General features: G+C 48.1%; 1 protein-coding gene across 3 annotated transcripts; it reads left to right on the plus strand.

The window, feature by feature from the left end:
* Window positions 1-13,251: 13,251 nt before the first annotated feature.
* DNAJC27 (DnaJ heat shock protein family (Hsp40) member C27) lies at window positions 13,252-37,259 on the plus strand. Of its 3 annotated transcripts, none has more exons than XM_075598631.1 (8): window positions 13,252-13,339; window positions 13,875-13,985; window positions 25,638-25,720; window positions 26,684-26,753; window positions 29,874-30,038; window positions 32,663-32,800; window positions 34,589-34,749; window positions 35,897-37,259. In XM_075598631.1, the coding sequence occupies exons 2-8, from the start codon at window positions 13,899-13,901 to the stop codon at window positions 36,027-36,029; spliced, it is 837 nt and encodes a 278-aa protein (XP_075454746.1). In that variant the 5' UTR covers window positions 13,252-13,339; window positions 13,875-13,898; the 3' UTR covers window positions 36,030-37,259. The 3 variants fall into 3 exon arrangements, with proteins under 3 accessions (XP_075454746.1, XP_075454744.1, XP_075454745.1); XM_075598629.1 differs by lacking the exon at window positions 13,252-13,339 and adding an exon at window positions 13,488-13,779; XM_075598630.1 differs by lacking the exon at window positions 13,252-13,339 and adding an exon at window positions 13,493-13,779 and having other exon boundaries at window positions 32,678-32,800; window positions 35,897-37,258.
* Window positions 37,260-72,089: the final 34,830 nt, after the last annotated feature.

The following is a 72,089-nucleotide window of genomic DNA, read 5'->3' on the forward strand; positions in this document are numbered from 1 at the left end:
ATGGTATCTATGAGGTCGAGTCACTGATGCCGGGCCTCCCGGTCTACCGTATAAAAGACACGGATGGAAGGGTAAGGGTCTGGCACAGTAACTCAAAGGGACCCTTGAATTCAAGGAGCACCTCCTGGAGGAGCTACGGGTAAAGGACCCCGACGACAAACGCCCACTAGGGTGGTTCCAACGATTCAACCCCTGGATCCACAAAGCCTGTGCTTTGTACCCCAAAGATACTGTTCAGAGACATTACTCCCCTTAAGGGAAGAGGCTGAGCCTCAGGACTATGCTTATTACTGCTCAGAGGGAGTTGCTGGAGATCAGCTCCGGAGGAGCCAAAGAGTTAGTTACACTCCAAACTGGGTAACCTATGATATAATTGGGGCACCCCACTATAAGGCTCAGCAGTGGTCTCGGAGCAAAATCCAATCTGTGATTGTGATACTTACAGAATTGCACAACATTGTTTAACGGCGATTCAATGTGATAAGTTTTATTCATATATATTGCATTTTTATTATATACGTTATGTGTTATATTGTTGGATTACGCTTTTCCCAAGCGGGGTGGTTGGTATTTTTCACCAGGGGAAGGATGTAGCCAGGTCCCCTCTGGCTCCCTGGTCCTCTTGCTTCACCCCCTTACCTCCGTTGCTGTGGGGGACGTTGCGGGTGGCGGTGGGCTCGCCGGTGGCACCCTCTGCAGGGTGTTCGGGCATGTGCAGTAAGTGTCGGGAGTTGCGGCGGCCATGGCAGAGCTCGCGCATACGCAGGACAGCCAGGCGCATGAGGTAGAGGCTCCACAGGGACTACAGTTCCCAGCATGCTTAGGGACAGACATGTCAGATGCCCAGAGCAGCCAATAGGGCTACAGATTCTCCTGCTCAGGGATTAGATACATTTCGCGCACAGGGATCACGCTGGCAGTCGGAGCTGGGACACAGATAGGGTAGGTTGTATGTGCAGGGCGTCTGTGGCCCCTGCACTAGGCCAGAGACCCCCTAGTCCCCAGCTAGGCCCCGACTCCTAACCTAAGATTGTGGTTGCTACACGGACAGGCCCATAGGTAGGGACACAGCCCCTTAGCTGTTAGTAAGTTCAAGGACACAGCTGCAACGCTGTGCAGCCCTGAGGATTGGGGGTCTGGGACCAGATCACCAGGCCAAGTATAGAGACTGTCCTCGTGTGGGACACTCTAGCGGGATACCACCACACGCGGAGGCGGACTCATCGCGGATGACATCGCTGGATCGGCTGATCCCCTCTGTCTTCCAGGCGGCGCGCCCGGGTGCTGGAGCACCTGGCAGGTACCTTTACACTAAGTGCACCAACCTTTGCTACACCTCATTTAGTGGGCCGCGAGGTCTCACACATTGGGGGTTGGGCGTGGGACTCTTGGGACACGGTGTTGGGGTACATGGTGGTGGGTTACGGCCCTGCGAGGCTGACTGGGTAGCTGTAACCAGTAGTATTACTTTGCTCATTATCATTACTACATTTATGTGTCACAGTAAAGGTTATTGTTTTAATCTGTGTGGTATTAGTATTTGTTCCTACACGGGGTTATCCCATCTAGTTGGGATCCCGTGCAGGTGGAGGCGCTGTCACCTATCAAATCAGGTACACCCCGGGCTCCCAGCAGCGGAGGTTCAGGCCTTCTGTGAGCCACAGGTAAAGCACCACATACACCATAGTCTCCTTATGTCCTAGGGGGTGGGGGAAAGTGCGCTGCATATATATATATATATATATATATATATATATATATAGTCAGATAAGGCAGTTGGCACTCCAATAGGTGCTGGTAAGCCACAGGTGCACGTCCCATATAGAGAATGTAGTTATACGTTACCGTTCCAAGGATTGGTAAACAAGAGACAGCACTCAATGTTGAAAATCAATTTCTCTTGTTTACCAATCCTTGGAACGGTAATGTATAACTATATATATATATATGTAGCCCTGTTTCCCCCAGAACACAGGAAGCTATCAACCTGTAACCTGTTGGCTTTCAGGGCCTGAGCCTCTGCACGGAGAGCCTGGGGTGATAAAGTTTTACCACTCGGTGCAGCGCCTCCACCTGGGAGGGATCCCAACGGAGTGGGATTTGCCCCTCACAGGACCCAATGACAATACACACGTAGCATAAAATAACAATAGTCATTACTGTAATACTAAAATTCTTATCACTCTAATGGATATATAGACATAGCATACCCTAGCCCACTAAGAGTACAACTATCCAATGCACTTCGCAGGGTGCAACCCTCCAACGTACCATGGGAGTCCCTCAGTCACTTAACCCTTTAATGTCCCCCAAGTATGACTCCCCACCTTAGGCGTGATCAGCGCCTGTGTTGAACCGGTATAGTATCAAATGTTGGTGCACTTATTTAAGATACCTGCCGGGTGCTCCTGCACCCAGGCCCGCAAACAACTTTGAAAAGGATCCACTGATCCCCGCTCTTCTCCGTGACGTCCTGGACTCCACCGGAGCTATGGTCCGTCCGAGATGGTCCCGCCTTGAAGATAGTCTCTCCCTCTGTGGGTACTGCACCGACACACTTTATTCGAGCAAATACCCAGTATGTACCTGGCAGATACCTGGAATGCGCCGCTCCTCACCTCTGACAAGCCCCGTTGCGTTTGCCTTCCCAGCCTGGGTTCATGCCTGGCTGACGGGCGGCTGATCTGTTAAATGATAATGATTAGGATTTAATAGGCTGCAATGCTTCGCGTGTCTACCAGATGGCATAAATTCATGAATTGTAATGCAGTATATATATATATACTGTGCAGTATTGCAGCCAGCGGGAATAAAATGCATCAATCCCTGCCTGGAAAATAACCCAATGCACTCGGGCAGAAAACAGTCACAAAGCTCAATACACCCGGGTATACCCGAATTCGTGGGACTAGCCGAGCTCGAATAAAGTGTGTCGCCAGTGTAGATCTGGTCCCAGGCCTCTCTCTCTCTCTAGGTCTGCAGCGTCTGCTATGCAGCTCTAATGGGGCAGGTCCCTTATCTTGGGGCCTGTCCCTGTAGCAGCCACAATCTAGAGTGTCTCACGGCCTATCTGGTGCCTAGGGGAATTACTGTCCTAGTACAGAGGCTACTTGCCTCTCTGCACAGACACCTCCTACCCTTTCTCTTCCTGGCTCCTACTGACTAACGTGGTCCCTTGTCAGCTTCCTACTTTCCTTCTGCAGCTAACCCTTAAGCCCTATTGGCTGGCATGGTCAGATGGCCTGTCGCTAAGGCTCATGGGATCTGTAGTCCCATCTCAGAGCCTTTACCTGATAAGCCGGAATTTGCGCGCTTGCTACGGTGCATGCGCAACATGTAATGGCCGCAGCTCACCTGCACAAGATGGCGACGCCCTTTCAAAGAGCTGCCGGGGCCTTGGCGACCCGCTCACCCTCCCAACTACCTGCGGATCCGCTCCTGCCCCTCTCCGCCGGCACCAATGCTCCCCGCGCTCCCGCCAGCTCGCACACACCCCGCGCCCACAGAGCGGCTGCCCCCCCCTTTCCCGCAGCAAGGTAAGGGACCCAGGGGGCCTGGCTACATATATAAATATATATATATATTTATATATATATATATATATATATATATATATATAAAACAGGGTATGTCCCATAATGTCCCATAATACCCATAATACCTTTCTTTCCCCACATAGGCTATCTGTTATGTAAGTCCTGTTAACTCCAGGCAGTAACAGGTTAATCTATGGGCCAATGATCCCCCCCCCCCCTTGAGCTTCACTTGTATGTGAAGGAAGTAAGGTGGTGACTCATGGCCTGTGTACAGCCTATCAAAGATGGGTACAGTCCATGAGCTCGCCCCTACCAGAGACTTCCAAGTGAGAATAGCAAAATTAGTCAGTCTTGTGCTAGGAGGCCTGGGGACCACCACGACTCAATGCCCCATACTACCGGGGTAAGCACCATCCAGAAGTCATGGGACTTTGGACATTGTCAGGATAGAGAGGATTTGGCCCAGGATTAAAGGGGTTACACCCCATTTGGCCACCCTCTACTCTCATCAGGGAAGCAAGGGGTTAACTTGACTGAGGTCTAGTAATGTGTTTTGCCTTGCTTCAATATCCAAATGTTTATTCCCCTGTGTAAATGTATTGTGTTATCCTGGTGTTTGCACTCACACATACACTAGGGTTGATGCGGGAGGGAAGGGGTTAATGTTAAAGTAGTGATTATAGCCCTTTGTGTAATTTTCCCGCCTTTTCAGGCTCCATTTTGCAGCCATCCATAGGTCGCCATTGAGCCTCCATGCTTTCTAATGGCAGAAGTAGTGGTTTTGGACCTGTTTTCCAGCGACGACCAGCAGGTGGCGTCCGAGAGGAGGAGCGGCGGTTTCCCATTGTAAGTCAATGGGCTCATTGACTTCAATGGAGATTCCTCAACGCCGGCCTCGAGGAACAGGTTGGCAGCCATCCAAACCGCAGACCGCAAAAGCGGATACAATGTCTTTTAAAAGAGTTTAATCACTACGGTCAAGTTCAACAACAATTGGCGTGGGAATCTTGGGTTCAAGGGCCCCTGGAAATAAAGTTATTTTTGTCCCTACCCCCTAGGAACCCCCGCACACGATCCATACCGGGTCCGGGAATGAGGGACCCCCGTAAGGGGTCGAGCGGAGAAGGAGGGTCGCACCATTGAATCCAATGGCGGCGGGCGCCATGCATTGTCAATGGCGGCGCCGGCCATTGATTCCAATGGGGAAAAGCCACATGGCGAAAAAATGACTAAGTGTAAAATGTTGAAATGTATAAGTCCATATCTCCGGTTCTGGAATGACCAGAGGGATGGGATTTGGGTGGCATATAGCCAAGGTTCCGGCTTTAATGCATGCCCATTCCCAGCCCCCTCAGACCAACCAGACGGAGTGTGGACGAAGGTAAAGATTTGTGGATTTTCTCATAGGCTTCAATGGCGGCGGTTCCTCCATTGAAAGTCTATGGCGGGAAACTCCATTGACTACAACGGCGGAGTTGCTTCATTGAAACCCATGGCGGCGGAGCCTGTTGTTTTCAATGGGGATTTAGTGAAACGCTGAGATTTCTTTTTAGCGGATATTTTTATAATAAAACTAGCTGAGAGACCCGGCGTTGCCCGTGAGTTAAATTTCCCGCTAGGAAAGGGGGGGGGGGAGGGGGGGGAAAGGGAGGGGAAGGGGGGGGGAAGTAGGGGGGAGGGACAGTAGACAGGAGGAGGGGAGGGGGGAGGGACAGTGGACAGGAGGAGGGGAAGGGGGAGGGACAGTGGACAGGGGGAGGGGGGAGGGACAGTGGGCAGGAGGGGGGGAGGGACAGTGGACAGGAGGAGGGGAGGGGGGGAGGGACAGTGGACAGGAGGAGGGGAGGGGGGAGGGACAGTGGACAGGAGGAGGGGAGGGGGGGGAGGGACAGTGGACAGTGGACAGGAGGGGGGGTGGACAGTGGACGGGAGGAGGGGAGGACAGTGGACGGAGGGGGGGGGAGACAGTGGACGGGAGGGGGGGGGACAGTGGATGGGAGGGGGAGAGTGGGCGGGACCCATGCGGGACCCCCCCCCCATGCGTAGCTCCGGAGTGTCTGACACACACACTGTGACTCACACACGCACAGTGTCACACACACACTCACACACAGTGTCACACACACACAGTGTAACACACACACACACACACACACAGTGTAACACACACACAGTGTAACACACACACAGTGTAACACACACACACACACAGTGTAACATACGCACACACACATTGACACACACACACACACACACACACACACACACACACACACACACAGTGACACACAGTGAGACACACAGTGAGACACACAGTGAGACACACACTCACGTCACCTCGAGGGAGGAAGGGGGTCCTTCCGGGCGCCGCCATCTTAGGCGCCCCGCGTGGCATCTGCAGGCTGCCTGCCCACTGCCTGTCGGAGCACCGAGGGGGAGGTTAGTGGAGCACCGGGGGGGAGGTGAGCGGAGCACCGGGGGGGAGCTGAGCGGGGAGCTGAGCGGAGCTCCGTGGGGGAGCTGAGCGGAGCACCGGGGGGAGCTGAGCGGGGAGCTGAGCGGAGCACTCCCTCGCGAGGGAGGAAGGGGGTCCTTCCGGGCGCCGCCATCTTAGGCGCCCCGCGTGGCATCTGCAGGCTGCCTGCCCACTGCCTGTCGGAGCACCGGGGGGGAGGTGAGCGGAGCACCGGGGGGGAGCTGAGCGGGGAGCTGAGCGTAGCACCGGGGGGGAGCTGAGCGGGGAGCTGAGCGGAGCACCGGTGGGGAAGTGAGTGGAGCACCGGGGGGGAGCTGAGCGGAGCACCGGGGGGGAGCTGAGCGGAGCACCGGGGGGGAGCTGAGCGGAGCACCGGGGGGGAGCTGAGCGGGGAGCTGAGCGGAGCAGAGGGGGGGTGCTAAGCGGAGCACCGGGGGGGTGCTGAGCGGAGCACCGGGGGGGAGCTGAGCGGGGAGCTGAGCGGAGCACCGGGGGGGAGCTGAGCGGGAGCTGAGCGGAGCACCGGGGGGGAGCTGAGCAGAGCACCGGGGCAGAGCTGAGTGGGGAGCTGAGAGGAGCATCGGGGGGGAGCTGAGCGGGAGCTGAGCGGAGCACCGGGGGGGAGCTGAGCGGAGCACCGGGGGGAGCTGAGCGGAGCACAGGGGGGGTGCTGAGCGGAACACCGGGGGGGTGCTGAGCGGAGCACCGGGGGGGAGCTGAGCGGGGAGCTGAGCGGAGCACCGGGGGGGAGCTGAGCGGGGAGCGGAGCACCGGGGGGGAGCTGAGCGGGGAGCGGAGCACCGGGGGGGAGCTGAGCGGGGAGCTGAGCGGAGCACCGGGAGTGAGCTGAGCGGGGAGCTGAGCGGAGCACCGGGGGGGGAGCTGAGGGGGGGAGGTGAGTGTGATGGGGGTGGGAGAGGACAGAGAGAGAGAGGTGTGTGTGTGTGTGTGTGTGTGTGTGTGTGTGTGTGTGTGTGTGTGTGTGTGTGTGTGTGTGTGTGTGTGCGCTTCCACTTTGTAACTTGTATCATGTGTGAGTGTTCTATTCACTCACTGAGAAAATCCAGTCGGATCTCCAAACAGGTAAAGATAAAAAAAAAACTCACCAGGGGTTAATTATGTATGTGTATATATATGGGCGGGCCAAGGGACCAATGAGATTTCCCCTAGGGGCACAGGAAGATGCAGACAGGCATACAGTGCTTTCACAAATATATAATAAGATATGAAACGGTTTATGGGATATTTGTATAACTCCGGTTCCATAGGTCGTAGCGGGCTGAAATTTGGACCCTATAGTGTACCACTTCCGGCATTAAGGTCTGAAAAGTTTGGACCCGCTGGACCTACCAGAACTGGGTATTTTAATATGTGTAGGTATTAAAATGTATATGGGGTTTTGGGTCTGCTCTGAAAACTGCAGACTCCATCTGCTATGTAAATAGGCAGGAAGAGCATCCTGCAAGAATTAACATAGCCTGGTGATCAAAGGCTAATTGCCCTAATTGTTTATACTGGGGCAGGAACCAAGGAACTGAGTGTTTTTTAAGTGTGATACTTCACACTTACAATGGAAGCCAAAATCTGCTCCAAAGAGATTTTTGCTAGACAGCTTGGTGCCTTGAGTGTAAGAGAAGGGTTGAAATGGTATATAAGTCAGAGTCACCCCTTACTCAAATGTCTTTCATGTGTCTTCATGATCTGCATGTATTGCTGTGATGATGTCAACATCTGAAACTGAATTATGGAAGAAATGGCCCATCCTGTATCCTGATGGCTTTTCTTGTCCTAACCTTTAAGTAAGTGTCCATATTTTGTCTGTTATTTGTATATCTCGTGTGTTCACCTTTTTCAAGGAATAAATTATATTTTTATCATATCTAAGTCTCGTCCGGTTCAACCCAGTTATATCTTTGGTGGTGTATTATTATAGCCTGTCTCAAAGCTCCCGTCACAGACATCCACACCTAAGCTGCAAGAAAGAGCTGCAGTGATGCACAATAAAGCTATCTGTTCATTATACCTCTGCCTGGGTGTCAGTTCCTGGGCAGGAGGGGCAAGGAGTGTTGTGGTGGGAGCTGACGTCCTGCATCCCAGGAGCCCATCACAGCTGGAGGCGATGAAGCACTGACGATCAAAAGAACCAGAGAACCCCAAAAGCCTGTCCTGTTGCCCCTTACCATCACGGCAATACTCAGCTCTCCTGAACCAGCAGGTATGCCTCAGCACCACACTAACATTAGTAACAGCAGTGGATCTCCCAGAGGAGGGGGGAACAGTGTTACTTTTGGAGGTGCTGCTGAGATTATCAGGACAGGCTTTCAGGCTTAACATAGCAGTATAAGACCAGAAGAGAAAAGTACTATCTCAGCTCTGGCTCTACAGAAAGAGAAAGAGAGGGGGACAGGGGTAGTCAAGGGGATCTATGATCTGCCGGAAGCTGCAGCCTGTTCTGCCTAAGGATGTTTGGGTTGGGATATAGCTACTGTCCTGTTCAAATTAAGTCACCCTTATGGATTGATTGTAACGCGTGGCTCACCACAAACGAGGCGCGACTGCGGGGCTGAGGTAGGGAATTAGATAGAACGCCAACCACAACCGCGAGGGCGCAAGAGTGTAGGATTGTCGTGCAGGCCGGATCAGGATAATAGAGGTCAACGTAAACGAGGTACTTGCCGTGTCCAGGAGTGTAGATTAGCGGATCATTGGGGTACGTAGCCGGAGTCAGGATTGGAGAGGGTAGAGTAGTCGTAATGCCAGAGCCAGGGTCAGTGCAGTAGAGAGGAGCGTCGTAGTATTCCAAAGTGTCAGGTAGATATCCAGGCAGGGTCAGACAGCAAGATCAGACAGACAGATTCCAGGAGATGAGGTTCAGCGTCACACTAACAGGAGTTATGCTCGGCAATGACTGAGAGTTCTTGGAGCCTATCTAAGGGCCCTCACACCAATGGGAGGCAACCAGGAAGTGGAGCTGCAGTTCAGGATAGGCTGCTGGATCGCGCAGGTGCGTCCTATTGAACAGCCAATTGCAAACGCATCAGAGTGCGCGCGTTGTGCGCAATCCGCGCATCACATAGGCGACCCGGTCGCGCGCCATTGTTGTGTGTCACCACACATGCGCCAGTATGGGGGCGGAGACCAGAGGCGGGACCCACGGGAACGGAGGAGGAGCGCGGAGCATAGCCACACCGTGCAAGTCTGACATCAGGGCAGGGGTGGGACCGAGGGCGTGACAGGTGTGTTACCGGAAACACGTCACTGAGGGCGGGACAGGTCTCCGAAACTCCCTTCTCCTGCTTCTGTACTCTGTCGCGCTCTTGTATTGCTCTGCTCTGCTCGATGCAATCACTCTCACAAACTGCACTGGTAGTGCAGAGCAGAGCAATACAAGAGCGCGACAGAGTACAGAAGCAGGAGAAGGGAGTTTCGGAGACTTGTCCCGCCCTCAGTGACGTGTTTCCGGTAATGGAGCGACAGACGGCATCAGGAGAACCAGCCCATGGTGACGCATATGATGATGCAGAACTAAGGAAGTGTTTGGAGTCTCCCCCGATCGCCACGTGTCCATCAGTAGCTGCCGCCGGACTGCACACACACATCATATCCCTGTCTGTATTGTCTGGACGTCTTGTAAGTAGGATTCCGGTTTTACACACCGGATCCGTCATCTGCTCTAGGCAATTTTATTGTTGTTTTATTAAATTACTCTTTTACCATTTGTCAGCCTACCTGTCATTGTCTTATGTTTGTCTTGTCCTATGTGTTTTATGTTCAGTCTTAACACTGTTGCACTATGATTTTTCCTTTTTTCTCCCTTGCTTCATACATGTAATTCGTTGCTGTGGAGCCTGCTGTCTAAAGATTGGATTTTCTTCCATTGGACATTGTCATTATTTGGACTACACTATTGTTCCTGCATTTGGACTTTGAGGCGCCGGTCTGTATTGTTATTTTCTGAAGCAAAAAGTGGCACTGTGTGCTCATTTGCATGTCATTTCCCAGAATCCCTTGCTGCAGTGAAAGTGCTGTGTGCTGGGTGATAATGGTGAAAGGTGGGGTTGCAGACCTGCCTAAGACATGCAAATGAGCATACAGTTGTGTATATATATATATATATATATATATATATATATATATATATATATCTACTATATATTTCTGAGTTCACTGTATGTCTGCGTCCCTAGCGGCAATCTCATTGGTCCCTTGGCCTCTCCCGGTGCCCCTCACTCTCTCCCCCCTCCCCACGCTCCGCAACATCCCCAGCCGCACCATCACCCTCACCGTGCGCCGCGGAGAGCAGCAAACTCCAGCCTCCTCCTCCCTCGCGGCGCGGCCCGGGCCTCCTGCTCTCCCCCTCACGTGCGCCGCTACCGGAGAGGGGAAGCGCGGCCCGGGCCTCCTGCTCTACCCCTCACGTGCGCCGCTCCGGAGGGGGGAAGCGCGGCCCGGGCCTCCTGCTCTACCCCTCACGTGCGCCGCTACCGGAGAGGGGAAGCGCGGGCCTCCTGCCTCAGGGAGCGGCCTTCACCCCCCCTCACCCCCCTTCACCTCCCCTCACCCCCCTCACCTCCCCTCCACCCCCCCCCCCCCCGGCGCCGCTACAGTCAGTGGGGGAGCGAGCGCCCGGGACACAGCGGGGGAGCGGCCACAACACGCTGCCTCAGATCCACGTGGGAGCTGCCGGACGGGTGAGGGAGCTGCCGGACGGGTGAGGGAGCTGCCGGACGGGTGAGTGAGCTGCCGGAGACGGGTGAGTGAGCTGCCGGACGGGTGAGGGAGCGGCCGGACGGGTGACTGAGCGGCCTTCACCTACCCTCACCCCCCTTCACCTCCCCTCACCCACCCCTCCCTTCCACCTCCACCTCCCTTCACCCCCCCTCCACCTCCCCTTCACCCCCCCTCCACCTCCCCTTCACCCCCCCCCACCTCCCCCCCCTCCACCTCCCCCCGCCCTCCACCTCCCCCCCCCATCCACCTCCCCTTCACCCCCCCCATCCACCTCCCCTTCACCCCCCCCCCCACCTCCCCACCCCCCCCTCCACCTCCCCCTCCCCTCCACCTCCCCTCCCCTTCCCCCTCCACCTCCCCTCCACCTCCCCTCCCCCTCCACCTCCCCTCACCCCCCCACCCCTCCCCCTCCCCTCCCCTCCCCCTCCACCTCCCCTTCACCCCCCCTCCCCCTCCACCTTCCCACCTCCTCCCCCCCTTCCCACCTCCTCCCCCCCCCTTCCCACCTCCTCCCCCCCTTCCCACCTCCTCCCCCCCCCTTCCCACCTCCCCCCCCCTTCCCACCTCCTCACCCCCCCTTCCCACCTCCCCCCCCCCACCTCCTCCCCCCCCCTTCCACCTCCTCCCCCCCCCTTCCCACCTCTCCCCCCCCTTCCCACCTCCTCCCCCCCCCTTCCCACCTCCTCCCCCCCCTTTCCACCTCCTCCCCCCCCCTTCCCACCTCCTCCCCCCCCTTCCCACCTCCTCCCCCCCCCTTCCCTCCTCCTCCCCCCCCCTCCACCTCCTCCCCCCCTTCCCACCTCCTCCCCCCCCCCTTCCCACCTCCTCCCCCCCCCCCTTCCCACCTCCTCCCCCCCGCCCTTCCCACCTCCTCCCCCCCGCCCTTCCCACCTCCTCCCCCCCCCCCTTCCCACCTCCTCCCCCCCTTCCCACCTCCTCCCCCCCTTCCCACCTCCTCCTCCCCCCCCTTCCCACCTCCTCCTCCCCCCCCCTTCCCACCTCCTCCCCCCCCCTTCCCACCTCCTCCCCCCCCTTCCCTCCTCCTCCCCCCCCCCTTCCCACCTCCTCCCCCCCCTTCCCACCTCCTCCCCCCCCCTTCCCACCTCCTCCCCCCCTTCCCACCTCCTCCCCCCCCCCCTTCCCACCTCCTCCCCCCCCCTTCCCACCTCCTCCCCCCCCTTCCCACCTCCTCCCCCCCCTTCCCACCTCCTCCCCCCCGCCCTTCCCACCTCCTCCCCCCCGCCCTTCCCACCTCCTCCCCTCCCCACCTCCTCCCCTCCCCCCTTCCCACCTCCTCCCCCCCCTTCCCACCTCCTCCCCCCCCTTCCCACCTCCTCCCCCCCCCCCTTCCCACCTCCTCCCCTCCTCCCCCCCCCTTCCCACCTCCTCCCCTCCTCCCCCCCCTTCCCACCTCCTCCCCCCCCTTCCCACCTCCTCCCCCCCCTTCCCACCTCCTCCCCCCCCCTTCCCACCTCCTCCCCCCCCCTTCCCACCTCCTCCCCTCCTCCCCCCCCCTTCCCACCTCCTCCCCTCCTCCCCCCCTCTTCCCACCTCCTCCCCCCCCCTTCCCACCTCCTCCCCCCCCCCCTTCCCACCTCCTCCCCCCCCTTCCCCCCTCCTCCCCCCCCTTCCCACCTCCTCCCCCCCTCCTCCCCCCCCTTCCCACCTCCTCCCCCCCCTTCCCACCTCCTCCCCCCCCCTTCCCACCTCCTCCTTCCCACCTCCTCCCCCCCCTTTCCCACCTCCTCCCCCCCCCTTCCCACCTCCTCCCCCCCCCCCTCCCCACCTCCTCCCCCCCCCCCTCCACATCCTCCCCCCCCCTTCCCACCTCCTCCCCCCCCCCCTTCCCACCTCATTGGTCCCTTGGCCCGCCCCCGCACACCTCTCATTGGCCTGAGGCGGAGTGACGGGCCAAAGGACACGTAGACACACACACATACACACACGTAGACACACACACACACACGTAGACACACACACACACACACATACAATGTATACACACACACACACGTATACACACACACACACACACACACACACACACACACTATCCCCAGCACCAACACATCAGCACACCGGTATCCCATGCCCCCCCAGCACACTGGCATTATCGGCTCCCCGCCATTCCCAGCCCCCATCAACACCATCAGCACTCACACATCGCCATCTTTGCACCTCCCCCATCGGCACACCCACATCAGCACCAAACCCTCCCAAATCACCACACCGATACAATCACCATAAGTACAGCCACAGCAGCACTACCACCGCACATGGGCCGCGTGGACCACTCCCCACCCAAATGCCACACCCACACCACAAACATCCCGGGCAACGCCGGGGCTCTCAGCTAGTATATATATAAAATATATATATTTATATATAGCATATACTGTATGCTGTATACAGTATATGTATATAAATACCTTGCTTGGGAGCCCACCAGGGGTCAGTGGTGTGTATAGGAGCTCAGTACAGGATAGGAGCTGGTTAGGGGGCGCTCTGGCTTCTCCTCTCCCATGTCTCTCTGGTCTCCGTGCGGCAGTGGGAGCCCCGGCAGAGATCACAGGACTGTGTGCTGCCAGTCCTGGCTGTAGGTGTACTCTGTGCTTCTTAAACATGCGCAGACTGGCATACTGTAACACACACACACACACACACACACACACACACACACACACACACACACACACACACACACACACACACACACACACACACACACACACACACACACACACACACACACACACACACACACACACACACACACACACACACACACACACACGTTCCCTCTCACATATATTATATATTTCATAAATATACATCATATATCTAATCTACCTGTGTGCAGCCAGGCAGAGATATTTGTAATGACTGCCTTAAGTTTATGTAGAAATATGTGTCAACGTGTGTGCCTATATTATATAGTGACAGTGTTAAATAACTATATATTATATAGTGCATTAACTCTTGCACTTTGAGGCACACACGTAAATGTACAGTATATGTACATTGATCTGTTCACAGGTATGTACATGCTGAAACACACACACACACACTAACACACTTGCTGTTAAACTCCCACACAGTGCTGATTTCTTCCCTGACTGTCACTCCCGCAGAGGGAACGCAAACACAGCATAGCCATGGAGACCAACCTGCAGAAGAGGAAGGATGGCAGGAAAGCTCTGCGCATCAAGGTGATCAGCATGGGCAATGCTGAGGTGGGCAAGGTAAGGGCAATGCTGAGGTGGGCAAGGTAAGGGCAATGCTGAGGTGGGCAAGGTAAAGGCAATGCTGAGGTGGGCAAGGTAAGGGCAATGCTGAGGTGGGCAAGGTAAGGGCAATGCTGAGGTGGGCAAGGTAAGGGCACTGTCCATCAAGGTAATGCTCCACATCTACCACGTACCTTACTGCACGGAACGCTCGCTCCTTTCTGTAACAATCAGCCCATAACACACTGTATGCCCGCTAGATTGTAAGCTCTCAAGACGACCAGGGCCCTCATTACCTTCTCTATCTATTCGCACTTGTTTGTCCTTATTTGTTTATCATTCTGTTTATGTAATATACATAACTCTGTACCCACATTGTATCGCGCTGTGGAATATGTTATCACATAAACAATAATAATAATGAATTGTCAACCCCCCCCCCCCCTCTTCTAAATCAGGCTCTTGCTCTGAGAACATTGTATGCTATAATGGGATCGCGCCCTTTAAAGTATGAAATCTCACTTTTGAGTGAATTATTAGGCTTTATATCCATGTGTGTGTTTACTAACATAAATAACGACAAAAGTATTTCATTGTGTACATAGCACTGAACTCTCTCATATTTGGCTGTGTTCTTTCTGCCCATGTGCATTAGTTCAGTTATGGGGGATGGGGTTGTCTCTGATCCTATATCTTTATTTAGCCCTGGCCATATGCGCTTCTCTTTACAGTAAAATTATACTCGACATAAAACCGGGAAACAGTGGGATAAGCTCTTAATGATAAAGTCAACATTGCGGGCAAGAGTCCCTTCCAATAGAGCTGACCGCTCCCAGGAGATCCTCAAACTCAGAATATCACTTTAAAATACAACTATTAGAAATCATTTAGACCAGGAGTAGTCAACGCCAGTCCTCAAGGGCCACTAACAGGTCAGGTATTCAGGATATCCCTGCTTCAGCACAGGTGGCTCAGGCTCTTTAACTGAGCCACCTGTGCTGAAGCTGGAATATTCTAAAAACCTGACCTGTTTGGGGGGTCTTAAGCACCCTTACATTAAATCGTATGTGCTGGCAAACTGCAAACCATCTAACTCCAGGGCAACACACAAGCAAGAAATACATAAATCCAGCACTTTGTGCGTGTGTTGTCAACAGAGTTCTGATTGATTGAAAGCTGGTTACGTAGGAGGTAATTATTTCATATTTACTGTTCCTCGGCAGAATGTAATTTTACACCCACAACACTGATTGCAACTAAATGCTATTTTTAAACAAATCCCAATCTTTTTTGGACAGAAACTTAGACAACATTAGTTTATATGTTCTCCATCATTGCGTGAATAGTTAGTCTCTGGTGGCAAGCAAGGAGTAGCCTTAGATCAGGGGTCTGATTTGATCAGTGGCTGGGGCGCTCCCACCCCTCTTTCTGCACAATGTAAGATGGTACAGTATACCCAGCTGCAAAAGGAGGTGAAGGGTTGAGTTTTCCAAAATCACATTTTTTAGGGCAACTAGCATGCACTTTATTTTGTCGAATGGTGAACTAAAGGAGTTAAATTGCTTGTAACTGCAGTACATGTTTCTTACAGACATTCCCATCTACGACATTGTTTCCGTAACGCATTACACATCTGTCTAAAATAAATAAATAAAATAAAACTACCTCGCTGTTCTGGTGCAGAGGGCCTTCATGCCCCTACAATGTACATGAATGGTTAAGAAATATGTCTTAGGAAGTTGTGGTGCCCGTCCTATATTCAACCAGGTGACTTTCTAAAAGTATATAAGTAAACTCCTAACAGCCATTGCTGCTAGCAGCCATGCTTTTAAGCAGATATGCTTTTAAGTATATATGTTTCAAGTATTTATGAAGTTTAAAAAGGAAGTTCAAAAAGAAGTGGAAAAGTGGACATCACCTACTGCTTCTGATTCCTGCTTTTGATCTACGTTGGAAAAGAGGATATCATCTATCCCAGACTGCACATCTCAACACTTAACTATTGCTGTGATGCCGCCTTTATTTTTTATATTTGCTGTAACCTCACTTATTTTCAAATTATGCACTTCCTTCCACCAGTCTCCTTATGTCTCTAACTCTATTCATATATCTCCATCTCTCCTTTCTTCCCCACTTCTCAGTTCACATGAACTCCTTTCTTACCTGCGTCCTCTGTCACCACACAGCTATACCTCCTGCACTAAAACACACCCCTACAAATCATCCTCACACATCCTCTTTCTATCCATGCTTCTCCTCCTTGCTTCTGGGGATATCTCTCCCAATCCTGGTCCCTGCCTTATTTCTACTTGCTCTCGTCCTCGCCTACCACATACAACTTCTACTCCTTCTGGTGTTAACCCCTCCAACCTCATACCCATCCCCTGCCACCCTCCCTCCTCTCTCCCTTTCTCCTGTGCCCTTTGGAATGCTCGCTCCCTCTCTAACAAGTTCCTCTCTGTGCATGACTTCTTTCTCTCTCACTCCCTGCTTCTCTTTGCTATAACTGAGACCTGGCTCACTCAGTCTGACTCTGCTCTGGAAGCTGCCCTCTCTTATGGTGGCCTTTCCTTCTCCCACACTCCGCGCCTTGATGGCAGGGGTGGAGGTGTGGGGCTCCTGCTCTCCTCTCTCTGCCGTTACCGAACTATTCCTATTCCCCCCTCTCTTGCCTTTCCCTCCTTTGAGGTTCACACTGTCCAGATCTTCTCTCCTCTCCCTGTTCATGTGGCGGTCATGTATCGCCCACCTACCTCTACTCATCCCCCTTCTGCCTTTCTCTCTCACTTTGAATCCTGGCTCTCTTTCTTCCTCTCCTCAGACTCCCCTGTTCTTCTCCTTGGGGACTTCAATTGCCACATTGATGACCCCTCTCTCCCTTGGGCTTCCCGCTTTCTTTCTCTAACCTCTTCTTTTGGCCTTCAACAGTGGACTGCAGCCAGCACCCACAAGGATGGCCACTACTTAGACCTGGTTTTCACTAAAAAATTCTCTCTCTCTGATTTCTCCATTTCCCCTTTTCCTCTCTCTGACCATCACCTCATCTCATTCTCTCTATCTCGCTTCTCAACTTCTCCACCTCCATCTACACCCCGGTTCTGCAGAAACCTGCGCTCTATTCACTTACCTGACTTTGAGTCCACGTTACACTCCTCCCTCTCCTCTCTCAGATCTGCTACAGACCCTGACAAACTGGTCAGGAACTACAACTCTGCCTTGTCCTCCTCTCTTGATCTACATGCCCCGCTTTCTCTCTGCCGCACTCACCCTTTTAACCCTAGACCCTGGTTAAATTCCCACACGCGCATGCTGCGCTCCTCTGAACGCCTCTGGAGGAAATCTCATACTCTCGCAGACTTCCTTCACTACAAATTTATGCTATCCTGTTTCAACTCTGCCCTCTCGCAAGCTAAACAAGCCTACTTTTCTTCACTAATCAACATGCACAAGTCTAACCCACGCCGACTGTTCTCTGTCTTTGATACTCTACTCAAACCACCCTCCGCTGCCTCTCCTTCCTCCATCTCCGCTCAGGACTTTGCTGACTATTTTAAGGAAAAGGTGGAATCCATACGTCAGAACATCCCCTCTGTTTCTTCCTCCCATCCTACACCTCTTCCTAACTCTCCTCCTGCCTTCCTTGACTCTTTTTCCACTGTCTCAGAGGAGGATGTGTCGCTGTTGATCGCCTCTTCTCCCTCTACCACTTGCCCTCTTGACCCCATTCCCTCCCATCTCCTAAAACCTCTTGCTCCTACTATAATCCCTACGCTCACGCACATTTTTAACTCCTCCCTCTGCTCTGGAACCTTTCCATCCTCCTTCAAACATGCAACAGTCATACCATTACTCAAAAACAGCAAGCTTGACCCTACCTGTCTTTCTAACTATCGGCCTGTCTCCCTCCTGCCTTTTGCCTCTAAACTCCTTGAACGTCTTGTATTCGCTTGCTTGCTCCATTTTCTCAACACCTATTCTCTCCTAGACCCTCTACAATCTGGCTTCCGTACTGCTCACTCCACGGAAACAGCCCTCACTAAAATAACTGACGACCTCCATGCTGCCAAAGACAGATGTCATTACACTCTGCTCATATTACTCGACCTCTCTGCAGCATTTGACACCGTGGACCACCCTCTTCTCCTTCACATTCTCCATACTCTTGGCATTCGGAACAAAGCTCTATCCTGGATCTCATCCTACCTCTCCCATCGTACTTTCAGTGTCTCTTCTGCTAATACCTCCTCCTCCTCTATTGATCTCTCTGTGGGGGTACCCCAGGGCTCTGTCCTGGGACCTCTTCTCTTTTCTCTGTATACACTCTCTCTAGGTGACCTAATAACATCTTTTGGGTTTAATTATCACCTCTATGCTGACGACACACAAATATATTTCTCAACACCCGACCTTACACCTACTGTACAAACCAAAGTTTCTGAATGTCTCTCTGCTATATCATCCTGGATGGCCCTCCGCCGCCTTAAACTCAACATGGCTAAAACAGAGCTCCTCATACTTCCTCCCAAACCTGGCCCTACTACCTCCTTCCACATTACTGTTGGAACTACGATCATTCACCCAGTAGCCCAAGCACGCTGCCTTGGGGTCACACTCGACTCCTCTCTCACATTTGCCCCTCACATTCAAAACATTTCTAAAACCTGTCGCTTTTTCCTCCGCAATATAACAAAGATACGCCCTTTCCTCTGTTGCTCGACTGCTAAAACTCTGACTCAGGCCCTCATTCTCTCCCGTCTTGATTACTGTAACCTCCTGCTGTCCGGCCTTCCTGCCTCTCACCTGTCTCCCCTACAATCTATCCTTAACGCTGCTGCCAGAATCACTCTACTCTTTCCTAGATCTGTCTCAGCATCTCCCCTCATGAAATCCCTCTCCTGGCTTCCGATCAAATCCCGCATCTCACACTCCATTCTTCTCCTCACTTTTAAAGCTTTACACTCTTCTGCCCCTCCTTACATCTCAGCCCTAATTTCTCGTTATGCAGCATCCAGACTCTTGCGTTCTTCTCAAGGATGTCTTCTTTCTACCCCCTTTGTATCTAAAGCCCTCTCCCGCCTTAAACCTTTTTCATTGACTGCCCCTCACCTCTGGAATGCCATTCCCCTCAGTACCCGACTAGCACCCTCTCTATCCACCTTTAAGACCCACCTTAAGACACACTTGCTTAAAGAAGCATATGAATAGGACTGTGGCTATTCTGAACACATGGCACATAAAGCTTGGCCCCCTGCAGATGCACTTACCAGAACTCCCTCCTACTGTCTCTGTACGTTCTCCCTACCTACCAATTAGACTGTAAGCTCCTCGGAGCAGGGACTCCTCTTCCTTAATGTCTAAAGCACTTATTCCCATGATCTGTTATTTATATTATCTGTTATTTATTGGATTACCACATGTATTACTGCTGTGAAGCGCTATGTACATTAATGGCGCTATATAAATAAAGACATACAATACAATGATGGACAACATTGAGTACCAGAAAATATACCGTTGTGCACACACAGTCAGTCGACCCTTGTTACCTACTTGGTATATATGTTGTTTTGCCTTTATATTACTATTCAAGCCATCTTTCTAGTTTCCTGTATTTCACTGATGGGAGACTCTTCCGGGCATCCACTACCTCATTTTTGGAGTCTACTGTACTAGGGTTTACTTTCTGAGACGTCGTGCTCGTTAAGAACCCTATTTCATACTTGGCCGTCTTCAAAATACTGTATATTCCTTCTCCTTTCTTGTATGTATATCTTTATATAGCGCCAGAAGTGTACTCCGCGCTTCAAAGAATACTGTACAGGGAATTATATTAATACAATAAATGCAGCAAAATAAGACAATAGGAAAGGAAATCCCTGTCCTGAACAGCTTACAATCTAAATGGTATGATGGGGAACTTACAGAGACAGCAGGTGAGGGAATAAGTGCAGTAGATGGCAGTGCTTGGTCACAATGGTTGGTAGGAGTGACTGGGTGTGGGACAGTAGCCAAGAGTGCAGGCTGCTGGGATGCTTGATTTGTGGGGCAAGTTTTAAGGTTAGTATTAAATCAGGTAGGTTAAAACCATTAGTAGGGGAAGAGGAGGCAGGATGAGAGCAGGTGTGTATATTGCTGGGTCCTGGATTAGGAGAGAGATCCCCAGCAGCAGGAAGCAGTAGGTAGAGAGAGGGTGTGAAAAGAGGATTGTTGGGGGTGCTTTTTATTGAAGGGTAAAGAAGTTGTTGAGAGAGAGGTGAGTAAATAGTGGTGCAGTGTATCGGTGGAGGGGAGGAGAGGTGAAGAAATGTGGATAGGTGGTGGGGGAATTTGGAGAGAACATAAACGTTTACAAAGGAGTGAGGAAACCGTAAACGGAAAAAGCAATAAAGGGCATAGTTAGATGCAGGGAGAGAGGTAGGAGGAGAGAGGTCCCAGGTATTGTAGGATAGGAAGAGTACACATTTTCAGAGCATTAAGGAAGTAAACTTCTCACAGTTGCAGAGGTTGTTTTTGTTGTTTTTGTTGTTGTTGTTGTTGAAGTTCGGAGTCCAGTTCTTGTATTGTTCACCTCAAATTCTAACTCCAAAATGAACTCCATAGACATTTTATATGTGGCACTTAAGATGTTCCCTGCTATATGTGGTTAGATCTTTAGACTTTCACAGTAAACGTTTTTATGGAAACCCTGTGCCATAGTTGCTTTTCTTTTAGACAATCTTTTATCGTATACAGTAACTTCTGGGGATGGGGCCAATGATCTTTAATGAGACATCACCATCCTATTTTTCTGTGCACTGTACATATCCCAATACTGCCAGTCTTTCCTTTGTTACACTGTGTCATTACTTCAGGCATTTTCCACTCATGTTGAAAATTAGGAAATCTTCCCTCGTTTTTGGTTACAGTAAGAACTCATGGTTGTCAATCTTGTTTGCTGCCTCCCCAGTGATCACATAACATTTATTGATGCCCACTCCATGTTTGATGACCAGCTAGAGAAACAGGGCAATAATTAAGAGGCAGTGGCTCAGATACACAAAATTCACCCATTCGTGGATCTGTGAATCTGGGCCAAAGAGTTAAAACAACCCCCCCTCAAACGTCAGGTTGCCGTGTTTTACAAACATTGTCCATATTAACTTTCCATATGGAGTGCCCGGTACGTCGAAGGCACATGCTCGTTTTCGAGGACGTGATGGGGCGGCCAACCCAATCGAAATGGAAGCGGAGCCAGATCCCAGGTATATGATAGAGCGATCACATGACCAGGCGTGCCGGAGGTTTGGTGGCACTTTAAAGATTAATTGTAGACGGCGCCTTTGTTGAACCAACAGTTTGCACTCTCTCTCTCTTCAGGCACGTTATCACATATATACTGTAACCGTCAGATCATTTTGACTTTTGCTTGTCACCAGTAATATATCATGTATACTTTGCCTTCATTCTTCTTGCGTTCATGGGCATTGAACCGTTTTAGTGCCAGAGTAACACACCGCGATCACGTTGCTGCTCCTCCGAGCCATCAATGTGGCGAACAGAAGAGCACTCCTTCTATTCTTCTTGTTCAGCACTCCACAGGACGCGGACCTGCCGTAGAAAGCCAATGACATATCTACTATATCATGGGCCACTACTCAGAGTGCCAGACCCCAAGACGCAGTGGCTACATCAAGGGGCACCCAAAGGTTTAACCCTTTGGGTGCAGTGAGGGCCACGGCACCAGAATGCCACGGGCCCTCCGGCAAACTGCGAGGACTGGTCATGTGACTACGGCGTTCCTTAAACCCAGAAACGGAAAAGGCGTCCTCTTCCATCTCCCCGCTGTGCAGATCATGCCCTGAGCTCTATAGGAACGCGGAACAAGATCTCCCCTAGAAAACAAGAACTCAGTGAGCTAGACGTAGACAGTCCTCAAGGGCCACCAACAGGTCAGGTTTTCAGGATATCCTTGCTGCAGCACATGTGGCTCAGTCAACTAAGTCACTGATTGAGCCACCTGTGCTGAACTCTTTATGGACGCCCGCGGGGTGAGTCTTTACGGGGCACTTGGAGCATGATGCAGGATATATTGTTTCCTTATGTTCACTATTATTTTCCAGAGTGTTTCTCTCAGACCTAAATTAGAAAAACCATTGAAACATTTGACATCATGACACCGTCTTTATGACCGAAATAGTGATTAGACTTGGGAGTCTTTCACCTGAACCCTTTGGGTGCCGGCTGGGCCCTTAACCCGGAAACAGAAGAGGACTCCTCTTCTACTTCCTTATACTTGAGATTATATTGTGTGGTCCATGAGAACGCAGGACGCCATCGTAGCTGAAAGTGATCACACCCCATGATGTAGTGACTTCGTCTTAGAGCGCCCAAAGGTTTAATTAAACGGTGGTATTGCTTGCTCCCACGAGCAGGGCCCTTATTACCTTTTGTCTTTCTGTTTGCGCTTGTTTCTCCTTATTTGGTATGTGATTCTGTGTATATAATTTATATCTCGCGAACCCCCATTGTACCACGCTGCAGAGTATGTTGGCGCTTTATATATAAACGATAATAATTATAATAATGCATGTGGCTCTGATGCTTTAAACATACGCTGTATTTCACTTTGAGTAGCACTTGTAGGCCTGAAGGGGAATCTGTTCAGCCTGCAATCCATTGTATTTAACCAACAGACAATTTATCAACCACTGGTTTCTTCGGATTAAAGGACAAACGGATGTAATTAAGTGCGTATCTGGCCGTGTTGGAGCTGTGGAGTAAGTTTGTCACAGATTGTGATATATTTCAAAGCACCAACAGAAGAGCAAGGAAGAAATCAGTGAGGTTTAAAAAACATACTGTGCACTGAAATGTCAGATCCGTTCCGCACAAATGAACCGCGCTTAGAAAGACGCGGCACTATAATCCTGTCCATCAAGGACAGCGCATCGTATGCTGCAACAATCTGTAACGCACCTTGAATTTAATGGTATGTTAAGTCGTAGCTCGGGCCACTACAAGTAATTCGATCGCAGTTGTGTTTTTTTATGTTCGAACTCTTAAGAATCTCTGCAATTATGTTATCAGGTGTGCATCCAGGCAAAAGAGCACACTGAAGGCTGCACGGCGTGAAGAACCAGGAGGACTTCATCTTTAGTGCATCTTGCAAAGTGCCGCTCCTGCTTTTAGTGTCGAAAGGCATTATATTCTAGCCGTTCTTTGTACTTTTTTTTTTCCTCCTCAAACAGCCTGCTCCTGTTGTATGCTAAACAGACTGCACATTACATATCCTTTGATAGAAACATGGAAATTGACAGCAGATAAGAACATGGCCCAACCCACCTAGTGTGACCGTTTCCCAATCGGTTGTGAAACCTCTGATCCTATTAGACCCTTGGCTTGCTTTCATACTTGGACGAGCCTGGTGTCTATCCCAAGCTGTTTTGACTTCCTTTCCTGTACTAGCTGCCACCACCTCCGCTGGGGGACTATTCAATGAATAGAGCTTAACCTATCCATTTACTTCTACGGTTTAATTACTAGTTGTTTCTTGGCGTCATCACTTTTTGGATATAGTCGTCACCAGTAGCAACTCGTGTAACATCCAGTAGTTTCCGAATTCTCTGCCTGTTAAATATGCATCAATAAAAAAACACACACAATGAAGCCCTTGCAAAGCTGATCAGTCAGGAGTTTGGTGAGCTTTTATCATGTTATTCAAGGGGTGATTCTGACTTGGGGTAACATGAAGCTGGGGGTACATTTAATGTGAGACCCATGATGCCAGAGTGCGAAGGGGGTGGTTTGTGTGACTATATTTGCTTTCCTGGTTAGGGGAGCAGTTACTATAGAAGTTGCTTATGTTCAAGTTTTTGCCTTTTCTTTGCCTCAATTGAATTTTCTGGGTTTGGTATTAAAACAATCCGCTCTGCTCGATGTTATTATATAAAAAAAAAATCTTGCACCTCATCTGCTTGTAAAAAACAAAAATAATACTGTGCGCTACTATCTAACGCAGGAATTGAAATATATATAAATACAGTGCAGTGACTAAACCATATAGATAAGTGAGAAAGAATAAACCACAATTACCACAGTGAAGGTGTGTAAATAAATAAATAAATTATATCACATAACCGTGTAACTGATAAGGGCGTCTGCTGTTTTAAACACAGGGGGTGGCTCAGCACCCCCCACACACTCTAAGAGATGGAAACAAAAGAAACAGCGCACAACGCCAAATAGTGAAGCAAGTATTGCAATGTATTGGTAATTAAAGGGTAATTAATCTGCGTACATCATATCAGTGGAATAGGTGCATTTAGTGTGTATCACACTGGTTACCACTCAGCAGCTGTTGTCAGAAGAGTCTGGTGCTTGCTTCTCTCAGCGGGAGCCGCTACGTTGGTTCAGGAGCAGGATTCTTGTCCAAAACCCCTCATCCGGCAGTACGTCGCTCCCAAGGGGGTTTCCCTTTAAGCAGCCAGGCTCCGTTGCAGGTATTGGTGCTCGGTGGGACCGCTCAAGCTTCCAAGCCGTCTGGAGCAGCTCGTGTGGCTCAACAGACAGATCCACTATACGGAGGTTAGACCTCAGCTTGCAGGGGCACACTCAGCGTGCCACGATGCCGCTCCGTCGCGGGGTACTGCGTGATGACGTCACAGTCTCCGCAGCAGGGAAGGAATCGGCAGGGAGGTAGTAAAAGTCTCTCAAAGTCTCTCACTGAGGTCTAACCTCCGTATAGTGGATCTGTCTGTTGAGCCACACGAGCTGCTCCAGACGGCTTGGAAGCTTGAGCGGTCCCACCGAGCACCAATACCTGCAACGGAGCCTGGCTGCCTAAAGGGAAACCCCCTTGGGAGCGACGTACTGCCGGATGAGGGGTTTTGGACAAGAATCCTGCTCCTGAACCAAAGTAGGGGCTCCCGCTGAGAGAAGCAAGCACCAGACTCTTCTGACAACAGCTGCTGAGTGGTAACCAGTGTGATACACACTAAATGCACCTATTCCACTGATATGATGTACGCAGATTAATTACCCTTTAATTACCAGTACATTGCAATACTTGCTTCACTATTTGGCGTTGTGCGCTGTTTCTTTTGTTTCCACCTCATCTGCTTGTCTGCAGTCCCCAGTTCCTGCGGCACCGCCAAACGGGCAAAATCATTTCTCCGCTCGATACAAATTGGCTGCAACGTCAGGGCTCACTTTGTTAGCAACAGAAAGTATTATGTCACCTCCTCCCCATCTCGATCCTCCCTCTCCTCCCCATCCCCCCTCCTCCCCATCCCCCCTCCTCCTCCCCATCCCCCCTCCTCCTCACCATCCCCCCTCCTCCTCACCATCCCCCCTCCTCCCTCCCATCCCCCCTCCTCCCCATCTTCCCCTCCTTCTCCTCCCCCCGTCTTCTTCCTCCCCCTCTCCCCTCCTTTCCTCCCCCCTTCCTTGTCCTACAGAAGTGGTATTTTTTTACTGTAGAGTGAGTGGAGGGTTTTTGTCACTTTTACACACCATAACTTTTTCATTTCTGGTTCTCGCCTTTACTGGCATATAAAACGCAATATGTTTCCTCGTTGGCTATATGTTTGCCATTGTTACAGTTGTCCTTTTAATGAATAAATGTATGTGACCGCGCGCTGTTTGTATGTGCAGCAGCTGGGATTCTAAGTCACTTGTCCTCTCTCTACTCAGAGCTGCATTATAAAGCGTTACTGCGAGAAGAGATTTGTCCCCAAGTATCAAACGACTATAGGAATCGATTATGGGGTAACAAAGTAAGTAATCAATGCTTTGCCTGCCTTATTCCCTCTTAATAATGTAACAATGTCCTGAAGGAATAAAGTGGATGTAAAAGGACACCTTAGCCCCCTGCTTTCTCCCTGGGTGTTCGGGAGTCGCTCACCTTGTTGCCCTCTGGAGTCTGCCTCGCTGAAGCAGGTTTGCACTGTCACACTATCTGTGGCTTTCTTCTGTCGGTGGAAGGAAATTGCTGCAAGGAATGTAGTAGATTTTTGTGACCACAGATTTCTGCAGCTTTTTAACAATAAGTAAAAGTCGCAATCCTGCTGCTGATTTGTTTTTTTTTTAATTATATATATATGTGTGTGTGTGTGTGTGTGTGTGTGTGTGTATATATATTTATATTTATAGGCTCTCTGAACCCTCTCTGCTTTTCCCTCTTTACCAAAACTACTTTAGCGGTGTTCAAGCTTCCTAAATCAAAATGGACACAACATCTCAGAGGTCCAGGGGCTGATGCAGTTTTAATTGAAAGCAAGTTGTAGCTGCAAAATTGGCCTGGAAGTGCACAATTAATTAATGCTTGTCTTTTGTGAAAATGATAGAAACAATAATAAGACAGTGAAAGGACTTCTCTATGGACAGATGAGCGGACTTGGAACTCCATCCCTCAATACCCCCAACTGGTCAGGTTTTCAGGATATCCCTGCTATAGCACAGGCGGTTCAATCCGTCCCTGCTTCAGCACAGGTAGCTCAGTCAGCCCCTGCTAAAGCACAGGTGGCTCAATACTGAGCCACTGATTGAGTCACTTGTGCTGAATCAGGGATAGCCTGAAATCCTGACCTGTTTGGGGGGGTTTTGAGTACTGGAGTTGATAACACCTGGATTAGAAGATTATTAGGATAAAGAATTACTGTGAAATACAATATATTCACATTCCACTGCATCAACGAATGTAATTAAGCCTGATCATATCTTCGTGTGTGCCTTTTTAGAGTGCAAATTAGAGACCGGGAGATCAAAGTTAACATATTTGACATGGCAGGCCACCCCTTCTTCTACGAGGTAAGTATTTTTGTTTCTTTGATTCATGTCCGTATTTTAAACTAGTGATAGATAAATGTACATTAGTTTGAAGTTGTCACACAAGAATATGTAATGATTCTTACTGACATAGTTCATTCTTTTTGTCGTCCTTGGTCGTTCTTACTCCATTTGTAGGATCGAAGGAGGTCTACCGAGCTGAACTGCATTAATTTCGGCTCCAGGGACCCCCTTATTCCTGAGATAGTTACCTCCGTAGGGGTGCCGGTATCTCCATGCGGAAATGTCCCTTGTCACGCGGGCCAATAGGAAGCCAGCCAGGGATTGTGTCGCGGCTTCTTATTGGCCCACTAGACATTAGAAGCCGACATTATGTGAGCCCCAACAAGCCCCGTCGGAGCTGCTAGCTGCAGACATACCGGCACCCTCTACGTAGGGAAGTGTCTCGATAACCAGGGGGTCCTCAGAGCTGAAAATAACGCAGTTCCGCTCCCGAGACCCCCTGCTTCAATCTTATAACTCAAAAAAAATAAACAAAACAGAAATGGCAACCTGGAGTGTGTAAAATTATTATTTCTAGGCATGTTGTACAGAGACGTTTGTTTGGGGAGGGCTATACATTTTGCTATCGCCGTATAAGTAATCCTTATTTTCCTCGGGTGATTGTTTCAAAATGATTCACTTTAGTGCTGTATGACAAAGGGTTTCTTTGCCAAATCCATCAACAATCCTGTATTGAGAGCATAGTTAAGATTCACATTTAAGGGCACAATGAACATAGTAAGAAGTTTAAAGCACAAAACAGAAGTACTCTTAGGGCCGGTGCTACCACTAGGCGACTTAGGGTGGCTCATTTTGGGGGGGCGGCGGTAGCAGAGGAGGACAACGGCAGCGGGAGAAGAGGAAGGAGGAGGCGGGTGGAAGAGGACGGCAGGAACAGGGCAGCAGGAGAAGAGGACTGAAGACCACGGGAGCGAAGTAGGGCACCAGAGGAGGAAGACAGTGGACAGCGGCAGCAGGAGAAGAGGACGGAGAACCATGTGAGCGGCACAGGAGGACGACTTCCTTTTGTCTGCCGCTGCTACAGCGCAGCTCCTCCCTGGCCATTCTTCTGTGTCGCCCGGCTCCGCTCACATGGCCCTCAGTCCTCTTCTCCCGCCGCCTTCCTCCTCTGCTGCCTTGCTCCTGCTGTTCTCCGTATCCTTCTCCCGGCACCGCCTGAAGTCCTCTACCTCTGTCCTCTTCTCCCTTTACCGCCCGCCGTCATCCTCTGTCCTTTTCTCCTGCTGCCGCCCACCGTCCTCCTGCTCTTCTGCCCTAATTCACTGAAGCACGGTAGGTGAGAGGAGGAGGGGTAAGAGAGGAAAAGGAGCGGGTGAGAGAGGAGAAGGAGCGGTGAGTGAGGAACAGGAAAAGGAGCAGGTGAGAGAGGAGGAGGTGGTGGGTGAGAGAGGAAAAGGAGCGGGAGAGAGGAGGAGGTGTGAAAAACGGGGTGAGAGGAGAAGGTGTGTGGAAGGAGGGGGTGAGAGAGGAAGGGGAGAAGAAGTGGTGAGAGAGGAATGAGGTGGTGAGAGGAAGGGTAGAAGGAGGGGTGAGAGGGAGGAGAAGGGGGTGAGAATGAGAAGGGTGAGAGGAAGAGGAGGAGGAGAAGGAGGGGTGTGAGGAAGAGAAGGAGGGGTGTGAGGAAGAGGGGGGTAAGGAAGGGGAGGAGGAGGGGGTGAGCGAGGAAGAGGAGAAGGGGTGAGAGGAAGGGGAGGAGTTGTGGTTGAGCGGAAAGTTAAGAGGAGGCATGAGAGGAAGGGGAGAAGGAGGCGGTGAGAGGAAGAGAGGAAGGGGGTGATTGAGATGTTGGAGGGGGTTGAGAGGATGCGTGGGAGAGGGGTGAGACGTGAGGATGAGAATGGGGCTATAGTAAAAAAAAAATATGAAAGTTCGGGGGGAGGGGCGCAGGGCTGAAGGTTCGTTTAGGGTGCTGAATACCCTTGCACCAGACCGGAGTATTATGGCACCTGTGTTACCCAACACCTTTTAACATTTCACAGTGTTGTTCTGCAGGACTTTGTTTTGTATCTTGCATTATCTAGTTCGTTAAATGAGTTCTATCCCATTAGTATCAATGTTTGTATCTAATCATTTTATCATAGCTTTGAAAGGGAAGGGGAGGGTTAATTCCCACTTGTGATGCTAACCAGGAGTAGGCAATGTTTGATCATGATATAAAAATATAAACATCTTCATAGCATAGGACAGTTCATAAGACTCAGGATTCCAGATAGTCCAATGTTAAACACACTCCCATAGATTATGCCACTAGCCATATAGGTAAGTCTTATGTGGTGGTCTAGGTAACCGTGTGTGGGACTGATCACATAAATGAAGTAAATGGATTACTCACTGCTGACCTTGGGGATATCCTGGTCCTGTCCTGCGTGCTCCTACCAAGGAACAATTGAAGAGAGTACAGGGAAAACGGCGGTGCATCTGCTGCTGCTGCTGAAGATTGGAAACCACAAACTGCAAACCACAAAATATCCTAGGTGCAAAAATTTATTTTAGGGCATAGTAACAGCCAAAAAGAACACTCTGACGCGTTTCCCGTGGTATCCCACGCTTTATCAAATCGTGGGATACCATTGGAAACGCATCAGAGTGTTCTTTTTGGCTGTTACTATGCCCTAAAATAAATTTTTGCACCTAGGATATTTTGTGGTTTGCAGTTTGTGGTTTCCAATCTTCAGCAGCAGCAGCAGATGCACCGCCGTTTTCCCTGTACTCTCTTCAATCATAGCTTTGAAGCAAGGTAGTATGTTGGATTAAGCTATTAGTTCAATATGCGTTAGGCTGCGCTTATAGTGACAGCGACGTCGCGTCAAAACAAATGCATTGCCGCTGTCGCGTGCGCTTATAGTAAGTGTGACGTGATGGAGCGACGGCTTGGTCACGATCGCTGGAAGTCATCTCAATTTGATTTTTCCAGCAACCGTAGGCTGCCGTCGCCGGCACTATAAGCGCAGCCTTAGAATGTAATAATTGGGAGTTTCAGGTCTGTTCATGTGCATCAGTCCTATACAATGTTTGCAGTGTGTTGGTCCGTCAAATATGGTTAATAGCCCTCCTAAGTATGTTTCCCTGTCCAACTAGGTTCGCAATGAGTTTTACAAGGACACCCAAGGTGTAATACTGGTGTATGATGTTGGTCACAAGGAGTCCTTTGATTCCTTAGACGCCTGGTTAGCAGAGATGAAACAAGAGCTCGGCCAGCAAGGGAACATGGAGAACATTGTCTTTGCCGTCTGTGCCAACAAGGTAACCTGAGTTAGCGGCTGTGCTTCTCCCACATACCCACTACATGTCTCCTACTTACCTCGGGGTTTTACCCACTTTCCTGCTGGGTGGGAATAGCATGAAATGTTATTTCAAGCATCTTATTTGAAGCAGGCTTTTTTTTGGTCACCTTTGGGAATGTTCATCTGAACTCTCTTTCTGTATCTGCCCCTTTAGTCCCATTTCTGAGATGCCCGTCCTCTTCCCCCCTTCAATTTCCTCCCCCCCCCCAAAAAAAAACGACTACATCACAGGGATGACAGTAAATGGGTTACAGGGTTACTTTAGGTTTTTGTTATTTCAAGGAGCGATCCAGGCCGTTTTTTTTCCTTTTCTTTTTTGTAGTACAGGGTGGAAGCGGGGGGTTTGCAGCACAGGGTGACGTCTCGGCTTCCTATTGGGCCGCAGGGCGCGGGAGCTTGAAAATCATCCATAATGTGAACCCTGGAGTGGCTACTGGCCCCCCCTACGGAGGTCTGAATCTCCGGGTGCACGGGATCCCCGGAGCTGAAATTAATGGGGGCTCCAGAGACCCCCTGCTTCAATCCTGTATATATAAGAGGAAAAAGAAACTGCTTGGATTATATTTTTAAATAGACACTGGTTTAGGCTGTGTCCACGCTGCCGCTGAGTGCGCCAAGAGCGCTCACTGCAATTAAAATCAGTTGGTACGGCCACGCTCACGCGGAGCGCACGCACACTCTCCCGAGCTCGGCGCTTGGGGAGACAAACAAAATTGACTTTGAAGCGCACTCAGCAGCAGTCAATGCGCACACACACAGCCACAAACACACACACACACAAATAGCCACGACCCCCCGCTTGCAAAATTTTGCAGGACACCCGGCGCTCATGTTTGGAGAGTTGGTGACGTCACCGCTCTCAAGCATGAGCACGCTCTGCGGCAGCGTGGACGCAGCCTAAGGGCTGGGACCCGCGGCGCGGGCGGCCGCACGAGCGTTCCCCACCAGCAGGGGAATCCTCCCGAGCCGGTCCCAGTCCCCCCTCGCTGCACGGCTCACTACACGCTGTGACGCGTCAGCCGCCAGGGGATTCAAGAGAATTGTAATCCCAAGCGGCGACGCGTCACGTGGTGTGGCTGTGAGCCAATGAGGAGGGGAGGCTTCGGGGAGCGGGGAGGAGAGTGTGGGGGGAAAGCAGCGATTTTAAATAAACTCTGCAGCACCAAGGAAGTCCCCCCTGCTCCCTCTCACAGACTATCTCCTCTTGGGGGGGGTCCCCCTTCCGAATCCCCCCTGCTCTGATCCCCCCCTGCTCCGATTCACCCACCCACCCCCCGTGTGTATTTGTGAGTGCCTCTCTGTGTGTGAGGAGTTGAGGGGCTGAAGATTTGAGGGGCTCAGCGGTTGAAGGACTGAGGGGCTGAACAGTTGAGGGGCTGAACGCCCCCCACGTAATGGCCGCGCCCCCCCCCACGTCATGGCCGCGCCCCCCTCCCCCGTTTTGGCCACGCCCCTCCCTCCCCCCCCCCCCCCCCCCCGCTCGCAAAAATGGTCCCTTTGGACCGGAAAAAGCCCCAAGTGCCTCTCCACGCGCCGCCTGTCTGCAGTGCGGGCGCGTGGTCTGAGGCAGCGGGGCCTTAGCCTAAGGCTGAGCTTATAGTGGCGGCGACGGCAAAACAAATGTATGGCCGCCATCACGTGCGCTTATAGTAGAAGCGGCGCGACGGCTTGATCGCCGGAAGTCGTCATTTTCATTTTTCCAGCGACCGCAGCGTCGCCGGCACTATAAGCGCAGCCTTTGAGGGTTGTACACATGTAGTAACTCAGTGTGCCACTAGATGGTGCAAGGCACATTTCAGCATTGTAAGACCCCTTACAATTCATTCACTTGAATGTATGTATATCTTTATATGGCTTCGCCCATGTACATAGCGCTTTACAATGAGAATAAGCGCTTCATACACAACAGTAGACATTGGGAAAAGGCGTCTCTGCCCTGAAGAGCTTGCAATCTAATCTTGAACAGGCTGTAAATAGTATTCCACGTCCCAGAAAGCATTGTATGTCTTTATTTATATAGCGCCATTAGTGTATATAGCGCTTCACAGTAGTAATACACGTGACAATCATATAAATAACAAATAATATAAATAACAGGTCATGGGAATAAGCGCTTCAGACATAAAAGTAACATTAAGGAAGAGGAGTCCCTGCTCCGAGGAGCTTACAATCTAATTGGTAGGTAGGGGAACGTATGGAGACAGTAGGAGGGAATTCTGGTAAGTGCTTAGTAAACGGCCCATTAACTCCTAGTTACCCACCCATCCTTTAAGTCCCAGCGCCGCGTAATAAATATGGGTCAAAAGCTTGAAATTAGCCTATTAAAGGGGACCCAAGAGTAATAGCACTAACATTGCAGTCAGAGGACAGTCTTTGAGGTGTAGTGTAGGGATCTTGGAAAAGGAGAGACCTCTCCTCGCTGCCTTTTGACGCAGATGGTCAGCTGGGTGTGGTCTTGGGTAATTGACTGTATTCCCTTGTGATTCGGACACTGACATTAGATTGTAAGCAGTCTACTAATGCTTGTATATTCCATTTAAACATTGCATACACTGTGTAGGTGAAAGTTACTACCGGCTATAGGATTTCTCTCTGCAGATTGACTGCAGCAAGCATCGCTGCGTGGATGAAAGCGAGGGGCGGCTTTGGGCAGAAAGCAGAGGGTTTCTGTATTTTGAAACCTCGGCACAGAGCGGGGAAGGAATTAACGAAATGTTCCAGGTACCATTGTTCACAGTATCAATATTTCTGTTTTAACCCATTACACACGCAGCATCGCTGCCATTAGTTCAGAGGTTTTGCTTGCGGCTGCACACTTTATATAATGGAAACATATAGGAAAACGGTGTATAATGTCTCCTGCTTTTGCGTTATTGCAAATCTAAACTCTGTTCCTTAGTGTTGCTGCGCTGATTGCAAAGCGACCCTTAGTACTTGACTAATTAATTTGGGTCGTGTTTGAGAAAGTACAGACTTGTCTGATGGTCTAATTGTCTTTTCTGTTAATAAGCCAATTGAATCTATTATAAAGGGCAGTATAAAGTATTCGTGATGGTTAGCCCTGTGGATTAGGATACTGGTGTGAAAAGTGTTAATAAAGGAGACGCATCTGAGGATTATTGCAGAATAACAAATAAGTTTATTTAGTGTACATGTGCACACATAGAAGGAAGTTTCAAAATAAAACTTCCCCAACTACATATTGGCCTACAAGCCATATTTATACCAAAATACTAAGCCCACGCCCCCTATATGAGGTGGCGTGTGCGTCATTACATAAGCGTATAAGGTAAACAAAATAGGAGTAAGGAAACATTGAGTTAATAACATAACTGTAAGATTCATACTAAAAATGAACTGACTCAGCTATAATTCCTTATACAGGCCGGTGACCTTTTCTCTATATACGAGATTTCTGAGAAAGGGTGTATATGACCATGAGAACCTCCCCCTGAATGCGAGATGTGCTTGTTATCTATATTTTATTTTCATAACAGTTTTCCCATCTCCAAGGTCTTGTGGTTAGCTGAAAGGCTTAAAACTGAGAAGCAAAAAAAAAATGAGTCCCTTTCAAACTTCCATTCTCATTCCACTTTCATGCAGACAATACACAAAATGGATGACAATATCAGGCATGCTGACTTAAAATGGCTGCTCAGATCCCAGTGCTGTTTGTCAGGACCTCCCCCCCCCCCCCCTCCTTGCATCATATTCTCAACTTTGTCACTGGCCTCTGAAGTAGGAGCCCCAATTTGAAGACTTGGACCCATGTAATTGTGTGTTTGTATGCAATAATACACAATAACTGTAATAATCCAAGAGATTGAAAGGGGTGCTACTGCTAAGGTACTAAACTGTACTATGTTGAAAGGCGCAAAAAGCATGCACACCAAATAGTACAACACATGTGTCTTTACTAGGGCAACGTGTCGACTTCCCAATGCAGCACTGAAAAAGCCTCAACGTTGAGCTTGTAAAAACACATTAATTGTAGCGAGTGTGAGTGTGCACTCGAGTGTGTGCATGCGTGTCTCAGAGAAGCCGAAATGTTGAGCTAGTAAAGATACATTTTATTGTAACCATACAAAGAAATGGTGTGTTCCCAGACAAAGATCTTCCTGAAGGCAGCAAAGTGGATATTCTAAGATCCAGCAGTGGCCGTGTGACGTCGGGTAACCCATGTCATTGCACATGAAATGCTGATTATTTTTTGATCTGATGTACGCAGATATCTTAGCCTAACAATATATATATATTTATTTTACATACTTCACTATGTGCGTCTGCGCTTTTGTTTTCTTTGTATTTCAGTTGTTCTAGGGATGTTCTCATCCCTATCAATATAGCTGCAGACGCCTATCTTCAATTTAGAGGTTGTTTTTTCAATTATTGTATCACATAGGTGGTTAATGGGTTAACAGAATACTTTACATTAGAGGTATATAGTTGCGCACTTGTCTTCGTTTGCATTATTGTAACCATGCTTGCATATTTCTTTCTTTTTCCCAGACCTTTTACTCTGCCATTGTGGATCTATGCGAGAATGGTGGCCGGCGTCCGATGTCCTCCATAAACATTGGGTTCACCAAAGAGCAGGCCGACTCCATACGCAGGATCCGCAACAGCAAGGACAGCTGGGACATGCTAGGGGTTAAGCCCGGTGCCACAAGGTAACGCAAAGCTAACGAGAGATGGTTTACTCGAGATGAACAAGCAGGATACTCTGCAGTCATCACTTTGCACGCATAAAGTCAGTTTAGATATAGCAATATTTGAATAACCATGTGCCCAGTGCAGTTCTGGACCCTTTCTTGTTACTGCACTGTTCAATACAAGTCAATGTCCATGTAGCGGAAGAGGTCAAATGGAACACAGCATGTGACTGGTGATGGTTCTAAAAGTCTACATTTTCATGACATCTGGTAACGATACCTTCTGAATCCATCTGTATTCCACCAAATACAGCAGAGACGTGCATGGATAAGTGGTGGCGTGCACATCTTGTGTTATTAAAGCAGCAGTCTAAGCTGCCATTTTAATTTTTTTTCCCCCTTAAATATGTGTATCAATACAATCCACACAATGATAAGTAATTAGCTAAGTTGCACATCGATCCGTTTTCCTGTGATCGATCGGCGAAGATTCGGCTCGGGGGTTCACTAAGTGGCTGTCAGTGCAGCAGAAGAGGAGCAAAGATGTAACGTTCTGTGGGGGAGATCATGTGACCAGGCAGTCACTAGATACAATTGGTGCACTGCTAGAGAGGTGGCAGGGCTCAAAAAGGGGTGTGCCAGAGCCTGATTCAGAAAAGGAAGGGGATGTGACTTTGTAAATGGTTGCTATAAAAACAAAAAATGCTTGTTACATTATAACACATAAAAAATGTAATTCAGCGTTGTTTTTGAGTATTTTCTCATAGTACAGAACGGATGTATAAAACAACCACACTTAGCATATTGCTTGATCTGCAGCTTCAACATACTAAAGGAGCATTGCCCATGGCTTTTTGCCTTTCACTAATGCCATGGTACAGTACTTTTATGGTTTATGGAAGCAATATTGTGAGCGTTAAAATTCATGAATTGTAGATTGCGCAAGAAGAACGTATTCCCGGGAGAACCTAGTGCAGGGGGGACCACCGACTGCATTCTGCAATGTGCCACCGTGCATTATGGATAATGGCTGTGAGCAAGTTGGATCGCTGCCAAAGAAATAGCTCAGATACTTGTCTTTGATCAGGCTTGCTACTGAATGTATTCTATCTCGCCCGTTGACTGGTTCATTGTTTTTGAAAAATTGCCTTTGTGTGCTTTCTAGGGATGAAGTGAATAAAGCCTACCGTAAATTAGCCGTGCTTCTGCACCCAGACAAATGTGTGGCGCCTGGCAGTGAAGATGCATTTAAAGCTGTTGTGAATGCTCGGACTGCCCTGCTGAAGAACATTAAGTAGAGAGCCGAGGGCTCACTCCGGCTGGGAGGTCAGACCTCGGTCCTCCAGCCTATTCACGCACCATTGCAGATGTCAAAGAGGTTACACTGAAATACTCGTCACCAGTTTGTGAATGGAAGCAGCTTCCTATTCCAGGCACTTCCCGTTCTGAAGGGCTAAGAAAAGACTGTAAAGAGGAGCAGTTTGCCATACCGAGGCAGGCCAATGCCCTTCTGCTGGATGCCACCGCTGAACAATGCAGCTCTTGCGGATTTGGACACAACGTTCCCGCATGCATGGCCCAACGTTGACAAGCTTCCATTACCACCTAATGTCTGTGGTATTTATGCACAACTTTCATGTAAAAGAAAAACGTGTTTCCAGCATGTTTTTCTTTATGCAATTGGAAATATTGTGGTTCAAGCACAAACTATAGGGTAGTATCCATAGGTTAATGGTCATGTTGATGTTCTCCACCATTCCATTCCATGTTGATCTTCCTATCAGTGTGAGCAGATAAGTGAGTTTGATGGCAATATCATTTTGTTTTTCTACTGTACAAAATGTCACAAATTTACTGCAAGCTACAGAAAAATGGGCCTCTTTGTTACACTTCTTAATTGGTTCAGTATACTAATGAGAAATAGTGGGCATGAGCGCACGTAAAAGACCCCTTCTTTCAATTGCAGATGCAGTCACATCTATTTAGCAGCTTGCCCCAAGGAAACTGCAGGGGAAAGGGAGCCTGACCACAGCCAGATCGCAGCTTCCCCAGTGCCAAAACTCAGGAGATTAATTGCCCATAAGGATTAACACAGCGGGCGTCCCATTCAGAAGCAGGGACCCCGGCTGTGTTATTCCTGGTGGGAAATTCCCACCTGCGCTGTGGTTTATCTGCAGCAAGTCCAGGGCGAGGTGGAGATACATCTGACTGCATCTGAACGATAGGTATATATGTCCACTAAAACAGGGGTGCGCAATCTGGGGGGCGCAGGATTTTCTGGGGGGAGGCGGCGCTTACAGAGGCCCCGCGCAAGGCCTCTGTAACTGCCTCTTACCTGCTCTCAGCCGGCTTCTGGCGGCGCGTCTCCAGGACAACACGGCATCAAATGGCAACACAGCGTCACATGACGTCAAATGATGCCAGAGAGAAAAAGGGGGGGAGGCGCAAAGTGAAAACCAAGATAAAGAAACATAGTGCAACGTCGTTTAACCAGATTAATATTAAGGTGAAAATCTGTGGTTATCTCACGCACAGTTGAGATGATAATAGCAGGCGGTGCTGTTGTTTAGCGTAACCAACTCTCAAGGATTTTCTTCAAATATTCTCAGAGGGCGTCCCTCAGGAACAGGACGGAAGGGATGGGGTACATTCCCACATGCGGAAAACAGAGAGGGGACACAGATAGTATAGATTGCTTTATATATAAATGATACACCTGTGGTGGCCGTCCACCAGGGCAGATGTCCAGATCTAGGAAGGGGAAAGCCAAAACAAATTGGCCCAGGATCCTCAGAGAAGTTCACCACACGGGAATCGAGACCCCCATGGTGCGTGGTGAACTACTCTGAGGATCCTGGGCCAACTTGTGTTGGCTTTCCCCTTCCTGGATCTGGACATCTGCCCCTATGGACGCCCACCACAGGTGTATCATCAGGGAGGAGGGTTGCAGTCCTCTACCACAGTCTGACTCAGGGTGGTCCAAATGCCTGTACTTAACAGCACTTTTGTAAGTGTATTACCTTTATTTTTGCATATATATAAAGCAATCTATACTATCTGTGTCCCCTCTCTGTTTTCCACATATGGGAATTTACCCATCCCTTCCATCTTGTTCCCGAGAGACGCTCGCTGAAAATATTTGAAGAGAATCCTTGTGAGTTGGTTACGCTAAACCAGCGGTGCGCAAACTGATGGGCGCGCCCCCCAGGGAGAGCGTGAGATTTTTGTGGGGGTCGCGGTGGTTGCAGAGGCTTCGCGCTCTTCCCCACCGCATTTAAATGAAATGCCGGGGGATCGCGTGACGCCTCTGCAACCTCTACTTGCCGAGATTCAGGCGGCTGCTGACACGTCGCCATGGATACACAACGGGGGTCATGTGACGTCATATGACCCCGCGCCGTCATTTGACGTCATGGGGTGACGTGACGTCACATAACCTTGCAGCGTCATTTGACACAGGGAACGGAGGTAAGGAGGGCGCGAGAACCGGGGGCAGCAGGCAGGGGGCGCGCCGCTGCAAAAGTTTGAGAACCCCTGCAGTCTAAACAACTGCACCGCCTACTATCATCTCAATTGTGAGTGAGATAACTACAGACTTTCACCTTAATATCAATCTGGTTAAACGACGTTGCACTATGGTCTTTTTCTTGTTCTTCACATAATTCTGGAAGTATTTGTGCTCTTGATCCCCCGCTTCAGTGTTCCTGTTTGGACTTGGATTGAGTCCATTTCCGGAGCTGCACTACTTCCAGTCGTAATATATTTATTTTTAACTAGTGTGTTCACTGGGTTATACTTTAAACGGTATGTGCGCTTGAAACCCCATCTGTGTCTAAAGCTCATGGGATTGATGACTTTATGTGGGTACTATACAATATATATCGGCCTGTTTCTTCCACCGTTATATGTGTTTTGCTATTAATGATATGGAAGAAGAAACAATGAAGAAAGACATGTTTTGTTCGGTTAACCAGTGTTTACTGGACTTATACCCCACTGTGAAGAAAAAAATGCTGCTTTGTATGATAAGGATCAGTGTCTGTGTACTTACAGACTCCCACTGCTCATTCCCTTTCCAGATTAATGTCAAGTAGCCACTTCCCTCCCCAAACAGACCCTCTGTAAGTTTACCACCTTGGTTTTCAATTCTACACGCTTCACAGTATTTATTAGTTTCTCTCGGTAGGTATTTCTCTGTTGGTGGTTAAAGTGGGTCAAAGAGAAGTTATGGTTCAGGTCATATGGGGAAGTCTTACAATTCTGCTGGAAGGTCCGTTCTGTACAGCAAAACTCAAGGACACGTCTGTAACTGGACTAGAAAAACCAGTTCTTCTCTGTTAAAGTAATGCACAGTAAGTCCATACACGCACAAAGAGCAACAGCACAATATTTAATCGCGAGGACATTGCTTTAACCATGAAGGTTAAAGAGGCACAATGGACTTTCCTGCCGTAAATTCGACCCTTATTCCCTCTAAACCATATTTGAGAGAGATTTATGCAATGCATACCGAACCCCCTTTTTAAGTAAAATAAAAGTAGAACTGTTGTTGTGTAGGTGGGACAAAAATAGTAGTAATCCTCCAAGGTCAGGGGTGGCCGACTCCAGTCCTCAAGAGGTACCAACATATCAGGTTTTCAGGATATCCCGGCTTCAGCATAGGTGGCTCAATCAGTGGCTCAGTCAAAGACTGAGCCAGGATATCCTGAAAACCTGACCTGTTGGTACCTCTTGAGGACTGGAGTTGGCAGCCCTGTCCTAGGTCTTTAAATAAATAAAAAAGTACTGTTATTCCATCCCTCCTAGTACAATTGCACTGGTTACCATGCATGCATATTACCATAGTAGTGTATGTCTAATTCTGCACCCAAGTCATTTTTTTATGTTCTGTGTTTCAAAAAGTGTCCAACTCTTCTCTGATCTGGTATACAGTCCTCTCACTAATCTGTATCAAATGCAGGTCACTCATTGACCCTGTTTTACGTCTGGCACAGACACGGCACCTGTATCAGCTTCTACAGTATGCGTTCTTTTACGGACTTTTGTCCGTAGTGCCCCAGATCTTATGAATATACAAACAATACAGATAAACAGCATACCAGACATAAACCCTGCACACCTTTGTGTTTGCAGTGGTATGTCCCTCCTTTATGACTCTATTTATAAATGACAGTATTTTAATCGCACATATATTATATTTCCATTTTCTTGGGGTTGCGGGGGGTGGGGGGTTGGGGGGGAATCCAGACCCCATCAGAAATACAGTAGAAGATAAAATTGTCAAATCCAAAAGCAAACAAAATATATGACGAATGAAATGTGCCAATCTATTGCAGAGCAGAAACTATAAATAGGAGAGGGGGGGAGAAACGTTCTCTATATTAAGTGTTATTTAAAAGGAAAGTAACTGTTTTTCACCCCAGACGCATACAGAAGTACAATGGTAAAGGCAGCAAACCCCACCCCGCATGTGTGTATGTGTGTGTTTGTGTGTATATTTCCATACACACACACATTAATTTTTAGCTTCTGTGAACCAGGGGGTCCTCCATATCAGTTCCACGGCAGTCAATGCCCTGGTACGTGTAAGAAAAAACAAAGATGGCTGCGTAATCGCCCATTCGGAAGCTGTAGTGTCACCTCATGATGTCACGACTTTCTATTGTGCCACCAGAGTGCAGCTGACCCCAGTGGCCATATTGTTTTTCCCGGACAAGAATTCTTGTAAGGAAATGTGAAAATACAATTTCTCAGGGACTGAGGGGTCCAGTAGCATGGAATGCATAATAAGGTAGCAAATGTATAGGTGCCAAAAAAATTGCTGCTTTTTTTTAATGCAAAGTTTAAAAAAAAAATGTTTTATACAGGATTGAAGCCGGGTGTCTCTGGAGCTGAACCCCACTAATGTCAGCTCTGGGGACCCCCTGCTTCTGGAGATACCTCTGTAGTAGTTTCCAGTAGCTGCCCTCCCTGGCTGAGGTAGCTGAGCTTTAAAGTTTAAAGCTCACGCGTCACATGGGCCAATAGGAAGCCGCATCGATGATGTCACGGCTTCCTATTGGCCGGGATGGAGGGAGAGCTTTGAACAGCGGCCAATACGTGATCCCTGGTTGACGAGGAGAACGGCTGCCGGCGGCACCACCTAAAGCTAAGTATCTCCGTAAGCAGGGGTCACCGGAGCTGAAATTAATGGGGTTCAGCTCCCGAGACCCCCTGCTTTAATGACATATTTATAAATAAATAAAAATCCCCGTTAGGGATTGTGGCTTTAAGATAAGTGCATGGAAATGAACAGAAACTGCTTTGTATTAAGATTTGTTTGGGTGTAGAAAATCCTGCAAATATATCAATTCAAAAGGATCAGTAACTGCCTGGAGTATTTAGAAATCAAAGATCGAATATGAAGTGTGTGTTATACTGATGAATACAAGCAGATATCTGACGATACTTTACATGTAAGAAATAAGACACCGTAGCATTAAACTACTTGTTTTTTGGTCAAAATTGGGTAGCTACAGAGAACATGGCTGGGTAGCATGAAACCCCGTTATCACCTAGCACTATAGGCAAGAAAATGTCATGTATATTTTACTCTATTCCAGGGGTGGCCAACTCCAGTCCCAAGGGCCACCAACGGGTCAGGTTTTCAGAGTATCCCTGCTTCGGTACAAGTGGCTCATTCAACGACTACCTGTGCTGAAGCAGGCATATCTTCCTGTTGGTGGCCCTCGAGGTTTGCAGTTGGCCGCCCCTGCGTCTATTCTAGAATTTGTTTTCACCTTAAACTTAACTGTATCATTGTGTGTATGAGTTGTAGCTTTATGGATTTATTGTGTATTTCTTCAATTGAAGACACAAACTGCCAGAGCTTCTGACTTTATACATACTGTCCGAGGGACGGAAAATCAGAAGCTGCTCCTTACATGTCTCTACTGTGAGACGTAGTTGTGTGGTAATGACAGCAGTTCCTAAAGCGCAACATCGCTACTGTATGTTTAAATGTTGTGTGTCTGAATCTCTTAACACTATCACACAAACCTATTCCTACTCGGCACACAAAGTCTAGCCAGGAACAAGTACAATGTTAAATTCTGCATGTAGTCTTCCATAGTGATGTTATACGGTCACGTGTATCACTGCTGTGACGCGCTATATCAATAAAGACAGACATACTGCACAGTAGTATAGTAAAAACGTCATTGCAATCCTGACTTCAGAACTGACCCTAGCAGTGACTGCTTACTGCTGTAGTCTGTTGATACCGGTCTGTATGTATGAATAGCACCTGCATTGACTGAATAATTGTGATTCTTGACAAAGTCCTTGAATGAGCCCATACTAAACACAAGTGGATATCTGAATGGTCTGTTAACCATTTCTTTGTGAGTTTTATATGAATGCTTTTTGATGGGTTATGGTGGCTGTGAAACCAGTGACCTTTGCACCGGTTGTTTAAATATTTTTGCACTTGCTTTACCATTTTGTTTTTTTCCTTGTGACGGGTTTCATATTAAATGGCTTTCCACTTCCCTGCTGCTTTTTTTTTTTATTCCTTTCAAAAGTGCAATCAGAGACTGAGCCTTCCTCTGGGTTACATGTGTTATTTTGGATTTACAAATGTCAAAAAGAGAGACTGTCCTTTCATCAGCAACATTATAAAAAGTGGCATCAAATGAGCATACTTTGATGGGAGAAGTCTGTTTTTACAAATGGTAATGACCAAGACTAATTGAGAACATGTCTCTAATCTTGGTCAGTACACGCGTGAGCAGAGACGCACTATAAAGAAATAGAGAAGTCAGACCATGTAAGATGCAATGGGTCATGTACATGCGATGGGTCGTTCTAAGGTTAATTCTCAATGTATATCCCATTACTATTGTATCTTGACTAGAGAGAAAGAAAGGAGATGCCTAGTGGTTGGGGAATAGCATCTTGACCTGGGAACCTTTTAGATCTTGCACAAATCATAATTTTGTGCCTAAAATCTAAAACCTCTTCAGGGTCTTTTTGTGAATGAAGGCTTGGTCCTGTATATGCGAAACGCGTTAGGGCGGCCACTCCCGGGTTCTAGTTGAACACATTGCTGGAGCACTCGTAATATTTGTTTTAGATCTCTGCAGGGTTACCAGGATGAGGCTGAGATTTCAGGTGGGTTTCTTTTAACCTGGAACCTTTTCACGATTCATTAATGTTCATAATTGACTGTAAATGTTATTGAATGCTTTATGCTAACTTTGTTTTGTGAGATGAGTGATAATATTTTAAACTGCATGGTTTACAGGATTTATGTATGTTTTAGTTGTGTTTTCTTTTATATAAAGTAAACCATATCGTTTTAAAAGCTTGTCCTGTTTTATACTTTTACCCCTAACATACTATAGGAATGACAGTACAGCAGTGTGGGCTCAAATGAAATTAAGGTCTTGTCCAATTAAAGATTTAGGACCATGGTTATAAGAAACATTATCCTTTTTTTCCCCCTTCAATTTTAGTATTGTGACGGGAGCTTTGTGACAGGCTATTAATAATACACAAAAAATATATATAACTGGGTTGAACTAGTACGAGACTTAGATATGATAAAATATAATTTATTCCTTGATAAAGGTGAACACACAAGATATACAAATAACAGGCACAATATGGACACTTACTTAAAGTTTAGGACAAGAAGGCCATCAGAATACAGGATGGCCATTTCTTCCATAATTCAGTTGACATCACAGCAAGACAGGCAGGTCATGAAGACACATGAAGGACAATGAGTAAGGGGTAACTCTGGCTTATATACCATTTTAACCCTTCTCTTACACTCAAGATGCTGCGCTGTCTAGAAAAAATTATTTTGAAGCTTTTTGAAGCAGATTTTTGATTTCCATTGTTAGTGTTATGTATCACACTTAAAAAACAGTCAGTTCCTTGGTTCCTGGGCCCAGCATAAACAATTAGGCAATTAGCCTTTGATCACCGGGCTTTGTAAATCCTGGCAGGATGTTCTTCCTGCTTATTACCATAACTGATGGAATCTGCAGTTTCCAGAACAAAACCAAAATTCCATATACTGTACACTGTAAATAACTTCATAACTTCAGTTCAGTAATACTTACTGGCACGCGAGACATATTAATACATTCCGTCACGCATGATGCTCCCAATGAGACTATTACCGTGTAGTACTAAAATTAAGAGAGATATTAATATCTGGCTCTTAGTATCTGTTAAACCTCAGGTGTCTGTATTCGTTAGTTGGGGCTTGGTCCCACGAATACACATATGTAACTCTTAGCATGTTCAGCCGAGGACATCTCATAATATTCTTCTATTTAATAAGGTTACTCATTCTGATCTCTCCTTGGGTAACCGCACCCCTGGCCTCCATTAATTCATCCTTTGAAGCAGGGACCCCTGGGTAGTGGACATTTGTCACCTGGTGTTAGATTTCACACCCAATGCCCCAGACCTCCTAAATCAGAGGCGTTTGTAAGGGTGAGTTATAACGCTCACAACCCACTCCAGCTTCCTGCAAATAGGTATTAACATACTGTGCACCAAAACCCCCATCTGTACTTTTTCACACCCAACTTCAATCAAGCCCTTTGAAGCCCAGATATTTCTGAAAAGATACCACGCATCCTAATGTATTTTCCTAAACGGCAGCTCATTAACCCCTTAAGCCCCAGTGTGTGTGGTGCAGACACTGGCCCAGAAACAATACATTTTTACAGTGGAATAAGCATTTGTATATTGAAGCGAGGTAAAAACACATTACTGGACCTGAGTCCAGTTAACCCCTTGCTTCCCAGGTGAGGGTAGAGGGTGGCCATTGGGGTGTAACCCCTTTAATCCCGGGCCAAATCCTCTCCATCGTCACAAGTATGTAAGAAAATACTTATTTGTTCCACATAGGAGCCTGCAACAATTTTTATAAAAGTGCTTTCTCTGCTAGATACTAAAAAGTAATTTTAAAATCCTTACCCCACCTTCTCTTATTTCTTTTTGTTCTTACATTTCCTGCAATGTTTAACTTAATATGAATTTTTCCTGATTTTAGACTCCTCTTGCATTGAAGGGGATTACTCTTTAATCCGCATAAACAGAAGTGATACTTAAATATGTGTCTTCTGAGAAAATTAGTTCAAAGTTCGAGTAGCCGTACCGGTCCCAGAGAAAAGCAGGCTTGGGTTGTAATGCGTTAGAGTTCTTCATAGTGTACCGAGATGTCAAAAACGCAAATTTCTTTTTCAAGTGTAATGTAACCACAGTTAATTGATTGGACACTACAATCACTAGAAAAAGATGGTTACATTGAAAGCGATTTACAGAAAACGCTCAGACCGACATAAGTTTACATAACCAACATCCACCCCAGCCATTTCACCAGATCCTTAGGTACTAAAGAATCTGCTCTTACACCAGCACAAGGGACAAACAGTTCACTTTTGAATGCCTTCATGGAACTAGGCCACTCTACCAAATAACACACACAACCCCTGCAAGCTCGGAACCCAAACCCACCACACCATGTATATTTGTGTCAAAAGGAGTACTACTGTGATGGTTACCCTTACGAATAAGGTTGCTGCTCATTGTAAGGTAGTGTGGCTACGGTTGTAATATGGCCCAGCCTTGACAGCTGGGTCCATAAAGGTTTTTTTCTTTTAGGGGGTGGCGGGGGTGTTAAATATGGTGAAGATTTGTCCAGCTGCACATCTGGTAACAATGCGGTTGGAGGGGAGGGGGAGTTGGATGTTAGAGTTGTGGCGAGTAGGCTTCCTTGAAAAGGTGCGTTTTCAGGGAGTTTTTTTCAGTGTATATCAGACAATCAATGCAAGAAGTCCTATGCACTTTTCCCAAGCAGGAAACTCGCTGTCAGATTTAACAGTATTTATACACAAGTGATAATGTTTAAAAAAAAAAAAAACACAGGAATTCAAATATTTTTTACTTCTGGACTCTAAAAAGAATGATTTAAATTAAGATCTTGGATTCATGACACCTGGCAACATTTTTAATCCACTTCCTGCTCCACCGTTTAGAGAAAGTGTGAACATGACAGCCTGTCCTTACTTCGCACCTCTGCTAATTAATAATCCGTCTCTGACACCTGCATACTTAGATCCTGCTCATTTATGATAATCTACACACCCCTCCACTAGATGACTCCCTACAGAGTTGCGCCTCACTGCTACTCATCACTTTAGAATTGTTTCCTTCTGTGTTGCCTTCATACCTGTTTTTATTACAGGATTGAAGCAGGGGGTCTCCGGAGCAGAACGGTTTATTCCCGCTACGGGAACCCCCTGCTTCCGGAGATGCTTAACTCTGAAGGCTGAGACGGTATCTCTCCAGTTTAAATGTCCAGGTCACGCGGCTCAGTAGGAAGTCGCACCGGATGACTTCACTGCTTCCTATTGTCCAGCATAAGGCGGGACATTTAAACACCGCCATTATGGTAGGCACACAGTTTCTCTGACTGCAGAGATACCGGCACCGCTATAGAGGTAAGTATCTCTGGAAGCAGGGGGTCCCCCGAGCTAAAATTAACACAGTTCAGCTCCGGAGACCCCTTGTTTCAATCCTGTAATAAAAAGGGTGAAACCTGTATTGCTGCTTTAAAAGAAACCTGTACGCATGTGAACATTACATCAAAATCTATAAATCTTTGATTGATTAGAAAGAAATGTTTCAACACTTCTGTTGTCTGATGGATTAACAACATTTTACATTGACAAGCTTTTTCAGTATTATCTCTGACATTTGTCATTCTCTCAGACCTGATGAGGGAGGGTCTCAGCGCCTGAAAGCTTGTCAATGTAAGTGTGTGTGTTAATCCATTATGAAGGGGTCACAAGCAAGATGTGTTCTATTTCCCTCTACAGATTTGATTGGACTAATTCAGCTCCATCTTATGTAAAGATTGAAACACTGGAACAGCTGCAACTATACATGTGTACATCACTAGGGAAGCATTGCAGGGTTACGCATTGCATTTTGAGTGTGTTGCACTTTAAAGTGGGACTTTTTAAGTGAATATGTAGTTAGACAGTAGTGAGACTAGAGGTGGACTGGCAGCTGGAACTTTCTGCAAACTCATCTACACAAGGCAACAAACGGTGAGCTTATCTGACCACACTATTATCCCATGCTTGTTAGCATGCAAATTTCCTCTGCTATACACTTTATTTACTGCAGCCTCTCCCAACACTTGACTGCACACAACTGCCTCTCCCACCCACCCCAAATCCCTCTGCAAACCGTGAACCGACTCTAGCACTGCAAATGCAGCAAAACATTTTGGCAAGGAAATGGCACACCTCTACTGTTTAGTCTGCACACACTCACTTGGCTCACAACAGCTTTATGCAAAGTTACCTACAGTACCTTTGTGATCATGAACTTGCTACTTATTTCAACTCTGTCCTTTTATTGTGTCCACATGGAAATGTTACTCTATCCACTACAAACTCTACCCTACTGGCCCACACCCAATAACCATCACACACCCAGGATTACTCAAAAGCCTTGCACTATCTACTGACAGTTGGTGGAGAACTCTGAAAACCAGCACACCAACCACCGCTCACTCTAATGGCAAATAAACCCATAGCGCACCTACCACAAAAAATATTTTTTAGCGCGCAACTTTTACTTAACTGTTTTCTTCTTCTTGTAATATGGAAAAAAATTACAATGCAATCTGTTTATTTTTATATTTTCAACAAAAGACAGGTGACTGCCTGCCTGCCTTCCTGGGTGGGTGATTGCCTGGGTGGGTAACTGGGTCGACTAACTGCCTGGTTGGGTGAGTGACTGCCTGGTTGGGTGAGTGACTGCCTGGGTGGGTGGGTGACTGACTTGGTGGGTGACTGACTGACTGACTGGGTCACTGACTGGGTGGGTGGGTGACTGACTGGGTAACCTACTCACTGCCCTTTGACTGACTTTGTGGGTGGGTGACTAACTGCCTGAGTGACAGGTGGGTGACTGTCTGAGTGGGTGAGTTTGGGTGACTGCCTGGGTGGGGGAGTTGGGTGAGTGGGTAAAGTGGGTGAGTGAGTGACTGTCTGGGTGGGTGAAGTGGGTGAGTGAGTGACTGGTTGAGTGACTGCCTGGGTGGGTGAGTGATTGCCTGGGTGGGTCCTCGCTTCCATGCCCGCCAGACGCTTCCACCAGACGCTTCCCCTCCTGCCCCCGATATCCCCGTAGCTGCTGCCCGGGGCGGGAGGTGGACTTGGGGGGAGGGGGCACGGGAGGTAGGCGGCTGGGAGGCGGGCACGGGGGAAGCTGGGCTGGCGGGCGTGTGCTCGCCACGGCACTTTCCCTCCATCCCACATTAGGAGCGGGGGGTAGCAGGCCCACATGCAGCAGGCCGGACACCCTACTTTCCCTGTGCATGCGCGCCGGGACCCAGGCTCTGCGCATGCGCACGGGAATCGCCGCTTTAAAAAAATTTTTTTTTTTAATAAAACGGGTACGCAGGGAGCCGGAAGCCAACCCCGGCAGACCCCCTCCTGTTGGCGGGCCTGGTCGCCCATGTAAATAGCCAGAGCCTGCTACCCAAACTGGATGAATTAAGGGCATGTCCCTTATGGTTAAACCCAAAGTGATCATTCTCACAAACATGCAAACAAACAAATATAAGCCCTCTAAAAAGCGCTGGCCTACACACAAATTAAATAGTGCAAATGGTGATACCAAAAATAATGATTAACAATACAATTGATAAGTGAGTGAAGCAGCCTAAAGGAACAAAAAAACAACAGACTATTCCAAATCTTTAAAAACAAATAAACATACAAACTGATTGTCCCTGGCGCTAAAAAAAGTCCAAGATACCGTGAACCAGCAAGGCAGTCTCTAGTGTAGGCTTCCTTAGGCAGATTGATGGACTTGATGATGGTTTTCCAGACAGGGAGGGTGTCCTTTAAATGATGTTCCGCTGCTTGTGAAATAACAGAAAACAACAGGGCACGCCGATTGCGTAGTTCGTTTCATCAACTTTTCCCTATCTAGAACCCCACAATCCTACTTACAGGATAAAGGCTTGCAAATTCAGTGGAGAGAATCTGTAACGCACTTCCCATCTCCTCAGAGCATCTCACGGACCCCTCGTGGTCTGGTCTGCGGAGTCTCCCTCGGTCAGCGGTGACGTTGATAGAAGTATAATACTCCAACGCTCCCACAGATACGAGGGGGGGGGGGTGGTTCGGATAAATTGAAACAATACTAGTGTGATACCGTACAGAATTTTAATGACACAATTAAAAAGCTAAAATCACACTCACATAAAAACGGGATAATAAATACCGCTCACAGATGCCGTCCGCAACCTGAACAGCTCCTAGATCAGCAGAGGAGAGAATCGCCGCACTCTACACTCGATACCGGAAATTCGAGTGACGTCAGCAATACAGCAGACCGGAACTCTCCTCGCGTCAGGAACTACGGATGCTGGAACGGTCCAAAACACTAAGCTCCTCCTCCCTACGCGTTTCGTGACTCGTGGTCACTTCCTCAGGAATTTCCGGTATCGAGTGTAGAGTGCGGCGATTCTCTCCTCTGCTGATCTAGGAGCTGTTCAGGTTGCGGACGGCATCTGTGAGCGGTATTTATTACCCCGTTTTTATGTGAGTGTGATTTTAGCTTTTTAATTGTGTCATTAAAATTCTGTAAGGTATCACACTAGTATTGTTTCAATTTATCCTCCCACCCCCCCCCCCCCCCGTATCTGTGGGAGCGTTGGAGTATTATATTTCTATCAACGTCACCGCTGACCGAGGGAGACTCCGCAGACCAGACCACGAGGGGTCCGTGAGATGCTCTGAGGAGATGGGAAGTGCGTTACAGATTCTCTCCAATGAATTTGCAAGCCTTTATCTTGTAAGTAGGATTCTGGGGTTCTAGATAGGGAAAAGTTGATGAAACGAACTACGCAATCGGCGTGCCCTGTTGTTTTCTGTTATTTCAGAAGCAGCGGGACATCATTTAAAGGACACCCTCCCTGTCTGGAAAACCATCATCAAGTCCATCAATCTGCCTAAGGAAGCCTACACTAGAGACTGCCTTGCTGGTTCACGGTATCTTGGACTTTTTTTTAGCGCCAGGGACAATCAATTTGTATGTTTATTCTCACAAACATGGCTAACTGCTAAAACCCTTGATGCAACTATCGCCATTTAGGATACTCCATTTCTAGCAAAGACGGGTCAAAGAGTGTAACATGTAGCTCACCACAAACGAGGCGCGACCGCGGGGCTGAGGTAGGAATTTGAACAGAACCAGGAACCGCAAGCTGGGAAACCGACCGCGCATGTCCACGCATGAGAACCGTCGCTGAGGTGCCCTCTCTGAGTGCCTTTAGAGCCCAACGGACCGGTGAGGGTTAAGGGGGCTGAACTGCCAGAATGGCGGATCCTCACAAAGAGAGGAGTGTTATTTTATATTGCAGACACCTTATAATTTACGCTGCTAAATTGCCCCCCAAGCCCACGCTCTTTTGAAATCCTAGTTGGCAAAATCTACCTCCCCTTTTCTATGCCCGTTCTTATTGCTGGCATCTACCGCCCCACTACAATCCCTGACTGAATCACCCAGTTTCTTGGCTCAATTTCATCTGAATGGGAAGAGTGAGCTGCTAGTTCTTGGGGATTTCAACTACAATTGGCTCGACCCTAAAAACAAGAAAATCCAGATACAACTCAAGTCACTTAACCTAACACAACTAATTTCCCAACCCACACGGACAAACTTGAAATCTCACAACCATGCCTTTCTAGACTGTATTCTATCCTCTAGGCCCAGCAGCATCCAATCCTCTGGCATCCTACCTGAATTTTAAGTGACCATGCAATAGTGTACTGTGTAAGGAGACTCAGATCACCCCAATCAAGGCCTAAAGTTCTCCTCACTAGAACATTTAGAAGCTTTAACCTACAACAGTTTCTGGCTGTTCTTACCAGCTGCCCTTGGTACAGAATCAACTTAATTCCCGACCCCGATTCCGCACTCGACTATTTCCAATCCAAGTTCTTAAAACTCTGTGATACCCATACTCCACTACGTAGAATAAGAGTACGGGGGGCTCACCATCCAAGGTAACATCTACCCTGTTAGGGATTGGTTGTGGAAAAGCTACGAAGTACCTGGCACTACCAAGGATCTTAATAACTACAGATGCCTGTGGAACATGTGCACAAGACAAACAAGGCATGCAAAAGCACAATATTACTCTGACAATCTTCACCAGAATACATCAAATCCAGGTAACTTCTGGAAGGTCATCAACAATATATTCCAGCCTTCAAGCCATCAACAACCATGTGATATCATTAAGGATGATATTACTCTGACAAATCCCACTGACATTGCAAATGCATTCATTGAATATTTTGTGGGGTGTGCTACAAACTTATTAGCGAAACGCAACCCGAACTACAAACATTAACCTCATTCTGGAGGTACTCCTATAGCCCTACCCTCTCCCAACACTGCCCACAATTTTCAATTTGCGCTCCTCAAATTAAAACTAAGCAGCCAATGTGGACCTGACCTACTGCAATCTATGTTCCTACGACTTGGAGCTCCAGCCATTGCCAAACCACTTGCTTCCCTAATCAACTCTATTCTGTCTGCAGGCCATATCCCTAAGACCTGGAAAACTGCCAGAGTTGGCACAATCTTCTTCAAAAGTGGGGACAAAAACACTGTTTCAAACTACAGGCCAATCTCTCTTCTCCCAATACTATCCAAAGTCATGAAAAAATGTGTTCGCTCCCAATTAAGCGATTACTATTCCAAGACAAATTTCCCTAGCCAATTCCAAAATGGATTTCACCCCAAACACTCCACGGTAACTACCCTGCTAGAAGTTTGCAATGAGATCCAGTGTGGAATGGATCTGGGACAACTTACTGGTGCAATATTTCTAGATTTTGCAAAGGCTTTTTATACTGTTGATCATGTTATCTTGCTAAACAAACTCCAGTGCTCTGGAATAGGGAAGCATGGTTTAAACTGGTTTCATTCTTACCTATCAGGTAGATCCCAACATGTGTCTATCTCAGGCTCTAACTCCAACGCCTTGGATATCACCTGTGGTGTCCCGCAAGGCTCTGTTCTGGGGCCCCTACTCTTCTCAGTGTTCATCAATGATCTACCTACAGCCTGTAAAGGAGCCACAATACACATGTATGCAGATGACACAGTGCTATATGCACACAGCCCTAACCTCTCCGACCTTGAACACATACTTCAGTCTGACGTTTTTAGACTTGAAAATTGGATTTCCCAAAACAAACTGTTGTTAAACACTGACAAGACTATAACAATGGTATTTGGGGCTAAGGCTACATTTCTAAAGCTTCCAATGAAGCGCCCCCCACCCCCCACCCCAGAAAGTCTCAAGCCCCCCATTTTGCACACCCCTGCGGTAGATCATAGAAAATCACAATGGATGTTGGGCCGTGTTTACTAAGTGATGCAATTCCCCAGGTCACCTTCAAGTGGCAGAAGACACCTTACATCTTATTCACTTGAATGGGTCATTTATCAAAATCTCCTGCCTCCAAAACGAATGCAAAAACAGTCACCATGTTTATCAAAAGAGAAAATCCCATTCCTTGTTTCTTGCCCCAGTTTTGTATCTGGGATACGGTCATAAATACCCATAAGGTGCTTTATGGCATAGCCCAGCTTAGTAAATATGGCCTATAATAACAGCTTTATTTCATACACATTCCCTGTCCCGTAGAGCTCCCTGAGGCACAGGGAGATAAAGTGACTTACCCAAGGTCACGAGCTGACACCGGGAATTGATCCAAGCTCCCCTGATTCAAACTCAGTGTTGTGGTTTGCAGGCATTGTCTTCACTCGCTGAGCTCCAAACTAAAGATCGGCTGGATAATTTCACCATGAATTACGTGATCGTGACGAAAGTAGGGAAGATACAAGCATTTTTATGGTTAACAGCGCTAAGCCATTTGAGTGTTTGGGTCTTCTAACCCAGTGGCGCTCAACTCCAGTCCTCAAGACCCCCAGAAAGGTCAGGTTTTTAGGGATATCCCAGCTTCAGCACAGGTGGCTCAATCAGTGGGTCAGTCTTCGACTGAGTCTCTGAGCCACCTGTGCTGAACCAGGGACTGATTGAGCCACCTGTGCTGAAGCTGGGATATCCTTAAAACCTGAACTGTTGGGGGGGGCTCGAGGACTGGAGTTCAGCCCCCCTGTTCTAACCTACCGTATAGAGGTACCACAAAAGCACTTAACCCCCTCGCTGCCAGAGAGACTGTCGAAGCATTGCTTTGCTGGCCCCTCTGGCATTGTGGAGATTATAAAAGACCAATTAAAATCCACACTGCTACGTGTGATAAGTCATAAACTGCTGATACACAAGGTAATAAACGTTCAAATCAAGGGGAAAACAACCAGTGTTTGCAGCAGATGTAAACACCAGATGGCATTCAGTTTATGAGCTTTAGTTACCTGTGCATATTAACATATCCTAAGCTTGCCTGTTTGTGACCTCCCTGCTTACAATGTACAAAACCAAACACTTGAAAGCGCTGATCAATTCTGCTGACGCACTCAATATTTTGTCACTGGAAACAGTGTGTTAAGAAGAAGGCATATGTGCTGTGACATTAAAACTGGGGGTTTGGAAGGATGGAACCTGATGATCTAGCAGGCAAACACTGAAACACGTGTACTGTATGTGACCATGCTTGTGTCAGGAAGCCTGACCTGCAGGGGCTGAGGCAGGACGGGGGAAACTGACCACAGGCCTCGGAGCGGAGTCCTCATAGAGAAAGGAAAATCCGGGTCACACGCCAATGGCGGGGCAGAGAGCAGAAATCGTAGTTGGGGGGGGTCACGGTCCAAGGTCAGGGCAGTTGGAGGACAAAGACAGTATCCGATACAGGCAAAAGGCTCAGGGTGATCCAAGGTCAAAATACGATCAGGAAAGAGCACAAAGCAAACTCCAAGGGGACAGACACCTTGCTTGAGCACTGGCTGGCTGCAAATGCTATATAAAGATCTAGGACAGGTGTAGCCAATTACTAGTCTCCATCTTGGCTCAGGGCGAATGAGGCCACGTCTTGTTTTCAGCCATCTTAGTTCAGGGCAAATGAGGCCACTTCCTGTCTTTGGCCATCTTCGTAGAGGTGAAGGAAAACAACCTCCAGATCTCGGCCAACTTGGTTGAGGCAATAAAACCAGAATGTCTAGCATTTCACAGATGCACCTTTGTGGAGGGGAAGAACGGCTTCAACGGCGGGTCCTGGCATTATATTGTGATTTAAAGGATAAATTATGAAAAATCATGTTGAACCGAGCAGTTACTCTTTCTTGATTTAAAAAATGTGTTAAATTTGTTTGTTAACCATTTACCATCTCAGCACATGTCAATGCTGTTTAAAGTTATGTTTAGTTAAAGAGTTGGATAAAACCTCCATTGATTCAGGATACCGTTGAATAGAACTTCCACTGATCAGTCTTCTGTTAATAGTTTCTTAGCACTCTTGCAAGTCAGATGTTTTCGTCCTAATGTGTTTGGAGGTGTAACATTTCCCGTTCAGCGACATTATTATATTGTTATTAGGTTTGAGTCAGGAATATGAGAACAAATGCCGCACATATGAATTATTCTGGTTTGCAACAATTCTTCTTTAATACAGACTATGCCGTATACTTGAATTTACTTTGACAGGTTCAGAATCTTCTGTAGATGTTATTACAAGTGAAGTATTTTAAGTAAAAGAGGTGTGTTTTGACATAGTTAAAATACAGCTGTGTTGGGATGTCTAGAGGAGGGCCCGTAAGAGACAGTTGCTATTGACAACTGATGATATGCTGAGGTAATTAAAACTGATAATAACTAGTTTATTCTCTTGTATGGAGGGTGGGTAGTTCCTTATCAGTTATGACATCAGTGTTAAGATGAAAGATATATACTGTATGATGGTACCATATCTGGTCATACATTTAGGAGTAGGAGGACTGCCTAGGTGATTTTCTTTGGATACATACTGATAGAATTAGCTAAGGGAATTGAGAGACAGGAACAAGAAGGGGAAGAGACAGGCTAACACCAGGAGACAGGAGGCACCAGGTTTAACATCACGATACCTAGATCAGAATGAAGCATTCCACCCAAGAAAAGAATGATTATGCAACCATCTTTGAAAAGCATATGACATATTTGATGACACCGCCATTTTTATACTGTTTCTGTATGTGAGTACTTACCTTCAGAATAAAACATTTATTTTTCTGTGCTAAAACCAGAATGCAGAATTCTGTTATACAAAAGACATACTGTAGGACATTTTACAGGAGCTAATTGACCAGCTGCTGTATCCCTGGAATTATTTTATTTTAAGGACTCAGAGTTTCCTTGAGAATGATTTTCAATGAACACCATAGCTGTTAATGTGTTGGTCCCTTCACAGAAGACCTTGAAGCTTCCAATACTGGGCAAGGTTATTAAAGTATAGGGCCGACCTATGGCAAGGTGTGAGTAGACAACTCAGATTTCATTTGAAGATCTGAAGAATTTTCTTTGGCGTTTTGAAATAAGGAGTCCACAGGCTCCCAGTAGGAGTTTGAACTCAAGTCTGAAACCAAAGCAAGTTTCTGGGGATGGGAATAATACGAAACTTCAACTTGGAAAACAGTTGACTCTGAAGATTTTCATAGATGGTCATTTTGTCTGCCTTTTTCATTCAGCTTGCAATCCATTAGCATTCTTAGTTCTTATATTTAAGACCTTCCTTTTGGGGTATACCTTGATGTGGTGGGCCCCGTACAAGCCTATAACTTTATTTATGGAACTATAACCCCTTCTTTGGAGTTGAGAAAGTAGTATCAGTCCAAGCAGAACTTCGCTATTTTTATTTATTTTTAAATAGAAATAGCCGTATTAGTCCAGTTGCGGTAGTGCAGAGTAAATGAGAACTTCGATATTAGGTTATACCTTTTCTATTTGGACCAGCAATATATATTATTATAAGACAAGCTTACGAGAGATCACTCGCTTTCTCAGGTCGGCAATACTGAGTTACAGAAATTCCACCAGTTTAACACAGATGTAGAAGCCAAGATAACAATCTGAGGCAGATGATGCAGAGAAGAAATTGCAGAGGGGATAGTAAATAAAGACAGGGTAATAAATGGAGGAAAGGGATAGTATGAAATAGGACACAGCATCCATCAGCAGTGTGCAGAGAGGTGGGGTGCAGGGGGGAGAGAAGAGGTAGGACTGTCTACTTATTTACTATCCCCTCTGCAATTCTTTCTCTGCCTCGTCTGCCTTAGATGGGTATCTTAGATTTTACATCTGTGTTAAACTCATGTAATCTCTGTAAATCAGTATTGAGGAAGAGATAGATCTCTTGTAAGCTTGTCTTATACTGGCAATTGTTAGTCCAAATAAAAAAAAGTACCACCTAATACTGAAATGCTCATTTACTCTGCACTATCTTTTTTTTTTTTTTAGAAACTCAGCAATATGTTTTTACATTTCTGCATGCGTTTTTATTCCAAATTCTGCAATGGTGCGGGAAAATGCCTCAAGGGAATATTCACAAAAATCAGTGAATTATAGTAACGGAAGCATTCACAGACCCCATTTTAATCAGAATCACCCTAAAAAGGGTCTGTACAGTACATGGTTTATTTACGATGGTAATTTAAAATACACGTGCATAAGGATGTATGGGAAAGGAAAGGCATGCTAATATGTGGGAGAAACAGGGGAAAAAAGACAGCACTACTTCCATGCAGGATGAAATCTGATCAAAAACGAGAGCGTTCCCAAAGTGAAGTAAAATAAACTAATTTACACCTAAATTAGGTTAGCGTTAGCTCTTTATCAAGGTGTCTTTTTCCCCTTGTTTGTGCATCTGATGAGAGACGAAAGCACACTTGTACCCTAGGACGTGTGATCATCACCCAAGGATGCTACACCACATGTGAGTCCTTGAGATACATCTTATGATATTATACTATATCAGTTTATATATGCCTGGACACTTTATTGTGTGGACTCCTTACTACAGTGCTAAGTGGGATGTCTCCAGCTTGATGTGATTGCATGTTCTATCTCATGTGAGATTGGATCCATTTCTATACAGTCTGATACCTAAGGGGTACTCCATCAAAGGACTTTTATAACCTCTGTGCTGATTTGGCTTCTTGCTTATGTGTTATGAGCATTACACAATGTTTTTGTGATACAGGCATACCCCGGTTTAAGGACACTCACTTTACGTAGACTCACGAGTAAGGACATATCGCCCAATAGGCAAACGGCAGCTCACGCATGCGCCTGTCAGCACATGCTGAACAGCAATACCAGCTCCCTACCTGTACCGAAGCTGTGCGCAAGCGGGGAGACTATAGCGCCTGTTACAAATCCGTTATTTACATCAGTTATGCACGTATAAGACGTTTGCAGTACAGTACATGCATCGATAAGTGGGAAAAAGGTAGTGCTCCACTTTAAGTACATTTTCGCTTTACATACATGCTCCGGACCCATAGCGTACGTTAATGCAGGGTATGCCTGTATGTAATATGTGGGAGGGAGGGGGGAGAAATCCGACTTGTCTGATAAACACACTGTGCACAAGTGACTGATCCGAACACCCATATATACCCACATCCCCATGTGAGAAAACACCTGAATCTAATTAAAAATGCACAAATCACATTCCCAGGTACAATCCACAGCAGATAAACCAATACACAGCACTGATACTAGGATAAACCAATCGGCTCACCTAATGTGGTATCTGTCATCACTGCTGGCCCATGTTTACATCAACTGTGCAAGCATGACTACTGGTGTGTCGCATAGCCGTCCAAAAACGTGCCTGACAGCCCAGGAGGGCATGCACAAAAAAGTGCTGTGTATCCAGTACCCAGGTTCAGCTTGCGGACGTGTGTTGAAGCAGGTCCCATGCAACGGGGCCTCCGACAGCAATTCCCCCTCTTGCCTAAGGTCCCGGTCCTCCACGTGGTGTGAGCTCAAGCCGGAGTGTCTCACACAACTGAAACTGTCCCTGAAACTGTGGGCTGGTCCCAGGCTGCAGATCGTCTTGTGGACGTTCGTCCACCGGTGCAGTAGTGCGGCAACAGTTTTAAGGGGAAGAGTCCCTATCTGGGGCATTCCCTACAATACTCAACTGATTGTGGCTCAGGGTCTAGCTGAGGGCCAAAGGACATGGTCTGGCCTAATCCAGGAAGCTACTGCTTCCTGGATACTACCTTCCAGCTTGCCACCTCCGTCAGCTCTGGTTCGCGGACTCTCCGACCACGGAGGATATCCTGCTCCTTTAGGCTGCTTCCAGCTCATCTGATCTCCCTCCTCTGAGGATTCTGGGACTCGTAGTCCCGCTTCAGTCTATATGGAGCTAAATCCAAGATGGTTGCCACACTGCGCATCCCTCTCCAAGATGGCCACCCCCTGCCAACTCCCCGATTGCGCGGAACTACGCCGATCAGCCCAGCAGCAGAGCAGCTACCCCTCACCAGAGCTAAGGAGGGGGACTCTGCTACATCGACAAGAGGTGACCTGGCAGCCATCTTGGAAGGAGAGAGTTCTAACCTGCTGCTGTGGCAGTTAGACACAGCTCTATGCAGCTCCGGAGACAACTATAAATACTCTGTAATGCTAAATAAATACGTTTGGTTTATAATTACCTGTGCCTAGCATGTGTGATGAACTGTTTCAGTATAACTGAGTGTTACGCCGGTGCTGCCCGCAGACCAGACCCGTCCCCTGAGCTGAAGGGGGAAGTGGTAATACACGCACCCGCAGCAAAGGGAGCGTGTCCGGAGTGTGGTATGAAGCGTTGCCAGGCCAGGTGTAGTAAGGTAGACAATACTTGCCGGTACCAGTTGTAGAGATAGAGTGAAGGATGCCTCGCCGAAGTCAGGGAGTGGAGAGTGGAGATAGGTCGTTGTCCAAGCCGTGTTCAAGGGGTTACCAGAGTGAGCGTTGTCCAAGGAGTGCCGAGATCGAGAGCCAGAGGGGGTAGTCGTACGAGCCGCGTCAGAACCTGTGAAAACACTGAGAGAATCCTGAAGTACTTCCATACAGATAATATGTCGAGCAAAGACTGAGAGCAGAGAGGAGCTAGATAAAGCAGGAAGGTCCAATTAGGAACGGAGGCGGGACAGGAAGAGCTACAGGGAGACATTGCAGATTGGTGCAGGCATAACAGGCCAGGTGAGTCTTGTTGGTAACCTGAGTATGCCCGTGCAGTGTGCGGGGGCAGAGCCTGAGGTCCGGGGGACGGGAAGAAGAGTGTGCAGACTGAGCGTGCTCCGTAACTCGTGTACGCGCGTGAACCGAGCCAGTGGATGGTGCAGGTGTGCGTGCAGGTGTGCGTGCAGGAGGGCGTGGGCGCACCCAGCGCTGAGCAGAGGAATCGCCGAGGGGAGTGATCCCGCGACGGCGGCAGGGGCGAGGAGCCGTGGAGGCCGGTAAGGCCGGTAAGGCAGATTTGTTTTGTGTGTCCAGGGGCTCCCTGCGGGAAGGGGGTGCTCTGTGTGGGGAGCGTGGAGAACGCCAATTCCTGACAGTACCCCCCTCTTCAGGAACGGCCTCAGGACGGTCCAAGAACGGTTTCTCTGGAAACTTTTTCCTGAAGGACTTAAGAAGGGCCGGGGCATGAATGTCTTTGAAGGTACCCAGGATCTCTCTTCAGGGCCAAAGCCCTTCCACTGCACCAAGAACAGGAGCTGACCCCTGGATAGGCGAGAATCCAAAAGAGAGTGAACTTCATATTCCTCGTTATTTTGTACAGTAATGGGATCCGGTTTACGAGTCTGATCCGGAAAGAAGTGACTGGAGATAAATGGTTTTAAGAGGGACACATGAAAGACATTGGGAATCTTCATACTGGGTGGTAGTTGGAGCCGGAATGCCACGGGATTGATTTGTTCGCAAATAGGGAAGGGACCCAGGAACTTAGGTGCCAGTTTAGGAGATGGTACCTTGAGGTGGATATTCTTAGAGGAGAGCCATACCAAATCCCCTGGTTTGTAACTGGGCGCCGAACGACGACGATGATCGGCCTGTAGTTTCGATCTGCGGGAGGAGTTGAGAAGGGTAGACTGAATCCTGGACCATGCGGTTTGGAGGGAAGAAATGCGTTCATCTACGGCTGGTACTCCAGAAGGGATGTTGGGGATGGGAAGACAGGGAGGATGGAACCCATAATTTATAAAGAAGGGCGACTCCCGGGTGGATTCGTTTTTGGCAGAATTGACGGCATACTCTGCCCAAGAGAGGAGTTGAGCCCAATCATCCTGGAAATCGGATATGAAACATCTCAGGTACTTCTCCAGGGATTGATTGATTCTCTCCATTTGTCCAAATGATCACAGAAAAGCACAGATACATATAATACAAACAGTGATTCCCTGGCGCACTATCAGATATTAAACCTGACTGATGAAAGTAGTCCCATGAATCAATTGATGATAAGAATGAGATCCACAGTCCACAATGTCCCGTTCTTTTAGATTGGAGACTTGTCTGGAAATAGAAATGAAACAACCATTGCGCAGTACCCTATGGTCAGTGTTCCACACCCCCACCGTTGCTATCTACTTACTTAAAAATAGATAATAATGGGCCTCAAAAGGTTTCTTTATTCTCCTCGCGGTTGGCTCCAACTGATTCCTGCTACTGGTAACACGATCCTTTTTTCCAGCATCAGCAACGCCATACACCGATTGGGAACAGAAATGGGCACCAATAGTGTGATACTATAACATTTATTGTTTAAAATAACAGGCTTAAAAACATGCACTCACATGATATAACGCCCTATGTGTGTCCTACAACGTGCCGTCCGCTTAACATGCGAGGATGCCGAGGGATTGCAGAAGGAGGCTGGAGTCGGCGTGGATCCCCGTTTCGTGGCCGCGATTCGGAGCGCCTAGTCCCTCCTCCGCTGACGTTCTCTGCCAATCAACCTCTTCTCCTCACACAGGGTCTGCACGTCGCGGTACGTCCTGCAAGCTCCACCCTACGCGCGTTTCGTGACTCTGATGTCACTTCTTCAGGGGTAATGGAGCTGTGGGGGCACTGGAGGTAATTTATACCTTTGTGCCTAGCCGTCGAGGGGTTCCCATTGGATGAATATCCTCACTGGGAACTCCTACTAATTGTCCACTTATATACTGATGACGGGCAATTTGTGTACAACAGGTTTAACCACTTCATGCCTGGACAGCAATAAGTACTAAATACATACATTTTGGCATGCTATGAATTGTTTTAAAAGGACATTATTGATACATCATGATGTCAATACATCTAATAAAATACATGAATAAAACTCTAATACATATAAAAATAAAAATAATAATAAAAAGTAATTAACAACCTTGTGGCTTCTTATTATTAATGTGCAAGATAGCTGTTGCGCTAGCTCCCTGCCAATGTCAGCATAGAGGACCCAGAGGTGGAAAGAGAATACTTTTTAAAGTGACTGGAGACACTATGTGTCTCCAGACCCCTTTTAATGTTGTAAACATGTTCCGCAAGACGTCTCCAGTCACTTTAAAAATAAACATGGACAAAATCCGGAAGGGTTAATCTGCAAAGGGATTGAATGTCCCAAGCAGAATTGGAGGGGGGGTGATAAAATAAATCTTATATCCAGACGCGAAAGCTACTGGATATATACCCTTAAAACCATGACCCCGAGAGGACTTAACATTGAATTTGACTTGGCAGCATTCCTGAGGGATAGTTAAGTCTGTATACTGCTGATGTTGATCATTACCTAACCAGGTTACCTGATTTTTGTATCCAAAGTATTCTCTTTCCACCTCTGGGTCCTCTATGCTGACATTGGCAGGGAGCTAGCGCAACAGCTATCTTGCACATTAATAATAAGAAGCCACAAGGTTGTTAATTACTTTTTATTATTATTTTTATTTTTATATGTATTAGAGTTTTATTCATGTATTTTATTAGATGTATTGACATCATGATGTATCAATAATGTCCTTTTAAAACAATTCATAGCATGCCAAAATGTATGTATTTAGTACTTATTGCTGTCCAGGCATGAAGTGGTTAAACCTGTTGTACACAAATTGCCCGTCATCAGTATATAAGTGGACAATTAGTAGGAGTTCCCAGTGAGGATATTCATCCAATGGGAACCCCTCGACGGCTAGGCACAAAGGTATAAATTACCTCCAGTGCCCCCACAGCTCCATTACCCCTGAAGAAGTGACGTCAGAGTCACGAAACGCGCGTAGGGTGGAGCTTGCAGGACGTACCGCGACGTGCAGACCCTGTGTGAGGAGAAGAGGTTGATTGGCAGAAAACGTCAGCGGAGGAGGGACCAGGCGCTCCGAGTCGCGGCCACGAAACGGGGATCCACGCCGACTCCAGCCTCCTTCTGCAATCCCTCGGCATCCTCGCATGTTAAGCGGACGGCACGTTGTAGGACACGCATAGGGCGTTATATCATGTGAGTGCATGTTTTTAAGCCTGTTATTTTAAACAATAAATGTTATAGTATCACACTATTGGTGCCCATTTCTGTTCCCAATCGGTGTATGGCGTTGCTGATGCTGGAAAAAAGGATCGTGTTACCAGTAGCAGGAATCAGTTGGAGCCAACCGCGAGGAGAATAAAGAAACCTTTTGAGGCCCATTATTATCTATTTTTAAGTAAGTAGATAGCAACGGTGGGGGTGTGGAACTCTGACCATAGGGTACTGCGCAATGGTTGTTTCATTTCTATTTCCATACAAGTCTCCAATCTAAAAGAACGGGACATTGTGGACTGTGGATCTCATTCTTATCATCAATTGATTCATGGGACTACTTTCATCAGTCAGGTTTAATATCTGATAGTGCGCCAGGGAATCACTGTTTGTATTATATGTATCTGCTTTTTTGTGATCATTTGTGCTTTGTATACATTCCTTGTGGATAGGTTTGTTTTCATTCCTGAGGCAGCCATTCCCCAATCTGCTAAAATAGGTTGTGAGGGATCAATATTATGGTTTCCCACATAGGGGTTCCCCTTTTAGTTTGTAGAGCACCTGTTTATATCACTTATATATAGGTTTAAGTTTTTTAGGTTAGAGCGCTGATTATATGCTTTTAGTTTAATTTTCTTCACCACTCTCCATTTGTCCATTGGACTGAGGATGATAGGCGGAAGAGAAAGAAGAAGAGATGCCCAATCTCTTCGTGAAAGCTCTCTAAAATTTGGATAGGAACTGAGAACGTCTGTCAGAAACAATGGACGAAGGGATCCCATGAATCTCGAAAATCTGCTCCGTAAAGACATAAGCAATGGCGGGGGAGGTGGGTAATCCTTTAAGTGGAATGAAATGGGACATCTTCGAGAACCTGTCCACGACCACCAAGATAGTGTTCATTCCTCTGGACCTGGGCAACTCCACGATGAAGTCCATAGAAATGTGGGACCAGGGGCGGTCGGGAACTGGAAGGGGTAACAGAAAACCCTGAGGCTTTTGACGGAGAGTCTTGCTTTGAGAGCACGTGGGGCAGGCGCGGGTAAACTCCAGAATATCTTGAGACATCCTTGGCCACCAGAAATTCCGACGAATGAGATCAGTAGTCTTCTTAAAACCTGGATGACCTGCAGATTTAGAGGAGTGACCCTAAGACAGGACCTCTGGAACAAATTTGGAAGGTACAAAGAGTTTGTTGTCGGGAACGACCAAGTCCTTGGGAATGCGTCTCTGGGAGTGCAAAATCTTGTCAAGATTCTTGAAAGAAGACGTGGCGAGAATCCTCTCATGTGGAAGGATAGTCTCCAAAGATTCCTCTGGCCTCTCTTCAGAAGAATGTATACGGGAGAGTGCGTCTGCCTTTACGTTCTTGGTCCCGGGGATATAGGAAAGGTGAAAATCGAATCGAGAAAAAAAAAGAGCCCAACGAGCCTGTCGTGGACCAAGGCGTCGAGCGTTCTCTATGTAAAGAAGGTTCTTTCGACCCCTCCAGCAGGTGTCTCCACTCTTGAAGAGCCATCTTCACGGCCAGAAGTTCCCTGTTACCCACGTCATAGTTCCTCTCGGCAGACGAGAATTTCTTGGAAAAATATGCACAGGGATGTAACTTATCTTGGGGCGTGGGTCTCTGAGAAAGAACGGCACCAGCGCCGCAATCAGAAGCGTTGACCTCCAGGACGAAGGGAAGTTCAATGTTGGGATGACGGAGAATAGGTGCGGATATAAAGGCTTCCTTGAGTGTCTCGAAGGCGGAGATGGCCTTGGATGACCAAGCAGAAGGATCAGCTCCTTTTTTGGTGAGCGCAGTAAGGGGTGCCACAATGGTGGAAAAACTCTGTATAAACTTATGATAATAATTAGCGAACCCTAAAAAACGCTGTATGGCCTTGAGAGAGTTGGGTCTTGGCCATTCAGTGACTGCTTGAAGTTAACCGGAGTCCATCATAAACCCCTCATCGGAAATGATGTACCCCAGGAACGGAGTAGAGGTCTGATGAAAGGTGCACTTCTCCAGTTTGGCGTACAAATGGTGTTCACGGAGACGGGAAAGGACGTAGGAGGTGTGGCGTATATGGTCCTGGAGATCTTTGGAAAAAATCAGGATATCATCCAAGTATACAATAACAAAAATATTGAGTACCTTACGAAAGACGTCGTTAATGAAATCCTGGAAGACAGCGGGAGCATTACATAAGCCGAAAGGCATTACCAGATATTCGTAGTGTCCACTATGCGTGTTGAAGGCCGTCTTCCATTCATCCCCCTTCCTGATGCGCACCAGGTTATAGGCACCACGTAGATCCAACTTGGAAAAAATCTTGGCCCCCTGTAATTTATCGAACCGTTCGGTAATAAGGGGAAGGGGGTAACGATTTTTAATAGTTATGTTGTTTAAACCCCTGTAGTCGATGCAAGGCCTCAACGACCCGTCCTTTTTCTTGACGAAGAAAAACCCAGCCCCTGCTGGGGAATTGGAGTGATGAATAAAGCCTTTCTTGAGATTCTCCTGGATATATTCATCCATAGCGTGAGATTCTGGTAACGACAAGGGGTAGGTCTTGGACTTGGGTAGGGAGTAACCTGGAACTAGATCGATCGGACAATCGTAAGTCCTGTGTGGCGGCAAGAGGTCTGACTGTACAGTACCTTATTGAAAACGTCCCGGAATTGATGGTAAACGGAAGGTAGAATAACTTCGGGAACAGAGGTATTGGCCAGCAGTTGATGAGTCTCACCTGACCTCGGCCTCCAGGAAATGGGAGCAGAGGAAGTCCAGTCAATGAGAGGATTGTTAAGCTGTAGCCAAGGAAGACCAAGGGTGATGGGTATCCCAGGAGCGTGAATGGCATCGAGAACTAAGATCTCCTTGTGCAGATGTGAGGACAGAAGCAAGGGAGCCGTCTCTAAGTAGATGTGGGCCGGGGTAAGAGGACGTCCATCGATACCGACGAGTGCGATGGGAACCTTCTTTCTCACTAGTGGTATGCGGTTTAACCTGGCGAATTCAAGATCCACGAAGTTTCCTCCAGCTCCTGAGTCAATGAAAGCGGCGGTAGAAGTCTTGAACTTATCGCCTGAAAGGGAGACTGGAAATGTAAGTTTCTTAGGGAGTTCACCTTTAGAAAGGGGACGTGGAGACATTACACCCAGAGAGAGCCCCTCTGTACTCACTGGGTGTTCCCGTTTCCCGGACACAGTGGACACTCCCGAACCAGATGTTCCATGGATCCGCAGTAGAAACACAATCCCCCGGTGTGGCGGAACTGCCGTATCGGTGTGCGGATGCGTTGTACCCCCAATTGCATTTTGCATTGGCTCTGGCAACTCCAGTGCAGGTTGAATGGTAGTACTTGGGGGAGCAGGAGTGTTGCTGGGAGTGCTGGAGAACAGAACTTGAAAGTTATGGAAGCGAGTGCGCTGACGCTCAGAGTGGCGTACCTGGATACGTTGATCCACTCGGACAGCCAAATCAATGAGGACCTCCAATTGATCCGGCCAGGATTGGCGAGAGAGTTCGTCCTTGATGGGATCTGCCAGGCCTTGCCAGAATACGGAGACGAGAGCCTCTTGTCCCCAGTTAGTCTCGGCTGCTAGAGTCCGGAATTCCACAGCATATTGTGTCACCATTCGCCGTCCCTGAGTGATCTGGAGGAGAGAAACAGATGCCATCTCCCGACGAGCGGGAGAATCGAATACTCGTTGAAACTCAGCTTTAAATGCCGGGTAATCTTGGGTAAGGTCAGAACGTCGCTCCCAAACCGGGGAAGCCCAAGCCAGGGCGCTGCCAGTGAGGAGGTTATAAATGTAGGCTACCTTCTTGCGATCAGTATTGTAGAGATGGGGGGCCATTTGAAACTGCACCTCACACTGGTTTAGGAAACCCCTACAATCTTGCGGTTCACCTGCATAAGGCTTGGGGGGAGGAGTCCTTACATCTGAGCTGCTAACTGCGCTTGCGGAGTGGGGGCTTACATCTGGCGGGGTCGCGGTCGGTACCCTGTCTGAGAGTACTGCGACCTGACGTGTAAGTGCCACAATTTGATCCGCCATGGCCTGTTTTTGCTGAAGCAGATTGGAGCAGATTGGAGATAAACTGTTGAAGTTCGGTCTGGTCTGCGTCTTGTGGGCTCGACATAATGTTACGCCGGTGCTGCCCGCAGATCAGACCCATCCCCTGAGCTGAAGGGGGAAGTGGTAATACACGCACCCGCAGCAAAGGGAGCGTGTCCGGAGTGTGGTATGAAGCGTTGCCAGGCCAGGTGTAGTAAGGTAGACAATACTTGCCGGTACCGGTTGTAGAGATAGAGTGAAGGATGCCTCTCCGAAGTCAGGGAGTGGAGAGTGGAGATAGGTCGTTGTCCAAGCCGTGTTCAAGGGGTTACCAGAGTGTGCGTTGTCCAAGGAGTGCCGAGATCGAGAGCCAGAGGGGGTAGTCGTACGAGCCGCGTCAGAACCTGTGAAAACACTGAGAGAATCCTGAAGTACTTCCATACAGATAATATGTCGAGCAAAGACTGAGAGCAGAGAGGAGCTAGATAAAGCAGGAAGGTCCAATTAGGAACGGAGGCGGGACAGGAAGAGCTACAGGGAGACACTGCAGATTGGTGCAGGCATAAGAGGTCAGGTGAGTCTTGTTGGTAACCTGAGTATGCCCGTGCAGTGTGCGGGGGCGGAGCCTGAGGTCTGAGGTCCGGGGGACGGGAATAAGAATGTGCAGACTGAGCGTGCTCCGTAACTCGTGTACGCGCGTGAACCGAGCCAGTGGATGGTGCAGGTGTGCGTGCAGGAGGGCATGGGCGCGCCCGACGCTGAGCAGAGGAATCGCCGAGGGGAGTGATCCCGCGACGGCGGCAGGGGCGAGAAGCCGTGGAGGCCGGTAAGGCAGATTTGTTTTGTGTGTCCAGGGGCTCCCTGCGGGAAGGGGGTGCTCTGTGTGGGGAGCGTGGAGAACGCCGATTCCTGACACTGAGAACATAACAACAGGGATTGAATTTTGCGTCCCGGGGACCCAACAGCAGCGCTTGAGCTGTGCGGGATGAATTGTTTCGCTTTCCTAAGGCGTACCTCGGCCATGGTTGTTCTGTGATCATTTTACACCATACTCTCCTTGTTTTCCACAGCTGGATGCTATTTCCACCTTTTTTCTATAATGGCAGAATTAGGATTTCTTTAGGCAGCCAATTAAATATAGTTAAGAATGATCAATAGTTAATGATAATGGACTGCTGGGGGATGGGGCTTAAAGGGATCTGTGTTTCATGTTGTTTTATTTGGCTGTGGTGCCATATACTCACACCAAAACAGCACTTCTGTAGAATGCGTGAAGTTTGGAAATATTATGTACATTGGGTGAGCTTCCGAAATAAAAGAGAATGTTGATCTTGTGGTCATTGGTCGTAAAAGCTGTCTGTGAGTGGGCTTACTGGCTCTGCACTTCTGTAACCCAGGCTGTGCTGAAACAGCTTTGTAATACAGCAGGCATATGCTTGTAGGCAGCGGCGGATTACCAAATCCGCCGCCCTTAGGCACTTGCCTGTATCTGCCGCCTGTGCCTGCCGCCCTGCTTCCCCTTCAGAATCCAGTGTCAAATGACGCCGCGGGTGTCACCAACACGACGGCATGACATCATGGTTGCCATGGCAATGAGACGCCGTGTGACGTCCGTGGCGACATTTGGCGCTCGATTTTGAAGGAGAAGCAGGGGGGCAGAACAGAGGCGGCCGGCACAGGTAAGTAAGTCCCTTCCCATTAAGCCCATTAGGACGAGAGCGCGGCAAATGTAAATAGGGGCGGACACATTTGCCACCCCAAAATGTTGACGCCTTAGGCCTGGGTACAGTAGGATGTATTTTACCCTGCTCTTCCATTCTGCATATATATAGCTACAGGTCAGGGCCACTGACATATATCCCAAGGTCCAGGACTAGAGTTTCCATTGCCCCCCCTTGCCCTCCCCCCCATCGTGTCCGCGGCCTTGTGAGTTCCCCTCCTCTTTTACAACTCCTCGCTCTCACCCCCCTCTATTCATCACCCTGTCCTCATGCATTTCTCTCCCCTCTCACTCTTCCTCACTCCCCCCTCTTCTCTCCTCTCACACTCTCCCCCCTTCCGCTATCACTCAGTTACCCCCTTCTCACTCTATCTCGCTCCCTCAAACGTTGCCACCTCACACTCATTCCCCCCTCCCCACCTGGACACACACAATTCCACACAATTTCCCCCCATAATACAATCCCCCCCCCACAATACACACAATACAATAACCCCATACACACACACACTACAATAACACACAGACACTACAATAATGCACACATAATTCCCACACACACATACACAATTCCACACAAATCCCCCCCACACAATACAATAACCCCCCCACACACAAATACAATAACCTCCCCCCCCCACACACACATACACACAATACAATAACCCCCCATACACAAAATACAATAACCACCCCCCCTCCCCCTACACATATAACCCACCTCCTAAGGAATTACTGTTGGAGTGTATCGGGCCCCAGCCTGTGTTGCCATGGGATCATGATGTCACAGAGAGTATATAGAGAAGGGGAAGGTTGCAAGATGGGAACCTAACCAAGAGGACAAGAGGAGGGGAGCCTCGGGGAGAGGAGATAAAGATGTTCCTAAAGTAATAACTCAGATCAGGTCCCTTTTATTTTGTTGTGTTAAAGATAGGGACAGTGCCCTTTAGTTAGGATCTCAGATGAAAGCGGATGGAGTTCTTAGATAGGAAAATGGCAGGTCACAGAGGGCTTCAGCAAAGATGGCGCATCGACTCTAACCGCAGGTCCGAATTCATATTCCTCATCAGTCGGTATAGAAGTGGTAATTCCCAAACTGGCTAACGGTCTTGTGAGCACTCACAAAGGACCTTCCTGGTTTTCCCATAGGGGCCCAGTTAACCCGGATTAATACAGAAGATCGTATTGAAGTATTAAGGGGGTCCGGGTCCGACATAAGCTGGGAACTAAATGAAAACACCTCCATTGTAGTGTTACATGTGGACACTAATGGAAGTAACAGAAATCCTGCACATTTGTTTAAAAGAAGTACAACGTCTATAGTTTGAATGTGAACAGTCCCCGTGCCTGGGAACCAACATAAAAGACTGTTGTGTTACAAAAGTTCCTGATGCCCATTATTATACATCCTTTCTACCTCATCGCCCAGCCGCCTGAATCCAGCCCCTGAGTCAAGGTAATCCATGCGGAGTAGCCAAATATTGCACAACGATGTAATCTCCCTAGGAGCCGGGCAGGGAGGGTTACATACAAAATACAAAACACACACAACAACTTACCAATAAAACACACACACACACACACACTACACCTTACCTGGGGGGTGATTTCAGACTTCCAGGTGTTGCCAGCTTCCAGTTCACACCGGAGGGGGTGAGGCAGGCCGCGGGCCCGGCAAGAAAGAGAGGCCCGGGACAGCTGGGGAGAACCAGGGCCCAATGGCAATAAGAGGCCCGGCAGCTGGATGCTGAAGTTAGGCCCGGGCCCAACTTCCAGCGCCGGCCAGGCCCCTGCCACAAGGCCCGATACAGTTGTCCCGGCTCTCACCCCCTGTCGGCGGCCCTGCTAGAGTTTATAGTCCATATTTTCTATATGAGGTTACTTCAAAGGCACGTTCTATTACTGTAAATCATCTGATGGACCATTCACTTGATTGGGTTGTGAAGTGTTTTCCAGCACCGAAAGGTGTCTAAAGTAACAGCACTGCTGAGTAATTACAGGCCAATATCTTTGATGAGCCTGCTAAAATATTCTATAAAATATGAATATTCATGATGATTATGAGATAATTATGATTAATATGTTATTGTCTCTCAATAACCAGAAGGTAAGGTGATAGAAGAGTATCTGGATAATAAAGGGCAGATTTAATAAGAGAAGGTATCTTGTATTTGAGCAATTCAGGTGATTATGCTATAAATTAAAAGAATCTTCTTTCAGTCAAAAAATGTGTTAGATATCTTCTGTTAGATCTAGTACAGAATGCTACTTTTTGTTTGAATAATTTGGGCATCCTACAGAAAAATGCTCTTTGCTCTTACTCATATAGAGGGAAAACATCACACCGGTTTCTCTGCCCTCCTCTACCACCAATCTACAATGTATATGTAGCGCACTTTCCCCCACCCCCTGGGAGATATGGTGACTATGGTGTGTGTGGTGCATTACCTGTTGCTCACAGGAGGCCTGAACCTCCGCTTCTGGGTGTAACAGTCATGCTCGCCACAAACCGGGACCGGACCGCGGGGCTGAGGTGGGGATGTGAATACACCGACCTTTGACCACGAAGCCGGTTCTGGATTGCGCAGTTCGTAGTCAATCGTAGCCGGTTCAGGGTTGGAGAAGACAGGGTAATCCATGGACAAGCCGGGGTCTTCGTTGGAGATGTCAGAGTAGTCGATATCCAGGCTGGGGTTCGGTAACTCGTAGGCTGGTGCGAAGCGCTTCAGCGTAGCAGCTGAAGCGCGGGAATGGCCTCTGCGTGAGGAGTGGGAGCGGCCCATGATTAAGGTCTCTGCAAGGGGTGAATGCAGCAGGTCTCAGGAACAAGGGAAGACTAGCACTGGGGATCCAGCGCTTCAGTACAGGAACCAGGAAGCAGACCTCTGCCTGGGGTGAATGCAGCAGGTCTCAGGAGCAAGGCTAAGACAGGAGTGTTTGTGGCAAACACAGTTACATCCAAGTAAATCTTGGTTTATGCCCAGCAATGAGGGAATGGGAGAACCCAGACAGGGGTGTGTGGGAACCCAGACAGGGGTGTGTAGCCAATCCCAAGACGGGTGTGTGGGAATTCCTCCAATGCCAGAGCCGAGAGACAGAGCTGCAGTAATTACAATCACAGATGATGATGCTTGTAGATCCAAGGGGAGGTCTGTCTGAGAGCTCACCAACTCTGCATGAGTGAGCTCCAGCCAAACCCAGGAACGGATTCCTTACACTGGGAGCCTGGGGTGTACCTGATTCGATGGGTGACAGCGCCTCCACCTGTACAGGATCCTAACTATGTGGGATAGCCCCATGCAGGACCATACTGTATATGAACAACACACACTGATATAGTAAAACAATAGCAATTTACTGTATGTATAGAAACAATCATACACCATAATACCGCTACCGCAACCCGAGGTCTCGTAGGGCCGCAACTCCTCACCGTGCCTTCCCAACACCGTGTCCACACCCAGGTAGGGTTTACCCCCAATGTACTCAGGTGCCCCTGGGCACCCAACCATCCTGGTGTCCACAATAAACCACCCACCCAAGTGTGTGAGACAGCGCTGCCTCACTAAATTGAAGGGGTGAGTTGGTGCACTTTGTTGAGGAGGCCACACCCGGGCGCGCTGATGTTGTCAGATGGGATCCACGGATCCAGAGTAGGTAATCACGCAGCCTCCGCCTCTATGTTGGGTGGGTCCCGCTTGGATTTTACCACCTTTAAGAGTCTCTGTGGTAGCAGGTGTCTGGTTCCAGATCACCGGAGGACAGGATACAGCCGTGTCCTGTCTGTGTCCCTCACAGTGGTACTACAGGGGCAGTGTCCCTATCTATGGGCCTGTCCCTGCATCAACCACAAGCTGAGGGAGTCGGGGCCTAATAGGGGGTATCTGGCCTGGTGCAGGTGCCACAAACAAATGTACACATAATCTACCCTTTCCTTGTCCCAGTTCTGACTGGCGTGATTCCTGGCGCGCCAAATGTATCAATCCCCTCCGCAGGGGAATCCAGCTGTGCGATTAGTCACTTCGCGGCATGTGAGCAACAGCCATGCTGCATTCTGGGGGCTGTAG

Source organism: Ascaphus truei, chromosome 4 (assembly GCF_040206685.1).
Source record: "Ascaphus truei isolate aAscTru1 chromosome 4, aAscTru1.hap1, whole genome shotgun sequence".
NCBI classification, from domain to species: Eukaryota; Metazoa; Chordata; class Amphibia; order Anura; family Ascaphidae; genus Ascaphus; species Ascaphus truei.

Bases quoted from the DNA above. Each gene is read 5' to 3' on its own strand.
- DNAJC27 (XM_075598629.1), top strand. From the start codon at position 13,747: ATGTACAGTATATGTACATTGATCTGTTCACAG. The intron at 13,986-25,637 runs GTAAGGGCAATG...CTCTCTACTCAG, and splicing joins GCAATGCTGAGGTGGGCAAG to AGCTGCATTATAAAGCGTTA. The intron at 25,721-26,683 runs GTAAGTAATCAA...GTGCCTTTTTAG, and splicing joins ATCGATTATGGGGTAACAAA to AGTGCAAATTAGAGACCGGG.